Source organism: Momordica charantia, assembly GCF_013281855.1.
Source record: "Momordica charantia cultivar OHB3-1 chromosome 4 unlocalized genomic scaffold, Mcharantia_2.0 BLBB01000004.1, whole genome shotgun sequence".
In the NCBI taxonomy this organism is placed as follows: domain Eukaryota; kingdom Viridiplantae; phylum Streptophyta; class Magnoliopsida; order Cucurbitales; family Cucurbitaceae; genus Momordica; species Momordica charantia.
This window is the reverse complement of record NW_028275162.1, coordinates 15093405-15165493: the sequence shown is the minus strand read 5'-3', so window position 1 is coordinate 15165493 and position 72089 is coordinate 15093405. Positions and strand designations below refer to the sequence as shown.

The following is a 72089-nucleotide window of genomic DNA, read 5'->3' as shown; positions in this document are numbered from 1 at the left end:
TGATCACTGGAATGTTGTTAATGTTGGGTGTGTTGTCCTAAACTCGTAGTTTGTATTTGTGTAAAAACAAATGTATATTCAATAAAGTTTTATTCAATAAATTTGTTGTTGAATTCATAGCATTGCATTATCCAAAATCCAATAAACTAAACATCCGAGGTTATTTTAGTGTAACCGGGACAGTATATGTACTGGGTATATATTTGATATACTCTTAATATACGAGGTATATATTTGATATACCCTGATATACAAGTGGATAATGTCCCGTGAATAACCTAAAGGGTCTATAGTATATGGATAAGGCTGGGTACCTTATCCTGGCAACACTATGGATATGGCCCACTCTGTAAAGGTTACAAACAACTCGATCCAGGTCGTTCATGTGGAGACATGCGAGTGGGGGTATCCTATACAATGAGTTTGTATAAGACCGGACCACGAAATAGCCAATTTTTAGATGTAACACCGTTAACTAATAAATTGTTGTTTCTTAGGATGACTAGGCAACTCATTCTCAATCCTGAGTGAGTTATGGACTCCTGCCCATGAGGGCTCGTCCTTTTATCTGTATGGGTGAGAGTGGCCCGAGTTGCCGACTCAATATTCCTACCATTTTGGGGACGAGACCGAGTGGGGAGCTGGGAACATAACTTCACAAGATTGAATTCACTCCTCCCCGACTTTAGGGGAGTAGATGAGTGTTCTCTTAAATGCTGACTCCGGAACTTGAACAAGGGGCCCCACCCTCTCATTGGCCCGAGAGGGACTTCCGGTTATTAGTCGGACCATAACCGAGTTGTTCATTAGAGGAGCAGTGGTATTTAAGGAGTAAGATGTAACTCAGGGGTAAAACGGTAATTTGACCCAACTTGAGTTACGAGCAGTCGTGAAGGATTGACTCGTCATTAATGGTCGTATATCCATGGACACGAAAACATTTTGCAGTGAGAAGAGTGCAACTGCGGGTCTTTAGTGGAATGACCTGTAGTTAACGTATCTTGATTAACTCGGTCAATGAGTTTGACCGATTAATCTTGAATCGTTGGAGCTTCTGATCTGTAGGTTTATTAGGTCCCCTTGCTAGCTCATAACAGGTAAAACGAGAATCAAGTTTTTGGAAGAATTTGAACTGTTCAAATTTCTTAAGGGATTATATGTATATTGATACATATAATATATAGTTAATTCTAAATTAAAACTATATATTATGAGATTTGAATGAGATTCAAAAAATATTAATATGAATATGATTCATATTAAAACTATAGGTTAAAAATTAATGGTTTTGAAGTACCCTCTACATCCTTATCAACATATATATTAGACAATACATCATCATCTTCAAATTCATATTCACAACCACTCATATATGGTAATGCATCACTATCATTGTCTAACAATATTGCTTCATCCTCACATTCATGTTCTACATATATCTCAAATGTCATTCCATCACTTAAAAGGCTAGTTAATTCTATGACATCTTTATCAGATTCTATTACTCGATAACCACCCACCTTTTTGTTGGATCCCTACCCCACAATTTTAGATAATTATAGTACCCCAATTGTTCAACAACATCAACTACCTCAAAGAAAGACCAATAATCTGGATCAAAATTTGTATAGCGATCCACCTTACCACTTATGTATTGAATATATGGCTCATGCATAAAATAACCACTGTGATGCACTTCTACTACAAAATCTGTCATCTCTGCAGATAGAATAAAATATAAATATTAGTTGTAAATTACTTTAAGATTGTTTGAATGTGACACATGTAAAAAATAAGTGCACAAAATTGACAGCAGCCGTAAATTGACTCTCAATAGCAACACAAAATAAAGGAAGGTTGATCTCCAACACTAAGGTACTACCAAGGGAGGTAAGTTTAGGAAATATAAAGGCAATATTCATGTTTTTGGGCTGGAAATTGGAATTGATAGCAGCAGGACACTTAACACCAACATGAAAATTACTTTGTCTGTAGAAATTAAAATTGACAGCAGTAGTTGCTAGCAGTATCACATATCCCATCTTTTTCTTTTTCTTTTTTCTTTTCTAATTATATTCATTTAACCAAAAATGATAATTGATATGGGTGAATTGGAAAATAGTGCCCATATGAGAATAAGCCCTAAATAGAATTCCCTTTCCTAGAAAAAAAAATTGCAACAAATTTATAAAAGGGAAAAAAGAAACAAAAACAAGAATAAAATCCTATCAATCATTAAGAAAAAAAATCACAAAATCCAAAAACAAAAAATAATAAAACAAACTCTACAGAAATTAAAAAACAAAATCGCACCACTAAAATAAACTAAGATTCTCTAAAATATAACACTCAAATGGGGATGAAGTAGAAACCTAGAAAGAGATGAAGTATGAGTTTAGAAATTCTGCATAGGTTGGGAGTTTTATGGTGGAGGAGATGAAGCGTGAACGAAAGGGAGGAAATTCTGTATCGATTGAGAGTTCGATGGTGGAGAAGATGAAGTGGGATGAGTCGTAGAGAGAGCAGTCGTGGGTCAGAAACTGAGTAAAATTTTCATTCTTTTATTTTTAAAGCCCTAAACCATTTTAAATACCAACCGAACTGAACCGATGTTGAACCAACTCGCCAAATGGATTTTAATTTGTACACATCAGTCCTAAATGGCAGCCACGTCAGCGATCCGTTAAATCTTAACCTCATTTTTAACGGTAGGGACTAAATTGTAACCAATTTTAAAGTACAGGGACTAAATTGTTACTTTTGAAAGTTCAGGGACTAAATCGTAACTCTAATGAAAGTACAGGGACCAAATGTGTTTTTTAACCAAATTTCTTTTATGTCAAGTCTAGTGACATGACAATAGACTCGAAAAATTGTATTTTTTTTTTTTTGTTAGAATTTTATAAATCTCACCCCTGAAACTTTTTTAATCTCAAAATATTAAGTTTGTTTCAAAAAAGTTTTAAGGCCATCACGTTTTTTTTTCCCTCCTCAAATCAACGTGGAATAGAAGAGGTGGTGGTGGCCATCACGATTTTACACGTTTCTTTTTTCCCCCCTCAAATCAACGTGGAATAGAAAACCGAGGTAGTGGTGGGGAAAAAGAAAAGGAGAAAAAGAACCAACATCGGACTGATCGGTTTGGTTTTCATCCCTACTTAACCAAACTGATTTCGATTTTTCTTCCCTATCCAAAAACCGAACCGGACCAAAAATTTTCCACCCATATTAAATACAACGCAATCAATTAAATCCCTAAGGCCAATATAATATGGGGGAAAATTAAAAGGGAATGCTAATGAACTAATATTTAATCTTGATGCAGAAAGAGAGTAATAGAATTACGTGTTTACACAATCAATTAAATCGCCAAATATAATAATATCCAAAGCCCAAGGCTACACTACTAGCTTCCAGATCCAATCATAAATGAATGATACATTCAACCTCGGGAAGTTTAAAATCCCAAAATTGTTGTTTTATGTATTAAAACTAAAGGGACAACGCAACGACAACCCTTTTGGGAATTATGTTATAAACTCAAACGAACGGAAAAAGGATTCAGCTTATCCAATTCCAGATTTTCATAACTCATAAGAGATGAGACCAAAGATGAAAAGTAAAAACTAGAAGCATGGAAAGGAATAGCAGGCGGCTCAGCTCACTCTCAGAAATCCTCCAAAATGGCGAACAGGTTAGAATGCACGTAATCGTTATCCACCAAGCTCACCAAGTAATAGCTGCTCTGTACCTGAAACAAATGCAAAACTACCTCAGTCACACTATATCCAAATACTTGTCTACAGAAACCAAATTAAATAGACAACTGCACCAACCAACCTCTTCAAGCAACTTTCGGGACAGGTCGCCCTCGGGATACAAGGAAGCCCATCCCCTCAACCAAATCTCGAATGCCTCGTCTTTCCACACGTGAAAGCTGGCGGGATCGACGACGGTTGGCTGGATGATCTCTTTGGCTGGGAAAACTCCCCATGTTACAGCATTCACGTCCTTTTGAGTGATGTTGGATACCCAAATGCCTTCCTTATTCACCGCCATGTAGGTTAGATTTGGAAGAACCCTGCACTTGTCAACAAGAGCATCCAAATTTTCCCTGGAACAGAAGAACTCGAGGTATGCCTTTTGGTAAACGTAACCTCCCGGTCCACCCCATCCTGTAAGTCATTATCAATCGTCCCAATACTTGTCAATTTACTACATAAGGATTCTCATGCAACTCTTTATTAGATCGTTCAATATGCATCGTTATAGCACAGTTTCTTCATTGTAAAATTATTTTGGTTTGAAAGGCTAATGTCCCCGAGGTTGTTCAATGTTTTCTTGGATCCGTAGTTCAAAAAATCAACAGAACAATGGAAAAATTAACAGTCAAGACTAAAATAAATTTTTAATGCAAAATTCAATTATTAAAACAGAACAATTGATAGTTGAGGGACTAGAATGAAATAAGTATGACAGTTCAGGGAATTTAGACCATTAGTTATTTTTAGATTAACTTATGAAGTTTATCCAGTCAAAGGGTCATACATGATTTTATATATTAATAATATTAATAAAGAATGTACTATAACTTAGCTAATAATATATTATTTTACTTTTATCTTTTAGTCAATTATATCTGTAATACTAGAGAAACAATTATCTAGTTGCAGTTTTAGCATTGCATTGCTTTTTCAAACATTTACTCAGTTACGCTGTAAAAATAATATAATAAAAATTGTATAAATGCATTATTTTGTATTTACCTACAGATGGAGAATCAGATCTTTCTCCGTTAACTGCTGGTTGGCTGTTGATTGAAAGGAAACCTTTCATGTTAATTTTCCCAAGCTGTTCACTTATTATCCTTGTCTCTGCCTGAAGACCATCTAATTCAGACCAAGGGCTGCTTCTCAACTTTCCAAGGCAGTACTTCATAAATTTCTGATATGAAACAATCCAACATATCCAGTCAATCACTTTCATTTATAACAAATTTCTTCACACGTGGGTAGGAACAGTACCTCATAAACATCCTCTATGCTTTTCAATGGGAGAGCCCATTCCTCAAGAAGCTTCTTGTCACGTGCACGCGGCCGCATAAACTAATATGCAAAACAAAGCAATAAAAACACTGGTTACACTTCTGTGTTAGAAAAAAAAAAAACCATCTTAAAACTGTTGTAGCAAGGCTCAAATGAAAAATTGAATGAAGTTTAGTTTATATTCTCAGCTTTTTGAAGTGTTAAAGAAACATGGAAAATAATATCACCAGACCAGCTCACCTATTGAAACAATAAAAATGAACACATTATTTAGGGGCAAAAGTCTACCATACCACCACCTTCCAAAAGGAATCAGTACTGATTTTCTTTACAATTAATATCCTTTCCTACCATAAGTTTCATTCGACCAAACAGAATTATATTTTGATATGTTCTGGTGTCAAGAATCAAGCCAAAAGTAAATGTTACATCATGAGGGAAAAAGTTCCTCAAATACAACTTTTAAATCTCTAATTCATGCAGATAGCAAAGAGTTCAATATTCATTGACTACAGTAATCAAAGGGGGAATGCAAGACCTGAGTTCTAACAGGCAGCCAGCAAGAATTTATTGCAGAGGTAAGGGAACTTCCTCCATACTGTCTATCTCTCTCTCTCTCTCTCTCTCTATCTCATACTTTTTTTTTTTTAATATGAAATGAGTATTTCATTGATGCTATGAAATATACAAAATGCCACAAGGGCAGTTACAAAAACGCCTTCCAATTGATGATAAGGTCGCTAAGGGTGTAAGAAGTGAAGGGTGAATAGAAACTTATACACCAACCAAGAGCAAGTACAGTCACTCTATCTCATACTATATATCTATATATAACAAATATGATCGACACAGAGCATATATTAACAAATACCACTCGAGAGCATTGTATTTTACAAGTATTATTGTATTATTCATACCTGATAGTCAGTTAGTGCCCCATATGAAGGATTACTAGAATCACTCCATCTACCATGAGGGTACTGGTCCCAGCCTATGGTCCTTGATATGTAGCTCTTAGGACGATTAGCCCTGTGATCATTGACTAGAAAGATCAGTTCTATCTCAAATTTACCCTAGTGTAAAATTATTTTATGCATCCTAAATCATTAGTAATTTATCCCAATTTTGGAATAAGCATATGAGATACCAGAAGATTGGGCGAACATCTTCCCTGATACGGAACACATTGGTGGGGCGCCTCCAAGGCAAAGATCTTGCGACTTTGCTCTCTTCAATAAGACCAAGATTCTGCCATTTGTTTTTGGCGAGACATAAGTATAAAATAAGAGTAGAAGTGCACATGGACATGGATTTAACCCAAAAACTGAATAAACTACAAGCCTCTGAAATTGAAAATATAAAATAATATATGAACAAGAAATAAAATCATAACAAACTGTAAATTTGTTTATATTACAAAAACAAACCTGAGGACATCAGAAAATTATCTCATGTTATATGCATTGTATTATCCTTCCCTTCCTCCCCTCCTCTTTATTATACTCACATGAACATATATATACATATACATATATCAAAAGACAGGTGCAGATTCTCAGTTGTCCAAATAATGCATGGACTTAAGAAAGGGAAGGAAGCCAAATTCATCCCCTTCCCTCCCTACCTCCCTAAGAATACATGGTACCAGAACATCCAAAGACAACTAATCCATACACACAATGACTGGACCTTCATACAAATGTGCATTCGTGAGTAAAAACTCAAATGCAAATGGGATACTGGAATATACCATTAGTATAGCCAACGCTGATTTCTCCATATTCAGTGTATAAACGTGTAGAGTCTTGATTCCATGGGCCAAAATCTTCTTGCACATCTCTGTTCCAAGGTGAATTCCATAAGCTTTGACAGCTTCTTCATTGTCCTTGATAGGCTCTAACGCAGCCATGATCTCATCAGGAATCTGCAAATTTTCCAAAGTCAACCACAGGTAAAAGAGAAACAATTTAACATAATAGATCAAATTAATTTTCTTTAGAGAGAAAAGAAAACTCAATGATAACTGTTTACAAAGTTTTGAGGATAATACAGGGAGAGATATATCCTCCGACCAACAACCTCCAGTCAAAGAATAAGGACCACCGACACATTTGGGATCTTTCCCCATCCTCCTTTAAAGAAGATAAGGGAGTCCAAGAAAGAATGTAGCAGTTGACATTTTCTATTGAATATTAATAGTGAAATATCACTCTATCTTTTCCTTTCCCTCTTCTTGTGTGGAGATTTCAAAGCATACAATCAGATGGAGTCAATTTTCTCCAGACAAATATTGTTTCAAGACATGATGGCAACCATTTAATATCAACGTATATAATTATTAATTATATCAAGGTCATTTAAGATCATCTGCAGTAAAAATAATGAATTTATAAAATACAGGAGCATATGTGGTCAGTGGGGAATAGCCGAATCGGCAGCAACAACGTGAAAAGTGCAGTTTGAACTTTCAAAGAAACCAACTGCAAATTTTTTAAAGCAACAACATGAAAACGACAATACAGCCAAAGACCTTGAGTGAAAGTGTCAAGCAGTAGCTAGATCCTTCTGATTACAAGTCTTACAACTATCAAAACGGAGTGAAGACTTCAAGGTAGTGTTTGCATCAACATAGAGATCAAGAATATTTTTCTTCTTCTTCTGTTTTTTTAAGAAAGCAGATCACAAGCACGTATGAAGAACAGTTTTATAAAAGTTGGTTTGCATGCAACAAGTATCTTTCACTCCCAGTACAAACGTCTGCGTACGATGAAGATCTGTCGAGGTAGAGAGGTCGGTACCTTGGTTTTGCAAAAGCCTGTCATGCGCAAGAAACCTTTGTAATTATTGATGGGCATAATACCAGGCACAATAGGACAAGTAATTCCAATTTGACGACAATCATTGACAAACTTGAGGAAAATGTCAGTGTCATAGAAGAGCTGGGTAACAATCAGATCAGCCCCAGCATCAAACTGAACACAACCAAAAAGAAAAAACAAGATGGCAGCAAGCAGAAAACGAAATTAGCACATAAGAGTAGGCCATGTAAGAACAGGGGAAGAGGAATTAAGATGAGAGTGACCTTTTTCTTGAGATAAGCCAGATCGCTCTGGTAGCCTTCAGGCGTGGCCACGCCATTGCTTCCAATCACGTCCGGATGTGCCTCTGGAAAGAAGCATCATTATCTGGTTAGCTACACAAGAAATGCATCTGCAAGTAGATCTGTAACTTCCAATAGAAAGTGAAGGAAACCTGGATAGCCAGCTACAGTAATTCCGAAATAGTCGCCATACTTCTCCCTGATGTGTTTAACCTAGGAACAAGAAATGGAAACATTCAGAGAGCAGAAACAGAAAAGAGAGAAAAAGAAGCGAGAGGAAGTGAATGTAGAGTACGAGATCGAGAGCACAAGCGAAGCCGCCCTCGATCTGGACGAATTTGTCCTGCCCATGGGGAGGGTCGCCGCGAAGCGCGAGAACGTTCTGGAGGCCATTAGACTTGATAGTTTGAAGGGCGTGATCGATCTTCTCGACAGGCATATTGGTACAGGTGAGATGCATCATGGTCTCGACGCAGATCATGTTCTGCATCTTGTTGGCAATGTCGAGGGTGAGATCGGCGGTGGAGCCACCGGCGCCCCATGTAATGTCGCAGAAGGAAGGATTATGTGCCACCATGCGATCCATCCTCTCGAACAGGTTGTCCACACCATCCTCCGTCTTGGGCGGGAAGTACTCGAAGGAGAACACCACCCTGCCGCCATCGCCGGCGGTGGCTGCCCGGATCTTCTCTATCACCTTCATCTTCTCTTTCCCGACGCTGCTGCAAGAAAATGAGCAGAAGTGGAATTGAAATTTCTCAGAGATCCAGAAAGAGGGATTGGATTGGGGAGAATGAGGAAGTGATGAGGAGATAATGTGGGATTATGGGCATTGTCGGTATTGGAAGCAATGTAATATATAATGAGATCTTCTGCACTCCAAGCGAGGAGGAATCCACCCAATGTAATCCAACATCCTCGCAAATCGGCTTGACTCAGCCGAGGAATTGAATACCAACCCCCGATTTCCCGATTTACAATTATTCCACTGCGCCCGGGGTCGGAAACCGTAGCTTTCCAACACGAGTATTTGGCAGTTGGAAGAAAAAACCAAATGTTTGGTACGGCTTCGGATTTCTAAGCGTCGGTTACACCAAAATCTTGAGCCTCCCCTTCTATATAAAGATGTAGATTGAAATGTTTTATTTTAAGGGGAATATTATTTTGTGTCCCTAATAGTTCTAGGATGTGTTTGGGGTGAGATAGAATTAATGATTGTGAGAAAAGATATTGAGATAGAATTAATGATTGTGAGAAAATATTTAACCATAATTGGTTTTTTATAAAACTGATTTAAGGTTTGTATAGGAGTGATTTTAGCAGGGTGAAAATCACTTTTGTTATTGTGAAATCATTTTGAGATGTGATTCTCAGTCAATCAATCCAATAAAAAATCTCCCACGAGCTGCTTGTTCTAAAATCTTGCCAAAAGGAGAGTGATTTTGGTAATGGCAAAAATGATTTTAATCATGTCAAAATCACTTCCAAACACACCATTATTAGAATGATGGTAGAATGAATGATTTTGAAAAAATAGATTTATATTTCCAAAATCACCACTTAGTAATACCTTAAAATTGAATTTTAAGTGATTTTATGTTTTTCTAAAATCAATTTTTTAATTTGTGAAACATGATGAATGGAAATGGAAGTTATTTTGGCAATCGAGGAACAATTATCAATTTTATCAAACATGATAAATTGAAATGAAGTGATTTGCCAAACATGATCAATTTTATCAAGAAACTTCAATATTGCTCTACAAAGAATCCGAGGAACAGTGCCTACTCAAAAGTCCAACGAATAAAGGGTCATAGAAATTCTCAAGGAGAATGAAGTGTCATGCCCATTGAGAAAGTCCAAAAGCCTTCAACCATGCCAAGAAAACCCAGTGTTGGGATTCTAAAGCCTCGTAATTTAATTAATAAAATAATTTGATTATTTTTATGTGCAATTTATATTATTCATTTTATGAAAATTCAAGGTTACTGGTGTAAACTTGAACAGTATGTAGTTGACATGCGGAGGATTGTGTTCAAGCAGGAACCTAAATAGTCCAGAGCATATGGATAAGGTTGGATACCTTATCTTTGTAATACTGTTGATACCTTCATGTGGAGGCATGTGAGTTGGATATCATATACAATGAGTTTGTATAAGTCTTAACCAAGATGTGTCTTGTATTTTCTAATATAACCGTTATATAAATTGCAAACATATCACTAGGATGATTATATGCTCGTTTAATCTTAACATATCCTACCTATGCGAGTGTGTTCTTTGATTCACATGCACGAAGGTAACTAGAGTGTTCGCCCAATAAGCCTACTGTTTTGGGAACATATTCAATGGGGGAGCTAGGAACATTTGTACACACGATGGAATTTACAGCCACTCAATATTGGAAAGTGCAGAGTGTGTACTTCTCCTTATTGAGTGAGTATATAAGTGATTCCCTTATAGTGTTGGTTCAGGGCTTGGATAACAAGGTACCCGCCTTCTTGATACCCCAATAAGAATTAACTCATGATGAGATCATGGAAAGCTATCTATTATAGAACCGTGGGATTTAAGGAGCAAAAGATGGGTCCAGGGGAAAAACGGTAATTTCGCCAAACTGGGATCATGAGTCACTTTGTGAAGAATAAGATGAGCCGTTATGATTATATCCGTGGACATAACTCATCTGTAGTGCATGAGAATGCAACCCTTGATTTTTAGTGGAGTCACCTTGGGTTAATGGTAAAATTGGTTAATTAATGAGTTTAATTAATCAATTGTTGACCATTGGAGCTTAAAGTTGTAGGTCCATAATATCTCCCTACTAGCTCGTTAAACTCTGTAGCGAACAATAAGTTGGGAGAAAATTAAATCTTGTCAATTATTTAACTTGGATTTTAATAATAAGTTGGATTTATTATTAATTTAATGGGATGTTATGTGGTTGGTCTCATGGAAAATGCAGGAGACAGAAGCCAATACATTAATTAAGAAAATAAAAAATAGTTTTAATTTTCATAATTAATTAGAGGATTAATTAGCCCACTAGGATTTTGGCTCAAAGTCTATATAAATAGACTTATAGGCAAAACCCTAAGGAGTGCATATGTCAATGCTAATGCTCTCTTTCTCTCCTCCCTAGTAGCTACCAAGGAAGAATGTGTTCTTCCTCTTTCTCCCAAGAGGTGCCTACACACCAGTTTGTTGTAGATTGATGATAGTTGGGAAGATCTCGTAGAGTCCATCATCTACACTACAAAGGTAAGAGATTCGATCCTCTTTGATTTTCGAATTTTTTTTAATTAAAAGTTGTCATTGAGATCCGTTAATCGATTTATAGCGTCGGCTTCCGCTGCGCTCGACGGTCGGATCCGTTCCAGCTTCCAACACCCACAAGGTAAGAGTACACTTTTTTAGGCTTATCATTTGACTAACTTGACTCATTCGAATGTAGGTGACCAACTTGATTCGAGAACGAATCATTTTCAATAATGAGGAGATGATACGATCATAATTGGCCTAAGAGCTCCAAAAGTCAACCTACGTCAATAAAAAGGAAGATCAAAGGGAGGGACTCCCTAAAAAGGGGAACCTTTCATTGGACCCATGAGTACAATTGACTATTTTGAAAGACCAAGTGCATCCAACAAAAGTCAAGAGGAATATAGAGATTAAAGAAAGACCAAGCAAGCGACCATGCCTTAAGGACATCACCACTGCTTGCCCTTGGACCGTACAGTGCGCCTTACTACCAGCGCTAACCTCACTTAGAGACACCCCCCACATGTGCACTTGTACGCACACCATGGCCCACCAGTGTGCCCCTTAATGTACGCCTGTGCTCCTATTGTCAGCCTTGCACACCTTGCCGCATGCATCATCGCCACTACCTATCTCGTCTGCCAGAACTTATGCATCGGCCTGCTTATAGCCCTACTGTTGGGTATATTGCCCTAAACTCGTAGTTTGTATTTATGTAAAAACAAATTTATATTCAATAAAGTTATATTCAATAAATTTGTTGTTGAATTCATTGCAATTGTCTAAATCCAATAAACTAAACATCCAAGGCTATTATCATGGAATCAGGATAATATATATATTGGGTATATATTTGATATACTCTCGATATACAAGTGGATAATGTCACGGGAATAACCTAAAGAGTCTATAGTATATGGATAAGGCTGGGTATCTTATCTTGGCAACAATATGGATACGACCCACTTTGTAAATGTTACAGACGACCCGATCCAGGTCATTCGTGTGGAGACATACAAGTGGGGGTATCCTATACAATGAGTTTGTGTAAGACCGGACCACGAAATAGCCGATTTTTAGATGTCACGCCGTTGGCTAATAGGTTGCTATTTCATAAGATGACCAGACAACTTATTCTCAATCCTGAGTAAGTTATGGACTCCTGCCGGTTAAGTCTCGTCCTTTGATCTGTATGGATGAGAGTGGCTCGAGTCGCCAACTCAATATTCCTACCATTTTTGGGACGAGACCGAGTGAGGAGCTGGGAACATAACTTCACGAGATGGAATTCACTCCTCCCTGACTCTCGAGGAGTAGATGAGTGTTCTCTTAAATGCTGACTCCAGGATTTGAACAAGGGTCCCCACCCTCTCACTGGCCCGAGAGGGACTTCCAGTTATTGGTCGGACCATAACCGGGTTATTCATTAGAGAAGCAGTGGTATTTAAGGAGTAAGATGTAACTCAGGGGTAAAATGGTAATTTGACCCAGCTTGAGTTACGAGGACTCGTACAGGATTGACTTGCCATTAATGATCGTATATCTGTGGACACGAAAATATTCTGCAGTGAGAAGAGTGCAGCTGCGGGTCTTTAGTGGAGTGACCCGTATTTAATGGATGCTGATTAACTCGGTTAATGAGTTTGACCGATTAATCTCCTATCGTTGGAGCTTCTGATCTGTAGGTCCATTAGGTCTCCTTGCTAGCTCACAACGGGTAAAACGAGGATCAAGTTTTTTGGAAAAATTTGAAATGTTCAAATTGCTCAAGAGATTATGTATGTATGTAGATACATTATAATATATATGGTTAATTATAATTAAAACTATATATTATGAGAGAAATTATTTGAACGAGATTCAAATAAAATTACTATGAATATGATTCATATTAAAACTATAGGTTAAAAATAATGTACATATACATTACAACTATAGGTTATATGAGAGAATTGCTTTAGAATATGATTCTATTTTGGGATTAAATAATTAAATATTAATTATTTATTTAATTAATATATAATTAATTAATTGTTAATTAGATTAATAATTAATTAATACTAATTAATTAATAAGATTAATTAATTATATATATTATTAATTATTAATATTAATTATATTAATATTAATTATATTAATTAATATTAATATTTATCACTCCTCTGCTTAATTGCAGGGGAATGAGTGGTTTGTGATGACGTGGGGTAACTCTCCACGTCATCTGGTTTTTTGCAGAACTGTTCTACACACAAAAAGAACAAACGGGAAAAAGAAAAACCACCCCCTGGATTTTATTCTCTCAAGTGCTCTCTCTCAATTCCCTCTGGTTTTCCAAATCAAAGTTCTCACAAGCAAGATTTTCGTTCCCAGAGGATAGCAGGAAGACCAGTGGTGTTGTTCGTTGGTGATTCCTTGAAGAACGATTCTTCAAAGGTAAAGGAAACTTTCCACTATATTTTTCCTCTTTTCCATTTGTGGGTTTTGTTCCTCAAAATTCAAGAACAAGATCCCTGTTTCTACTGCGGGATTAACGTCTTTTCACCTACCACACGCCCACCAACCTCGCACACTGTTGGGACTTTCTCTACCCTCAAAACGATTAGGGACTCATGCAAGCGCACACGGTCACAAGTAATACTTGGAAGTAATCCAAGGTTGAATCTTCAGGGATTTGTTGCTTTTCAAAATCAAGTAATGTCGTGAAATGGTTCAAATATGCCATTGTAATTTAGGAAGAAAAATGTGATGAAATGTTTTGTTTGGGGTTTTAACTAACAAGCAATTTAATAAACTTCAACCTCTTTGCTTCTTACTTTAGTTTTGATGCAAAACATGGAAAACACACTTTGTTGGGAAAATGCAATTCTAGCTTTGGGAAACTGAGTTCTACTCTTTCACTACCGCTTTTGGTTGCTGCAGAGGCTAGGATAACCTACAATCATATGTCTACGTGTGATTACAATCCTAGGGAATATTTATCAACTCATTCGCTTTATGGGTTAGAGGGCTTGTGTCTAGGACCATATTTTATGCGCTTATGTCTAAGTCACATCCCATATTGGTTTTCTAATATTTTACCTAACCCACCCTTCTCAGTGTTGGGCTTTAGTGTATAAATCAAGTTCCCACTGGCCAAATGGAAAAAAGACGTAAAGAGAAGTTTTTAAAAACCAACCCAAAAAAGTGTCAGGCGCAATTCTTGGCAAATCTCGAGCTTGTTGAAAATCAAATCATTTTGACTAAGGCATTCCACAAAGAGGCTGATAACTATAGAATATTTTTAAAGGAAAGAAAATGCACGAAAACATAAAGAAAGTATTTTTCATTAAATTAAAACGAATAAATGAGCGGTACAATGAGTAATAGCTTAACCCTCTTCTCTCGAGTGTGTGAGGGGAGTGTAAACTCGCTGAAAAACTTAAGAATAATAGAATAAACGAAGAACAAATGGTAGAACTTGAATTAAAAGCAAGAAAGTACGAAAATACAAGGAAATAACAACTAAAACTTAAATCTAAGACTAAGAACGAGTTCTACAATGAAGAGAGAATGTAAATGAAGCTGAAAACGAGCTTGGAATGGATTATTTGCAAGTGGAGGGATGACTTCCTTATATAGCATCTTGGTTGGTTGAACTCCCCACCATTTTAGGTGGAAATGGGTTGAGTTCACCTAACAAACCTTCTTGGACTTGGACTCACGATTTTGAGTTGGTTTGAACATGTGGGAAATGTCTTCCTTGCCCTTCATTAATCAAAACGTGTGTTTTGCCAATTTGTTCTCCAAAAATGCGCCAGACGCAATTCTGAAAAAACAAAAAACTATTATTTTCTTCCAACTTTGACCGTATTTTTCTCATATTTTTCCTAAAGTACCATAGTTTTACTTTTATGCAGAAATGTTCTATGCATGTTCTACTTTAAGAATATGTGGTCATTTTTGGAAAATAATAATGCGAAAGGGGTAAAAAAACGTGGTCAAACAAGGCTACCGACACATGTTTCTGCAGTAAAAAGTCAACCCTAACACACACCACCCACGCTACACGCCCCTCGCTCTCTCTGCCGCACATGACTACACTCGTGCAACCTGCCACCTGCCGCATACGCTCGTGGGCCCTGCTGCCTTGCGCCCTACCCGCCTAGTGCCACCAAGCACCCCGTCAGCCCTCACCATGCGCACACTAACCTTTCTGTTGCCCACGCCTTTGTCATTTAAGGAAAAAGCTTTCTTTATTTGATTAAAGACATATTTTGCTTGTCTTAGATTATGCCTTGCCGCCCAAGTTGAGCATTTAAGAAATGTTTTCTTATTTGCTTGAAGCTTTATTTGTCTTAGATTTTATCTTGCCAATGTACATTCTTAATTTTCTTAGGGAAGAATTTTTAGATTTAGAAAGATTTGTAATTACTTTATTTTTAGGACTATTTTGTCTTATTTTTTCCTATAAATTAGTTGATGGCCTTAGTTTATAAATAGGCCCCATTGTAGTTTTGAAGCAAGTTTTAGTTTTGATTATCGAAGTTGTATAAAAGTGAGAGAGTTCTCACCCTTTTGGCTTGTCCCCTATCGGGACTTTTTCTACCATTAAAGATAAGAGACACGTGCAAGCGTACATGGTCACAAGTGATACTTGGGAGTAATCCAAGGTCGAATCCTCAGGAACTTGTGCTTTCAAGATGAATTTTAAGAAGTGAATGGTTCAAATAAACAATTGTGGTTTATGAAGAAAATAGTGATAAATGTTGTTGTTTGAGGTTTCAAATATCAAGCAATTTTATAAAATACAACCTACCTGCTCCCTACCTTAGCTTTGATGGAAAATATGGAAGATATACACTTTTGGAAAATTGCACTAGCCGCAATTTGGCTAATCTTGGGAATATGAGTTCTACTCTTTCACGAACCGTTTTTTGTTGCTGTAGAGGCTAGGGTAACCTACAATCATATTTCTATATGTAATTATAATCCTAGATAGTATTTATCAACTCATTTGCATTTATGGGTCAGAGGACCTATGTCTAGGACAGTGTTTTATGCGCTTATATCTAAGTCATATCCTATATTGGTTTCCTATTATTTTACCTAACATTAATCTTCTCAGAGTTGGGCTTTGATGCATAAATCAAATTCCCAGTGGCCAAATGGAAGATTGCACCCGGCGCAATCCGGGCAAATCCCGAGCATGTCTGAAATCAAATCATTTTGGCTAAGGCATTCCACAGAGAGGTTGATAAATAAATTAGTGCATAATTAAAGGAAAGAAAACGCACAAAAACATAAGGTAAATAATTTTCATTGAATTTAAATGAATAATAACAGTGTACAAGGAGTTCTAGCTTGACCCTTTTCTCTTTTGAGCGTGAGGAGAATGTAAACTAGCTTAAAAACTTTAAAAGAACATATTAGATAAAGAATGAAAGTAAGAACTTGAATTAAAAGAGAAACAATTAGTAGAAGTTGGAAATACAAAGAAATAACAACTAGAAAATAACTCCAACGAACTCTAAAGCTAATGAACGAAAACTAAAGCTACAAATACAGTAAATGAAGATGAAAACGGGATGGAAAAGGATGATGAAGTGTTGAGGGAGAGACTCCATTATATATGCCTTCAAAGAGGTTGAACTTTCCACCATTTTAGGAGGAAATGTGTTAAGATTCTCCCAACTACCTCTCCTTGACTTGGACTCACGATTTTGCTTCATTTAAACATATATGAAATGACTCTCTTGCCCTTCATTAAATAAAACACACGTTTTGGGAAAGTTGACCATCAAAATTGCGCTAGGCGCACTTCCTACAAAACAGAAAACTCTGATTTTCTTTCAACTTTGATCATGTTTTTCTCACATTTTTCCTAAAGTGTCATATATTACAAATTATCCAGAACTGTTTTATGCATATTCTACTTTAAGAATCTGTAAGCCCTTTTAGCTAATAATGATGGGAAATGGTGGTCAAACAAGCCTACCAAATCACATTTCTGCATTAAAAAGTCAACTCTAACACACCCTCAAACTTAGCCATTTGCTTGTCCTCAAGCAAAAACTGTCGGATCGGTATGGCAACCCTAGAGGGGGGGGGGGGGGTTGAATAAGGTTTAATTAACAAAATATAAACTTTTTAATAAATGAGCCCAATTTAAACAAAAATAATACACTTTTTGAGATATGCAATTTTAACTAAGTAAGATAAAATACATTCTAAGGCAAACAAGAGAAATTTAAAGCAAACAATCAAATTCTAAGATTAATTGTAAAAATAAATAAGAGAGAGGGTTAGAGAAATTTGACACCGAGAATTTTTATAGTGGTTCGGCACAACTGTCCTACTCCACTTCCCAAGCATCTCTTGGGTTGTAAATTGAAATTCTAACTCTTTCCACAGTAGGAGTCAAACCAGTACACTGCTCTTCACAAGAGCAAAGACGATCCTCTCCACAGTGAGGATCACACCGTTACAATGAGTTGAAGATTTTGAAACACACACTTACAAACTCTCAAATAGAGTAAATATACAAATTTGAGCTCACAAAAATTTCAATCCTCACAACAATAAAATTTCTCTCACAAATAAGATGAAAAGAAAAATTGAGAACTTGGAGAGATTAGCAAAATGAAAATTTTGAAGTTATGGAGGATGAGAATAAGAGAATTGTTGTATAATTTTGAATAAGAAGTTTAGTTTAAATAGAGGGAAGAAAATGGTAAAAAAAAAATCAAGTTTAATTTTAAACCATTAGATCTTAATCATTAAGAATGAAGGGTTGAGATAATTTTGAAAAAAAAATAAATTAAGAATAATATATATATAATAATGATAATAAAATAAAATATATATATATATATAAAAAGTGATGTGACAAGTTATTTTAATTATATATATATATATTACCAACGGTAACTTTTGACTTTTTCTTTTTGAATTTTTTTATTATTTTTTTAATCTTTTTCTTTTCTTTTTCAATATATATATATATATAGTTTAAAAAGAAGCTTGTCACTTGTCAGCTTATGAACTGTCCACGTCATCTTCTCGGGTATATATATATATATATATATATATATATATATTACCAACGGTAACTTTTCACTTTTTCTTTTTGAATTTTTTTTTATTATTTTTATTAATCTTTTTCTTTTCTTTTTCAATATATATATATATATACTTTAAAAAGAAACTTGTCACTTGTCAGCTTACGAACTGTCCACGTTATCTTCTCGGATATATATATATATATATGTGTGTGTGTGTGTGTGTGTGTGTGTGTATGTGAGAAAACGGTAACTTTTCAAATTTTTTTTTTAACAAAGTTACCAACGGTAACTTTTGACTTTTTCTTTTTGAATTTTTTTTATTATTATTTTTAATCTTTTTCTTTTCTTTTTCAATATATATATATACTTTAAAAAGAAGCTTGTCACTTGTCAGCTTACGAACTGTCCACGTCATCTTCTCGAGTATTTTTCCTTCCAATTTGTTTCGATCGTAACTTCTCCGTTTGAGCTCCGATTTGGATGATCTAACAGTCGTTGGAATCGTTGTAACGAGCTCTACATTGTGGACACTGTAAAATACAAAAAATGCCAATAAATAAAATTAAGTTTGTTATCATCAAAACATTAATTAATTAATTAATTAAAATTAATTAATTTGAGATTAAGGCCAAAAAGCCAACAATCTCCCCCTTTTTGATGATGACAAACTTCCAAAGAAAAATACATAGACATCATAGTAAATCCAAAATATCATACTTACTTAAAAATCATTCAAAGATTAATTTCTCCCCCTCAATTGATACATCCATGGATTAATAAACCAATAAATCATGAACATTTTTAGAATAAATTTTTCTTAAACTTCTCCCCCTTTGGAATCATCAAAAAGAACAAAAAAAAATTAATAACATAAAAAGCTCCCCCTAAAAATATGAACACAATTTTGCATAAATGCTCTCCCTATCAATATGTATTTAAAAAAAATAACAAATACAAAATCAAGATGCATCACAACGAATAATACCAAGCTCAAGCCTAATTTTGCAAAAGCATTCTTCATTTAAAGGCTTGGTAAAAATATCCGCTAATTGATTATTTGAGCTTACAAATTCAAGAGTAATATGACCGTTTTGCACATGCTCTCTTATAAAGTGATGCCTAATATCAATATGCTTAGTCCTAGAATGATGTATAGGATTTTTAGTCAAATTTATGGCACTTGTATTATCACAAAATATAGGCACATTTTCAAACTTTAATCCAAAATCACAAAGAGTTTGTTTCATCCAAAGAATTTGAGCACAACAACTAGCAACCGCAATATATTCTGCTTCGGTAGTTGATAAAGCAACCGAATTTTGCTTTTTACTAAACCAAGAAACTAAAGAACTACCAAGAAATTGGCAAGTCCCACTAGTACTCTTTCGGTCAAGTAAACTACCCGCAAAATCCGCATCGGAATATCCTACCAAATTAAATTCAACATTTCTAGGATACCACAAGCCTAAATCAATAGTTCCAAGCAAATATTTAAAAATTCTTTTAACGGCATGCACATGAGATTCTTTAGGACAAGATTGAAATCTAGCACAAACACATACACTAAACATAATATCGGGTCTACTAGCGGTTAAATAAAGTAAAGAGCCAATCATACCTCGATAAGTCTTTACATCCACACATTTACCTTTCTCATCCTTGTCAAGCTTAGTGGATGTGCTCATAGGAGTTTTGGCAATTTTACCTTCATTGAATTTGAACCTTTTGAGCAAATCCCTTGTGTATTTCTCTTGACTTATGAAGATACCATCCTTGAGTTGTTTGATTTGGAGTCCAAAGAAGAAGCTAAGTTCTCCCATCATACTCATTTCAAACTCATTATGCATGCATTTAGAAAATTCCTCACACATAGAAGGATTAGTAGAACCATAAATAATATCATCCACATATATTTGCACTAGAAGCATATCATTTTCTTTAGACTTAATAAAGAGAGTAGTGTCAATTTTACCCATTTTAAAACCATTCTCAATAAGAAAATTACTAAGTCTATCATACCAAGCTCTTGGAGCTTGTTTTAAACCATAAAGAGCCTTTTTCAACTTAAAAACATGATTTGGAAAATCAAAACTTTCAAATCCCAGAGGTTGTTCCACATAAACTTCTTCTATAATATAACCATTTAAAAAAGCACTTTTCACATCCATTTGGTATAAAATAAAATTCTTATAAGAAGCAAAAGCAAGTAACATTCTAATGACTTCTAATCTAGCAACGGGTCCAAAAGTTTCCTCATAATCTATTCCTTCTTCTTGACAATAACCTTGAGCTACAAGTCTAGCTTTATTTCTAATGATATTTCCATTTTCATCCATTTTATTTCTAAAGACCCATTTAGTCCCAATTATAGAAGCATTAGAAGGCCTAGGGACTAATTCCCAAACTTTGTTTCTTTCAAATTGATTTAATTCTTCTTGCATAGCTAAAATCCAAAATTCATCACTTTCGGCATCTTTAAAATTTTTTGGTTCAATTTGAGAAACAAAAGCAATGTTATTAAACATATTAAGGGAAGAACGAGTTTTCACACCTTGTTCGGGATCACCAAGAATTAAATCCTTAGGATGGGATGGAGCATACTTCCACTCCTCAGACATGGATGAAAAACCGTCCACCTTATTTTCGTTAATGCTCACTTCTTGCTTACTTGAAGCAATATCTTTGCTTTTGTCACTAACAAGTAAATCTCCAAAATTTCTTTCTAAAGAATCACTACAAAAAGAATCATTAGAAACAACATTGCAAGATTCATCAAATACCACATGCATAGATTCCTCAACTATCAAAGTTCTTTCATTGAAAACTCTATAAGCTTTACTAGTAGAGGAATAACCAAGGAAAATACCAACATTCGTCTTAGAATCAAATTTTCCAAGCTTTTCTTTGTTATTAAAAATGAAACATTTGCAACCAAAAACTTTGAAGTACCCAATATTCGGAATTTTGTTATGCCAAAGTTCATAAGGAGTTTTATCTAAAGAAGGTCTAATTAAAACTCTATTTAAAACATAACAAGCGGTATTAACGACCTCCGCCCAAAAATAAGAAGGTAAACCATACTCATGTAACATTGACCTAGCTAATTCTTGCAAAGTACGATTTTTCCTTTCAACCACACCGTTTTGTTGAGGAGTTCTTGGAGCGGAGAAGTTATGAGAAAATCCATTTTCTTCACAAAAATTTTCAAAAGCATTACTATCAAATTCTCCTCCATGATCACTCCTAATTTTAGAAATCAGAAATCATTTTTCATTTTGAACTCTTTTGGCAAAACTAGAAAAACTTTTCAAAGCATCATCCTTATGTTTTAGCATCAAAACCCAAGTAAATCTTGAAAAATCATCAACTATCACAAAGGCATAATAGTTCCCTCCAAAACTAGCAATTCTAGAAGGGCCAAATAAGTCCATGTGTAATAGTTGTAGTAGAGATCATATTTTTAGATTTGAAAGAAGACTTGGTTTGCTTACCCATTTGACAAGCATCACAAACTTTATCTTTTTCAAATTTAAACTTGGGAAGACCTCTAACCAAAGAATTCTTGGAAATATTTGAAATTAAGTGCATGCTAGCATGTCCTAGTCTTCTATGCCATAACCAAGAATCATCATGCAAGACCGATAAACATTTATCACTAATAGGATAATCATTCAAATCAATAGTATACACATTTTCATCTCTATTTCCAACAAATAAAACTTTTCTATCACTAGCATTTTCAATGATGCAATTCTTTTTATCAAACACAACTCTAAATCCTTTATCACACAATTGACTAATACTAAGTAAGTCATGCTTTAAACCATCAACCAAAAGTACATCTTCAATCAAAATAGAAGATTCATTACCTATACTACCCTTACCTATTATTTTACCTTTCTTGTTATCACTAAAGGTTACAAAATCTCCATCCTTTTTGGAGAAAGTGACAAACTTGGATTGGTCTCCCGTCATGTGCCTTGAGCAACCACTATCCAAGTACCACTTACTTTTCTTGGAAGCTTTCAAACAAACCTACAAACACAAAAATTTAAATTTGATTCTTTGGTACCTGTAACGCCCCGCATTACTCAGGTTAGCTTGCCTCGAGTTCCGGGAAATTTTTATAACAAAATAGATTTTTTATTTATTTATTTATTTCATTTTATTTTGTTTGATTCATCAGTTATCTTTATTTAATTTAAGTGTGGCATCTCGGCTAGTGTGTAGTGCTACAGAATTAGTGGTGAGTTAGTAGCGTGTAGTTATTTATCAAATTATGGTTTAGTACGGATTCCGCTATGTGACACTTGTTTTAGGCTAATGGACCATTTACGAAATTATATTATTGGCTTGTTTTAACAAGGAGGGGTTAGGTAAGTGGGCCTTAAATAAAAGGAAAAGAACCTAAGCCCAAAGGAGTTAAAGTTTTAAAACAAAGAAAAACCCTAGCCCTTGTTCTTTCCCCTTCTTCTTTCCTCTTCTTCTTCCTCCCTTTCCCTCTCTTGTTGAAGTCGCCGGCCACCCCCCACTCGGGTTCTTCTTCTCCGGTGAGCAGCTCCGTTCATGCGACGCGACGAACAACGGCCACATCGGAGCAGCAGGTGCGGCGTCGGGACAGCAGTACGGCAGCAGCAGGGTCAGGCTCGGGCAGCAGCAGGTGGCGTCGGGCAGCGCAGCAGCAGCGTCGGGCTCGGGCAGCAGCAGGCGGCGTTGGGCAGCAGCTGGCGCGGGCGTCGGGCAGCAGCAGGCGACGGCGCGTGGTCTCGGGCAGCAGCAGGTGCAGCGGGGCGGCGCGTGATGGCTGTTCACGGTGTTTTCCCTCGATCCGACAAACTCCAACGACTCGAATAGCTTAGATCCGGGAAGCCCGGTAATTTTCTTTGACCCACCCTTGTTCGAAGTTAGATTTGGATTACCCACACCTAAACGAAATCGATTTGGAATAACCACACCTAAGCAAAATTGTTTTGTAGTAACTGTAACGCCCCATGTTCTCTGACTCGTTTATTTTAAGAGATAAATAGTGTCTTTGGATTTTTCCCTAAGTTGATAACTTTAATTCTTGGATCTTCTAACTTTGAGATTCTAATTTTTGACTAAATTAGAATTAAGTTTAATTTCATTGGATTAAGATAATTTTAAGTTCTCGACCGTGTAGGAGATTTTTAGTTAAATCTTAAATTCAGGGGTTTTAGGATTTTCCTTCATAAATTCTACTTTTCTTTGAAATTATTATTCTTGGGTCTTAGAGTTGAAGTTAATTATTTTATCTCGAATTATTGTGAGTTTTATTTTAACAACTAACGTGAGATTTCGGGTTTCTTGTTTTGGGCCGTTAGAACTATTTGAAAATAGAATTCTAGTTTTCTCTAGGCCATGGGCTTTCCATTGGAATTGGGAGTTGGGCTTTTCATTTTTAAAACTAATTAAGAGGATTCTTTAAAAAATTGGGAATGTGGACTTTTTGGTTTAAATGTAAAATAAATAAAACAAACAAAAGAAAAGGAGATTAAAACAAAAAAAAAAACAAACCCTAGGTCTTCTTCTTCTTCTTCTTCTTCTTCATCCCCCACCCCAGCCGCCGGCCTCCCCTGGTTTTCTTTCTCTGGCGACGACCCACGGCAACGGCGGCGATCGGTGGTGCTTCTCCATCTAGCGAACTCGTAGCAGCAGCGCCGGCGTTCCTCGAACCAGCGGCGACGGCGTTTCCTCGAACAGCAGCGACGGCTCTCAATCCCGAACGGCGGCGCGACTTGGAACTTCTTCAGCAGTCGTCGACGGCAGCAGCGGCGCTCCTTCAGCCCTTTTCTGGCGTCTCACACGGGTCTAGAACCCAAACCCGGGGCGGTTCCGGTTTTCTGCAGTGGCTGTGCCGTTTCTGCGGCGTTCCGACGGCGGCCCGTGGCCGTGCGCGCTCCGACGACCACCCACAGCCCCGATCTGTGGCCTTTGCTTCCCCTCGATGACTTTAGACGCTTACCCACACCTGTCCGGAGTTCGATTCGCGGTACCCACCCCTATTTAGACTCAAGCCAGCATTACCCATCGCTTTTGACATCGGAACAACAAGCATAAGGACATTCGAACTCAGTTTTGGATGCCCGAACCTCCTCGGCGTCGACCCACTCCTTACCCAAGAGGTTTTATGGTGAGATAGTAGGTAACGGATCATCTAAACTCACTTTCGATGCAAACTAAGTGTTTCTAACATGAATTCTAATCAAGTTTGGTTTGCTTTTGGATTTAGGAACCCTTCGGTGAACTTGGTAGCCCATTAGAATTTTGTTGCAAGTAGTTTCTTACTGGAGGGGTTAGTTGTTGTGTGCTGATATGATATGGTTGTTTGCTCGTGTGCCCATGTGTGATATTTGCATGTTGCTTGTCGTTGTTAACATTTAGTAAACGTTATTGTTGATAAAACTGTTGATATATCTTGGGAAAATTATGTGGTTGTGTGAATAAATTGTAGCCAAGTAATCTTGGATGACTATGATTGAATAGTTGTTATGTTCTAATTGGTTTTCATGATGAAATATGTATACCGGTACTATAATCTGTTGTTTCGAAAGCATATTGAATATTTATGAGAAGTCAGTTGTGTTTGAGGTATGCTGGGTATCTATCAATTATATTTTGGTTAAGTTGTTGGTTGTGCCTTTTCTGTGAACGAAGCCTGTTGGAGCTGTTGGATCATGCTGGACTTTTAAATTGATTGGTTTTTATATATGATCATTTTGGGGTATCGCATGTGGGACTGTTATGAGATTGTTGATGCATGAGGCATGGCGTAGTAGCAAGTAGGACTCTTGTGAGAGTTTTGAGACATAATAAAGTAAGTAGCACGGGGGCGGGTGTGTGCGTTGATGTGTGTTAATAGAAATTGTTCTTGCTGATTTTACATTATAAACATGTTTCTCTTATTACTTTAATTGTTGGACAGGTTTGTGAGGTCGATGCTGTTATTGTAACTTGCGGTTATTTTATATATTGGATAAGTATATGACTGGTATTCATGCTTGTTGTCTGCAACTTTAGGAACTTACTGATATTGCATGGTTGGTTGGAAGTGATTAGGATTTGTTATGTTGTGAAAAGCATGTTATGTGAAGAATGTCATAGGGTTGTTTGTTGAAGCTTTGTGTGCGCTATGCTGTGAGCAGGTTGGTTGTTGTCAAACTTTGTGTCATTGAGACCCGTGATGCATTGAAATCTTACTAGTGGTTGTGTTGTTGTTGGGCTTTGTGGTGGTTGGTGTTATTAAGGAAGTAGTACTGAAATCCTGGTTGGAGGGTAGTTGATATGTGGAGTTATGAAAGTTACGAAGTGAATGGGTAAGTGTCAGGGCCTCGGGTATAAATGGTCGAGGGCTGATACGTCACTAATTGGGTATCGAGGCCTCGGGTATAAATGGTCGGGGGTCGATGCGAGGAGTCTTTCGAAAGGAGAACTATTGGGGCCTTGGGTATAAATGGTCAAGGGCCAATAGATTGTAAGACATCGAGGCCTCGGGTATAAATGGTTGAGGGCCGATGCTGCAGGGTCGGGGCTCTGGGTATAAATGGTCAGGGGTCGACTCTGCTCGAAGGAGTTAACTGTGGAAGGCTAGAGTAGCTGTGATAAGCATAGAGGTACTTGAGATGTTAGGGAGACTAGTGGTTAGTACTGGTAGTTAATGTGTTCCTGGTTGTGGTTGTCACCGAATTTTATAGAATGTGTCTATGTTTGAATGCATAATGTGATGAAAAGCATGACTGTGAATGTTTCATGATTTGGTTGAGCATGATGTGTGTGTGTTGATCCTTTAATAAGCATGACACGTTGTTCCTTGATAAGTATGCTGTTTGTGCGTGACCCTTCAGATAAAGGCTGCTTACTGAGTACTGTGGTTGTACTCATCCCTCTTTTTCCCCTCCAGTTTGCAGGTATCGAGCTAACTCTTGGGATGGTGATGGCAAGGAGGAGTCTTGATCGGAAAGACCATTGGCTATGCTGCGTGCAATTAATTTCTTTTAGTTAGGATAGTTGTGGCTATTTAATCGTGTAGTTGAGTTGTTAGCGGTTGGTCTTGTTTAGTTTTATGGTCTAAAGGATGTTGTAAGGTTGCCGATTCACTATTCTTTTTAGAGCATTAATTTTGTTAGTTCTTGAACTACGGGATTGTAACCTACTTAGGATATTTATGGATACATTTATTTAAGTTGATCGTACTTGAATTAGTTTGTGCTTCATTGTCATTCGAGATGTTAATATTCTTTTAGTGGATGGTTTATAGTTAGTACAGGTTTCCTTGAAGGGTTTGGTTGCTGTGAAGTCGGTATTTAATGGTTTATCTGTATAGGATGTGAGTTTCTCTTAAATCTTTAGTGGTGTTGTTCTAATTGTTCAAGCTCTCGTGAGCGTTGAAAATCAGAGTAGCGCAGGAGAAGCGTGGTGGCTTTATTGCTTAGTATTGTTGTGGAGACAATTCTCTTGTTTATGTGAAAAATTTTAGGTAGTCTTAGTAACGGTCCCTGTTTGGAAATGGTGAAATGCCTGGGGCGTTACAGTAACGGACATCAAATCGAAGCCGTTGGAGGTCATTTTGGGCGTTTCTCGCTGCTGTAAAAATGTGGACAGCAGTGTTTTGGGTGGTATCCGGTGATTAACTTCATCCGTTCGAAGCCTGATTTACGCTACCCACCCCTTTGCAAGCTAGATCTAATTTACCCACACCTACACGAAGTCGTTTTGCGGTAATGAGACCCGTTGAACCCTCTTAGAGTTGTTTTCGAAGGCTGAACAGTATATTTATATTGCTGTATTTTTTCTGTTTTTGTGCGTAGGTGTGAGTTCGACGCAAACTTAAGGAAGTGGTTGCGTAAGTAGCACCAGAGGGCAAGTGCGTGCGTTATTTAGCGTTAACGGAATGGTTTTGATGCTGATTTTTTTTGCTAAAATAATTTAATTGAGCATGTAGGGATTGTTAGTTTTGATTGTGAACTTCTAGTGATTTTGTTGCCGTCTTTCTATTATTGAACACTTATGAGGAAACATGCTTTCTGTTCTTATTGTTGTAGGTGACTAGTAGATTCTGAATTGTTGTGGTTAGAAGTAACTGGCTCATGACGTTTTTCAAATATGTTGTAAATGAAATGCTCGCGTTGTTAAACTGATAATTTAGTTTATATTGTTTTAGTTGTGAGCTGTTGGGTGTGACTTGTTTATTACAAGGAAAAACATGCTTGTGAACTGTGCAGTGAATTGGAATGTGGGAAATTTACTTGTAAGTGGTCATGGGAGGGTTAGTGAAGTGGTGAAGGGTGAAGGGTGAAGGGACAGGTTGGCAGTCCGTTAACTATGGGTGTTCTGATCTGGAAATGCATATAAATCGTTTGGAGGTTCAAAGCCTTTAGTAGTGGCCTTGAGAATAAATGACAAGGCCGAACGTCAAATTTCTGTAAATGAGTATTGGGGTCTTGGAAGGACCAATACGTTGGGAAGTCATCGGTACCTTGGGGATAAACGGCAAGGACCGGTGCACAGTTCAGGCCTTGGGAATAAATGGCAAGGCCGAACATCAAGTTTCTGTAGAGGAGTATTGAGGCATTGGGGATAAATGTCAAGGGTCAATGCGACTTGAGGAGTTAGGCTTGAAGGACTAAAGTAGAGTGGTGCTTGCGAAGTAGTGGTGCTAGGTCTTGGGAATAAATGGCAAGGTCGAACATCAAGTACTGTAAAAGGAGGGGGGGCGGTATCTTGGGAATAAATGTCAAGAGCCGTCATGCCTCGAGAAGTTAAACGGGGAGTAACAGAGGGGGGTGTAGAGGGAGGTTTAGTACTGTTGGACAAGGGCTAGTGAATCATTGGTTGTAGTCTTGGTAGTTCCGACGCATGGTTGTTGTATGTAAATGTCAAGTTATTGTTTTTTTTATCTCTCGCTGTCTATTTAATTGCCTTGCTATCGTTTTATTTTATATGCCGTGACTGTGAGCATGATTTTTGTGTTAGTTAGGAAGTGCTACTTACGGAGTACCTTACGTACTCACCCCCCTTTTTATCCTTAATTGTTTTCAGGTGTGAATAGGGTCGACCGCGGTGATGACGTGGAGAGGGCTTGACCGAGGAGGGATCACTAGTCGAGTTAGTGAGGATAGAGGGAAGAGTCGTTTGGTACGAGTAGCGTTGGGATTTATGTTATTGCTAGGTGTGGACCGAGGAGAAATTTTGTATTCTTTAGAACTACTTTATTTTTTTTTTATGGATGTTGTTGGTAAACGCGTCACTGTTGTCGTTGGAGTTTAGGTGTACGATTGTTTTATTTATTTAAGAATTTTAGCCACTGAGGCGGATATGAGATGTCTTTGTTTTTAAATTGCCCACGGAGAGCGAAGTTTTGACAGGTTATAAAATTGATATTTCTGGTAGAACTTATGGGAGTCGAAGCTTTATTTCATTTAAATTATTTCCCAGGGAGTTGATTATCTCGTGTTTAGAGTTAAAGCTACACAGGTGAATTATTTAACGTTGCCTAGGATGGTATATAACATCTTGGCGCGTTACAGTACCCATACTTGTTTGGGTCCTAGAAGGTTAGCATTAACAAACTTGGGGATCCATTTCATTTTTGCATTTTTATTGAAAGCATAAGATTTAGACAAGTAACAAGAATAAGATTTATGTCCACACTTGCCACATGAAAACCAAACATTATGCAATGAATTATCTTTTACAACAAATTTATGCATTTTACTTTTCTTGGAGAAAATTTTTCTTGGAGCATTGTGAAACTTTGTCCTTTGAGAAAAATTTCTTCTAGTAGTTTGAGCATATTTTAATTTAAAGCACTTAGGTCTTATATGACTTTCAACACCACAATAATGACATATAGGCACAAAGTTAATTTTAGTATGTTTAGATACAACTTTAGGAGCAACAAGCTTAGGCATATTAGGAGATGCTTTAACAAAGATAGTTTTAGAAATTGAGGGAGTAGAACATTCATCAATATAGCCTAAACCTCTTTTATCACCATAAGGTTTACCTACTTCAATAATCTTGTCCAACCTTTGAGCACCTATTGTTAATTTTTTAATAGAATCTTTAGCCTTATCAAGTTCCACTAAAGAATTTGATTCATTTTTCTTAAGCAATTTAATCAAATTATCTTTTTCACAACCATCATGCTCAAGAAATCTAATTTTATCAAGTATTGCATTTTTCTCATCACAATCAAGAACATGCTTATCACAAGAGATATTTACAACATCATGCTCATTTTTCTTTAAGCAAGCAATATCATCAAGTAAAGACTTATTTTCATTAGTTAAGACATTGTATTTCTTTTTAAGCATAACATATTTAGAACCAAGCTTTTCTAAATCATTTTGCATATTCTCAAAAGCTTCAAACAACTCATCATAAGAAAGGGGATCAAGAGTTACCTCATCATCTTGTTCATCCTCCTTGTCACTATGAACCATGAAGCAAAAGTTGGCCACTTCTTCATTCTCACTTTCACTTCCACTTTCATCACTATCATCCCAAGTAGCCTTCATTGCTTTCTTCTTGGATTTCTTGGATGATTTAAGAAAAGGACAATCGGTTCTAATATGACCCGGTTTTTTGCATTCATAACAAATTACCTCATCCTTTTTGCTCGTTTCACTTTTTGACTCTTTTTGGTTGGAGAAATTCTTCTTGAATTGTTTCTTTCTCTTGATGAAATTTTTATACTTACGTGAGAGATAGGCCACATCATCTTCATCAAGAGCATTCTCACCTTCGGAGTCAACTTCCAAGGTGATGGCCTTTAATGCTATGCTCTTCTCTTTCTTTTTCTTCTCATCCTCCATGTTTTTCTTGATCTTTATCTCATGCGTCATCAACGAACCAATGAGTTCGTCCATGGAGAGAGTCTTGAGATTCTTTGCCTCTTGAATGGCGGTGACTTTAGGCTCCGATTGTTTAGGCAAGGACCATAAGAGCTTCTTTGCCTTCTCAAGATTTGAATATTCTTTTCCAAGTCCTTCTAAATCATTGACAATGTTAGTAAATCTAATAAACATATCGGAAATAGCTTCATTTTCATCAATTTTAAACATTTTATATTGATGAACTAACATATCAATCTTTGTTTCTTTTACTTGACTAGTTCCTTCATGAGTAATTTCTAATTTATCCCATATATCCTTAGCGGTTTTACAAATCGACACCCTATTATACTCAACTTCATTCAAAGCACAAAACAAGCAATTAATAGCTTTAGCATTTAAAGAACATGCTTTCTTTTCAATTATAGACCATTCTTCTTTAGGCTTTACAACTCTAACACCATCAACATCTTTTGTTGGAATTTTAAATCCTTCTTCAACAACATCCCACAAATCATAGTCAATAGAAAGCAAGAAAAATTTCATTCTATTTTTCCAATAACTATAATTATTACCATTAAAGAAAGGAGGCTTAGTAATAGATTGACTATCGGTAAAAGGATGAAACCTAAAGTTGTCATAGCTCGAAAACAATTAAGTTTATCAAAGAAGAGCAACCTCAAAGCTCTGATACCAATTGTTAGATCGGTATGGCAACCCTAGATGGGGGCTGAATAGGGTTTAATTAACAAAATATAAACTTTTTAATAAATGAGCCCAATTTAAACAAAAATAATACACTTTTTGAGATATGCAATTTTAACTAAGTAAGATAAAATACATTCTAAGGCAAACAAGAGAAATTTAAAGCAAACAATCAAATTTTAAGATTAATTGTAAAAATAAATAAGAGAGAGGGTTAGAGAAATTTGACACCGGGAATTTTTATAGTGGTTCGGCACAACTGTCCTACTCCACTTCCCAAGCACCTCTTCGGTTGTAAATTGAAATTCTGACTCTTTCCACGGTAGGAGTCAAACCGGTACACTGCTCTTCACAAGAGCAAAGATGATCCTCTCCACGGTGAGGATCACACCGTTACAATGAGTTGAAGATTTTGAAACACATACTTACAAACTCTCAAATAGAGTAAATATACAAATTTGAGCTCACAAAAATTTCAATCCTCACAACAATAAAATTTCTCTCACAAATAAGATGGAAAGAAAAATTGAGAACTTGGAGAGATTAGCAAAATGAAATTTTTGAAGTTATGGAGGATGAGAATAAGAGAATTGTTGTATAATTTTAAATGAGAAGTTTAGTTTAAATAGAAGGAAGAAAATGGTAAAAAAAAATCAAGTTTAATTTTAAATCATTAGATCTTAATCATTAAGAATGAAGGGTTGAGATAATTTTGAAAAAAAAAATAAATTAAGAATAATATATATATAATAATGATAATAAAATAAAATATATATATATATATATAAAAAGTGATGTGATCAGTTATTTTAATTATATATATATAATAATATATATATATATGTGAGAAAACGGTAACTTTTCAATTTTGTTTTTAAACTGACAGCATTTAATGTGAAGTGACCTCCTTTGTTTTTTGTTTTTTGTTTTTTTTAACAAAGTTACCAACGGTAACTTTTGACTTTTTCTTTTTGAATTTATTTTTTATTTTTTTTAATCTTTTTCTTTTCTTTTTCAATATATATATATATACTTTAAAAAGAAGCTTTTCACTTATCAGCTTACGAACTGTCCACGTCATCTTCTCGGGTATTTTTCCTTCCCATTTGTTTCGATCGTAACTTCTTCGTTTGAGCTCCGATTTGGATGATCTAACAGTCGTTGGAATCGTTGTAACGAGCTCTACATTGTGGACACTTTAAAATACAAAAAATGTCAATAAATAAAATTAAGTTTGTTATCATCAAAATATTAATTAATTAATTAATTAAAATTAATTAATTTGAGATTAAGGCTAAAAAGCCAACAAAAACAACAACAACAAATCCAAAACAATCAACATGCTAGAAAGATGAATGAGCAACAATCCAAAGATTCTAAGTAAATGAATCATATTCGTCTCAGGAAGAACTCCACAAGCTAAACCTCCTAACTTTAATCTCAAGCCAATATATCATAAACCATTCTTGTTTTGAAAAAAATTATTCTAGATCCTCTTCTTTTCTAAAACACAAATTTTTTTATGAAATCAAGGAATATGCACACTTCCGTTTCAATTCAAAAGCTTACATCAAGAAGACACGTGGACCGACTACTAGCCCCTAAGGTTTTCCACTCACTAACATCGGTTTCCAACCACAGCCACTCATAGAAACTTTTTAGGTAGCAACCCGACATAAAATGGTGTCGACAATGGATTTCACGAAGTCACCTTAATAGGTAGGCTACTACCCTTCAAGATGTTAACGTCACCCATTTAAAGATAAATGAGCATCTACAATGGGACTCGCGAAAAAGTAAATGCATTTTCTTGCCGCTTATGTTTCTTATCACTCTTGTCAAGACCATTTTTTTGTTTGATTTTTCTTCTTTTGGACTATTTTTTCTTTTTTTTTCTTGCGTATGACTTTTTTTTTGCATAAAGCTCTTTTTTATTGTTTTTTTACTCTTTTTCGAAACGTAAAAAGCATGTTCTTTCTAAAACAAAAAGACACAAACCGTCCCTCCCACACTTAAGGGAAACAGTGTCCTCATTGAGGAAAGAAATTTTGAGAGATGCAAAATTTTGGCACAAAAATGACAAGGACTTACAAAGTAACGAAAAAGTTAAAGTTTTAAAACAAAAAGAAGCAGAAACACGTTTTTATAACAAAAAAAAAGTGGAAAATGACTTATCGCTTGATCCTAAAACTAGGAAATCTAACATATTCATGCCCTTAAGTATAGTCATTGACATGATACAAAAACAAAGAATAAATGAAATATTTTCATTAAAAATATGAGCATGTTGAAAGTTTAGAAAAGATATTGTTGAAGAAGTTAAGGGCAAACTTGTAGCTAGAATAATGAAGCATGCAAAGTTTGAACTTAAAGCGGCATGCAGAAACACAGCCAATATTTCTTACTAACAGCACGACATCCCAAAAAAAATAATAAATAAAAAAAATATCCTAAAACCAAAACTAACCTAAACAATCTAACAAGCAAACTAAAAGCACAAAAAGTAAACTATCAAATAAGATCAAGATCCAAAACATCTAGTATCAAAGCAAAGAGAGAGATATACTCCCCTAATCATCATCCAAAGAATCATCGTCGGTAGGTCGTGAAGAAGAAGGCAATTCGGCCTCAAGCTCATATAGAAAAGAAGGTGCACCATCTCCATAAAGCTCTTTGAGAAACTCACACGTGGCGTGTTAAGTAGCCAAGAGCATTTCGTATTTGCACCTTAACTCGTCGTATTGCTCTCTAGTAACCACACCTTGAGTCTCAGAATCCGTGGCGGTAGTGAGGGAATCCTCTTCATGAACGATCGAGTATCCCCAAACTCTCTTTATGGATGTGGTCGGCTTCTTAGGCGTCACTATATCCTCATCATCGGCCTCTATACCTACTTTCAAACATAGCTCTGTTATAAGTTCAGGAAAAACAAGTGGGCCTATCATTTTCTCCGAGCAACTCTGAATCTCTTTCCTTACGATTTCGCCAAAGTTGAACTCAATGCCCTTCATCTAAATGTAGACCATTATCACCCTATTACGTTTGATAGAAGCATCATGGGAAGTGGGGATCAACCTATTCTTCACCACATACGTCCATACCATGCCTTGCTCATTGATAACCAGTGGTTTTAAAGAAAGCTTTCCCGTTGTTGAGACGGTCCATGACTTGTGTGGCCTACAGATGAGGTTACGCGCCTCGTCCAATTGTTCATCTGTCGGATACACCAAAATCTCATTACCTACTGCATCAAACACATCCGGCAACCTACAGTGAGTGTTAATAATCGAAGGAGAGAATCTTACCACTTTACTCCTTGCTCTCACAGTATCTCTTCGGTTTGGGTGGATGACAGCATAGAATTTTTTTACCAAGGCCTCCGACACACGCGTTTGGGGCAAACAACTTCTCCCAACCATTCTCCACAAGTCGTCGCTTGACATACTCTGGCACGGGCTCTTGCTCATCATCAACACCCTTTTCAACTAAGATACCACAGGCTGTGAAGTTAGGCTTTTTCACTTCTATCTTTACCCTTTTGGCTTTTAATGGGTGTGGCTCAGTAGTAGCGGGCTCTCTTTATTGGCCTCCTCAAGTTGCTCTTTTACCTCTCCATGTACCCTAGGCCTCTTGGCTTTATTAGATGGACCAGCCTTAGCTTTTTTTTTGGCGGCCAACCAAGCTATAGCAGCTCGGGTGCACAGTTTCGAAATTTCGCCAGGCGTAATTTGGGCCGGAGTTTTCTTTTTCTTTGCTTTCTTCACCACTTTGGCCAAACATACCTCTTCTTCTGGGTTCTCTGCACAAACAATGAAATTCAGATCAGAAACATTCATACTTGAAATAGAAGGGGAAATACCTTTTGAATAAGAGGAAGATGACTCCTCTATGGCTTCATTTGGGACATCCATAGGGTCGGATGTTCCTTATTGTTAGATGTGTTGCCCTAAACTCATAGTTTGTATTATGTAAAAACAAATGTATATTCAATAAAGTTTTATTCAATAAATTTGTTGTTGAAACATAGCATTGCATTGTCCAAATCCAATAAACTAAACATCCAAGGTTATTTTAATGTAATCGGGACAGTATATATACTGGGTATATATTTGATATACCACTGATATATGAATGGATAATATCCCATGAATAACCTAAAGGGTCTATAGTATATAGATAAGGCTGGGTACCTTATCCTGGCAACACTATGGATACGGCCCACTCTGTAAAGGTTACAGACGACTCGATCCAGGTCGTTCGTGTGGAGACATGCGAGTGGGGGTATCCTGTACAATGAGTTTGTATAAGACCGGACCGCGAAATAGGCAATCTTTAGATGTAACACCGTTAACTAATAGATTGCTATTTCTTAGGATGACCAGACAACTCATTCTCAATCCTGGGTGAGTTATGGACTCCTGCCCGTGAGGGCTCGTCCTTTGATCTGTATGGGTGAGAGTGGCCCGAGTCGCCGACTCAACATTCTTACCATTTTGGGGACGAGACCGAGTGGGGAGCTGGGAACATAACTTCACAAGATGGAATTCACTCCTCCCCGACTTTAGGGGAGTAGATGAGTGTTCCCTTAAATGCTGACTCCGAGACTTGAACAAGGGGCCCCACCCTGTCATTGGCCGAGAGGGACTTCTGGTTATTGGTTGGACCATAACCGGGTTGTTCATTAGAGGAGCAGTGGTGTTTAAGGAGTAAGATGTAACTCAGGGGTAAAACGGTAATTTGACCCAACTTGAGTTACGAGCACTCGTGAAGGATTGACTCGTCATTAATGGTCGTATATCCGTGGACACGAAACGTTCTGCAGTGAGAAGAGTGCAACTGCGGGTCTTTAGTGGAACGACCCGAAGTTAACGAATCTTGATTAACTCGGTCAATGAGTTTGACCAATTAATCTTGCATCGTTGGAGCTTCTGATCTGTAGGTCCATTAGGTTCCCTTGCTAGCTCATAACGGGTAAAACGAGAATCAAATTTTTGGAAGAATTTGAATTGTTCAAATTTCTTAAGGGATATGTATACTGATACATAGTTAATAATAAATTAAAACTATATATTATGAGAGAAATTATTTGAATGAGATTCAAATAACATTAATATGAATAAGATTCATATTAAAAGTATAGGTTAAAAATAATGTGCATAAGATGTACATTAGAACTATAGGTTATATGAGAGAAATGCTATAGAATATGATTCGATTCGTGTGATAAATAATTAATGGTTAATTATTTATTTGATATATATATATATATATATATATATATATATATATATTAACTATTAATTGGATTAAGAATTAACTAATATTTATTAATTAATATGATTAATTAATTATTTATATATATTAATTATTATATATATTTTAATTATTATATGTTTTATATATATATATTAATATTAATATTAATATTAATATTAATTCCCCTGCAAAATTGCAGGGGAGTGAGATGTTTTGTGACGTGGGGAGTTACCCCATGTCATCCCTCTTCTTCTTCAAGTGTGTTGGAGAAGAGATGAAGGGGTTACAGAACAGAACCAAGAAGAAACCCATCAATTCTCTCTCAAGAGATCTCTAATCTCTCCCTCTCATTCCAAAGAACTGCTCCCACAAGCACGGTCTCGTACCCAGAGGATAGCGAGGAAGATCCGGTGGTGGTGTTCGAGGGGAACTCACTTAAGAAACGTTCTTCAAAGGTTTGGTTTTTCCCCTGTATTTCCTTCTTTGAATTTCAGTTTTGTATCCCGAAAATCAGCAACGAACATCCGTTTCCGCTCCGGGATTCACATCCCTTCAATTGGTATCAGAGCCAGGTTGCAGTTCTGATTTTTTGGGATCAAAATCGCTGTGTTTGGTGGGTGATTTCATATTTTCGAAATATGGGTTTGTAGGTTGGAAAATTTCCGGTTTTTGGCACTTAGATAGCGTTTTTCTTCGTGATTCGATCATGTAAGAGTCGGATGTTTTGGGCATTATGTTTCTACTTTGTTTCTGTAAGTCCGGGTCGCTCGAAAGTCATTCGTGGCGTCGGATTGGGCAAAAGTTGCAGAAAACAGCGAAGAAGACGAAGCAGACTGCGCAGAAAGCGCCATGGCACTATGCAGCAGTGCCATGGCGCTGTGGGGATAGCACACAGCGCCACGACGCTGCCCTTAGGCGCCGAGGCGCTGTCCCGGGTGTTCTTCAACGCGTTTCCGTGGCTCCGATTCGTGGTTCAAGGGCGGTTGCAGTCGTTTTCTTAATTTTGTATTATTTCATTTTCTTAGGGTGCCAAAAACCATTCCAACTTTGCTATTTAATTATTTTATGCATTATGAATGTATATTTTAATTAAAATCATATTGCATATTGTATGCCATATAGTTTTAAAATCCCACCATAGGTTACATGCATAATATGTATGTTTGATATAGAGTATGTATGTATGGTCATGCATCATATAGTTATAAATGTTATAATGTATGAATGCATGTCTTATTTTCATAATTAATATAAGTGTTGTATTAATTAGATGAAAATAAAGTTGCATTGAGCATGACATTATTTTGGATAATATAATTGTTAAATTCATGTATGCTTTCAATGCATGTTTATAGTTTTAATTTCTTAAATTTTATAAGAGTTATAAAATGTGGTAGATAGAAATTAAAATCTATAATAAAGAGTTGCATCCAAACATAAGGTCTAAGTTAATTAATTTTAAAGGGGTTTAAAATTAATTAGACCTTAGGTTATATCTTCTAATGTGATTAGGGGGTAGTCTTTTATTTTGTTTTAACTAGGTTTAAAATGAGATAATAAAAGACTAAATATAAAATGTTGTCTATAAGGGAACCCTGTCTAAGGAAGGTTCTGTCAAGGTTGAGGTATTTAAGCTGACCGTAAGGGAACACCTCTACCTGGGAACCGACCTGGGGGTTGAATTAGTCAATATTTTACATACAAGCAATAATGTCGTTGGTTTATTAAAGTGTTTAACGAACTAAAACATTATTGTACAACTTCCGATATAATAGTTATATTGGGCCGACTAAAAATTCACTTAGTTAATTTCACTTAGCCGGGATTTATCTAAGTAATATACCCTAGTCTTAGAATACTAAGTGGGAGCAAAAGAGAATATGTAATATACAACGTATATATTTGATATACAAAGTATATATAACATACTTTACTCTCTCTCTCACGTTCTCTTTTAAATTCACGCTGTGAATTCCATGCTCGGCCTCGTGTCGCCCTGGGCGCGGCCTCTCTACAGAAGGTGTTTGCATGGTTCAATATCGAGGTGAATGGAGATAGTGTTCATAGTGAGTGGGAGAAGGACGTGTGACAACACATCCTACGGTCTCCGCCATTGGTTTGCACCGTGAGGTTTCATACATGACCTACGTGTCGTCCTGGAGCGACCATCCCTACGAAGAGTTCATTGTATGGAAATCAAAATCAAGGAAAACTCCAGAAATGGATAGGAGTCTCTTAGGTTTTGCTCCAATATTTTCCTTCCCTACGGCAGGATTATTAGGGTGGACCTCTGAGGTCCGAAAATGTTGGGTCACACTTACGAGGAGTTGTTAAGTTAGTTAGCAATTTCCTGACCAAATAAACGATGACTAAAATTTATAGGAATAAGAGTTATTCTGGTGTAAAATTTAGTTGAGAATGTCTCAATTCAGTGAAGGAGTACCTGTTCGCCCTACGGTGGCTGTTGCTCTAAATCACTGAAGCGTCGTTGCAAAACAATTTTGTTAGGGTGCTTAATTACTTTTGCTAAAATTTTGATTGGGTTTAAAAGTCTAATGCATGAAACTAATATAGATTTGTTTTTACTTTCAGCATGTCTACTTCTATTATTGCACTCTTAGCCGCGTAAAGACTTAATGGCAAAAATTACAAACAATGGAAGTCAAACCTAACCACCATTCTCGTGATAGATGATCTTAGGTTCGTCTTGCAAGAGGATTGTCCTCAAGCTCCTGCGCCTAACGCCACTGTGGCGGTGCGCAACGTCTATGACAGGTGGATCAAGGCCAATGACAAGGCCAAAGTCTACATCTTAGCGAGCATATCTGATGTGCTTGCTAAGAAGCACAAGGACACGGTCACCGCTAAGGAGATCATGGATAATATCCAAGGTTATTTTAATGTAATCGGGACAGTATATATACTGGGTATATATTTGATATACCCCTGATATATGAATGGATAATATCCCGTGAATAACCTAAAGGGTCTATAGTATATAGATAAGGCTGGGTACCTTATCCTGGCAACACTATGGATACGGTCCACTCTGTAAAGGTTACAGACGACTTGAGTTACGAGCACTCGTGAAGGATTGACTCGTCATTAATGGTCATATATCCGTGGACACGAAAAAGTTCTGCAGTGAGAAGAGTGCAACTGCGGGTCTTTACTGGAATGACCGATAGTTAACGAATCTTGATTAACTCAGTCAATGAGTTTGACCGATTAATCTCGCATCGTTGGATTTGATCTGTAGGTCCATTAGGTCCCCTGGCTAGCTCATAACGGGTAAAACGAGAATCAAATTTTTGGAAGAATTTGAATTGTTCAAATTTCTTAAGGGATTATATATATATTGATACATAGTTAATAATAAATTAAAACTATATATTATGAGAGAAATTATTTGAATGAGATTCAAATAAAATTAATATGAATAAGATTTATATTAAAATTATAGGTTAAAAATAATATGCATAAGGTGTACATTAGAACTATAGGTTATACGAGAGAAATGCTATAGAATATGATTCTATTCATGTGATAAATAATTAAGGGTTAATTATTTATTTGATATATATATATTTTAATTATTATATGTTTTATATATATATATATATATATATATTAACTCCCCTGCAAAATTGTAGGGGAGTGGGAGGTTTTGTGACGTGGGGAGTTTACCCCACGTCATCCCTCTTCTTCTTCAAGTGTGTTGGAGAAGAGATGAAGGGGTTACAAAACAGAACCAAGAAACCCATCAATTCTCTCTCAAGAGATCTCTCAATTTCTCCCTCTCATTCCAAAGAACTGCTCCCACAAGCACGGTCTCGTACCCAGAGGATAGCGAGGAAGATCCGGTGGTGGTGTTCGAGGGGAACTCACTGAAGAAACGTTCTTCAAAGGTTTGATTTTTCCCCTGTATTTCCTTCTTTGAATTTCGGTTTTGTATCCCGAAAATCAGCAACGAAGATCCGTTTCCGCTCCGGGATTCACATCCCTTCACTTCTTGCACTTGAATAGGGGCCTTATCCTCGTCTTGTTGTGACTCATGAACCGAAATACGCATTCTCACTTAAAATTGGGAGATATCGTCGTTTCCCTCTTCTTCCTCGCACTTCTCTCCATATATTTCTTGTGGTAGATCTCCAAGATTCTCATATTCTCCATCAAAATTCAACCTCTCTTGAGCTTCCCTACTGTTTCCATCATCCTCCAATGGATCTTCTCCCGTTGCTTCATTTAAAGCCACCAAAATTGATCTCGGTGATTTTACGTCGTCTTTTCCAATTCTAAATCATCCAAAACTAAAGGTTTTTTAGTCAAAATAAGGTTTGAAAAATTGGGAGACGAAATACCTTGTAGAGTGGCCGGTGGAGTGCTTTCCAAAATTGCGCCTGGTGCAATTTCGCAATGAATATCGACCGTGGCCGAATCCGAATGCTCCAATGGCTCTGTGTCTGAACACTTTTTAAATGTATAGGAACCAAAATCAACATTTTCAAAGTACGAGGGCGTTGATTGATATAGGGTCAGTGTGCCAGTTCTCCGGCTCATAGAGGGGGCCTTCCCATTAGTCAGGGATATACTTGCTTGGTATCCAGATTCACCCAGGGAGGAATTTATTCAGCAGATGTCGAGTCAGTTCGAAAGCCAGTCCCCACAGGAACATAAACAAAGCGAGCAAGGCCAATAGTAGATCCAGGATCAGTACCTTTATAAGTTCTATACCCAACAGGAGTAGCAGAAACGAAGGTTGAAGCATCACTAGAGACAGGAAACAAAAATTTGTTTTTCACGTACAATTTCTTTTTTAAGTGACCAATCACATTGAGTAGGTTCGCCTTGTTGTTTGTTTTTTTTTTCTTTATGTTGTATATTGTAATTATTGCTCTTGTATAATGATAAATAGGGGCAATTGCAAATATGACTAAAAATATTTAGCAAAATAGCAACCACATTTGGTTTTTTCAAATATAGTAGGTTAAGGTATGGTTTCCAATAAAGCTCTGTCCCAAAGGAATAGTTCGAGAATTAGTTAGACAACGGTTAGAAAATTTGCAATGTTTCCATGATGATTGCATATCATAGCATGTTGTTGTACCATTTAAAGGCATGATCTTTCTGGAAAACCTATCAATGCCTTGAAGCAATCGTGAAAAGGTTTGAGCCCAAATAGAAAGACCCTAAGACTGCAAGAATAGCCAAAATTAATAACGCGTTTTAAAAAATGACCAAATTTATGAAATATTGCAATAATGGTTAATTTGATTTTTTCTTTTAATTCTAAAATATTTTGTAGACAAATATACCTTTGTAACCAATTAGGTATATAGGCATAATTTTAGGGATTTATCATTTTTAACTAATAGCAAAAACAACGGCCTTAACGTTAGAGAATCAAATATATCTAATAAAAAATGAATGAAATTAAAATAATTAACTTAAAACTAATTTAAAATTAATAATCAGAATTTGAAAGTAGTTTTAAGAAAAAATTGTTAAAAATGTGTTGAGGTAGATTTTGAAATTTATCAATCTAAAATCTAAAGTTTTCAAATAGGAGGGTAAATATAATTATTAACAGGGAAAATTTAAGTCTTACATTTGACTTAATTAAAAAAATTAGGATTTAGGAGCCCCACCTTCTCCCATCTTCTTTACTTCACGCGCTCCCGCCCCACCCCACGCCACCCCAACCCAACTGTAGTGACCAGCATCTTCATCTTCACAATCACCTTTATTCGAATAGCATATTGTCATGCTACCCTTCCTCCATCGCCCTTCATCCGAACAACATTCTACCTTTTAAGACTACAGAGTAAACTCTTCTTCAATTCTTCCTTGCTTAGAAAAGCACAATATTTTTCCAGTACAAAGTTGGACAGGAAACCATAACTCGAATCCATTACTACGAGTTCCTTACATTTATGGTGGGATGTGTGTACTGATGTCTCGCTTCCATTTATGGGGTCAATGTCTACAACAATGCTATCTAGTGTAGACCTCACTTGTGTCGAAGTCTCATAGCTAGGGTAAATGTTAATATTTACATTCGTCTGGCTCCTTTATCCACAACTCATTCAACAATACAGTTAAAAACCATGTGACATCACTATCTTTAGCTAGTAGACTTGTGACTATCATCCTTGACCAATGATATGAATACAACTTTTTCCCGTATGTTAAGTGAATACTCTTCCTAATGCAGGATAACGTAGAGTCATTTCGAACTAACATCTGAGAGATTTGAAATTGTGATAGTAAAATGACAGGAGAATGAGATGGGAGACCGTAGACAATCACAATACTGAAATTGAAATCCAAAACAAAATAATTAAAATAATTAACTTAAGATCCCTTGAAGGTAGGAAATACAATTTGAATTAAAAACAAAGTTCAATAAGGATGGAAAAACCCTATATTTTATAAAATTCCTAAAATATCCTTTAGTCATTTTTGCAAATTAAAAACAAAGACATTTTTTAAAATGAGTACCTAAATTTAGCCACCGACCTAAATTTCCCTAAAAAAAGTATGCAAAATAGCCCAACTTTTGTATGTACAAGTTAACTCCTCAATATTAAGGACATTAGTGGAACATTGGGATCCAATTTATAGATGTTTCACTAGATATACTCTTAGGAGTACGTCCCAACCAATTTATTTTCATTTCCATTGTGTGAGGACATTAGTGGAACATTGGGATCCAATTTATAGATGTTTCACTAGATATGACTCCTAACATTTATTTAGGAGTACGTCCCAACCAATTTATTTTCATTTCCATTGTGAGGACATTAGTGGAACATTGAGATCCAATTTATAGATGTTTCACTAGATGACTCCTAACATTTATTTAGGAGTACGTCCCAACCATTTTATTTTCATTTCCATTGATTCTTATTCCGATTTTTAGTTAGTAAACATGTATTTGAATTTAATTTTGTTTTGTAATGGCACCATTCTGTAAATTTCAGTCCATCTTTAGTTAAACTCTGTTACTTGTAATTTGTAATTAAGCATTTTAGGTGTCTTATTTTGTTTGGATGAAAAGTATGTTTTGTGGCCCAGCCTTATGGCCCCCTTGATCGAGCCGTGAGCTGCAAGCTTTCACCTAAAGATCCAGCCACCAACTGTTATATTTGTACCAACCACAGTAGTGGAGAGGTCCATCGTTTGCCATCTACATCAGAGTTTGAAGATATTTTAGATAACCCAAAATGTAGACCAAACATTTACAGTTTTCAATTAAATTGTCTCAATTAAAAAAAGAAAAAGGAAGACTTAGAATTAACACTTGAATATGAATACAATGACAGAACTGGACTTTATAAATAACATTCCCCACTGGTCCAAAAAGTAATAATAAGGCTGATTTGGTTGAGTCCTTATTTCTTTTTCTAATGTGAAAGAACAGAACTACATATCATACAACAATGTCGCCAAGTTTATGGGAGCAAGAATACAATACAATACAATACAAAAATCTTTTTCTCTTTTCTTTTGACCCTTTCGAAGGGAAAGTTTTTCATATTTCAGCAATCAGTAAGTCGAGCATTAGAACTTTAGTATAGTACAACCTGAGAGATATCATTGGCTGCCAAATTCCACGTGGCATTCCTTGATTAGTCGCCCAAAACGCCAGTAAGTGAATAGTCATTCTTTTCTATTCATGTTGCTGCTTTCTTGATGCAAGCTGAGCTAATGCTACACTCTGTACCTTTATTTTCAAACCATCAGCCATTTAAAAAAAAATCACATTTTTAATTTAGTACATCAAAGGAAAAAAAATGCTAAATGTGTAAGATGGTCCCTAATATTTTAGTTAATTCTCATTTGGTCCTCAATCTTCAAAATTCATAACACTTAAAACACTACTCATCCATTATTAAAACTTGACCTGCTAATAAACAAGATTCATTTTTCCAAATAGGTAAATAAAACATAATTTAATGACTGATTAGTTTCATGTTAACAAATTTTTTCATGGGACGACTTAATTAAGAATTGATACATATAGAGTAAAATTGAGAACTTCAGGACTAAATCGAGAAAAATCTTAAAGATTAGGGACCATTTGATATATTTAGCTAAAGAAAAAAGAATCAATTTCCAATCCAGTTAGTAAAATGAACACAGTCCAAAACTTCTAATCTTGCTTCAGTCGCGGCATTTGCAAAATCAGTGAAGGGGCAAGATTTTCAATTGGTATCTAGGGGAGAAGTAACAGACTATATCACAACTAAAAGTATTGCATACCCTACCACTCACAATCTTGCAAATTCCCAATCCTCTTTCGACATGTCAAGAAATTCAACATTGCCGTCTTCAAACATGATCTACAAGAATATAAAAACAGACCATTGACGAACAGTTCTGTGAAATATAAGATTATAATACATATACAATAGCCTAAACAAGTTAACTTACAGAGTGTTTTCTGGAATATTGATCAAACCTCTTTATAATACCAAAAGACCTGAAGAAATATTTCGTGTGAACATGAAAAATCAAACATGATCTAATGCTAAATTAATAGCTATATCCAGTGCAACCGGAAAAATTAATAGATCACAGAAAACAGACCAAACACAAAGCAACAACAGAAACAACGATTGGTAGCAATAACGAATATGATAGAAGAGTTAGTTAAAAGTACCTTCCGCTTATGGGGCGAGCAATACAAATGACCTCACCAATGCAATTATAGGTGTGCACAACTTGCTGGTTACAAGCCTGTCTCGAACTTCCTGAATTAAATCTTCTAATTACTTCTGTTTACATACAGAAAGCGGTGGCACCCACCAGCACTAGATAGTACATCCTACTAAAGTGATCAGATGACACTGGACTTACCTACGTGCAAAGCTCCATTTTTGTAAACCTTCCCACAAAATAAACTCAATCAGTCTCATCTCATATAATTATAGAAAATAAGTCGTGTGATTATAAAGGGAAAGAAAAGAAAAAAAAAAAAAAAGAGGTACAATGTAGAAAATTGAAGCCAAGGTAAAAACCCGTCAACTAAGAGAACAAGAAGGTATCAGAGAGAACATTGTTGAGAATGTACTGTGCATGTTTCTTTTCATTTCTTTTACTAATATATCTACAAATCATTCAACTTTCCACAGGTCATATCTGAAAACCTACTAGATCCAACTAAAAAACATGGATAATGGACATACATAACCCATCATGACAATGACATGGTGCATGACATTTTTGGGAAAGAAAAAAAAAAGAAGGTTAGGAACACGGCTGGTATGCACTCAATGAAATACATTTTTTATATATTTTTTAACACGGTTGAGTGCTTCCAAATATAATGAATTATATGTTAATAAATAATTAAAGATACAAATTTGCACTAATCAATAAATTGTTTTTTTTTTTTTTTTAACTAGAAACAAACTTTTCATTCATAATATGAAAAGGAAGAAAAATGTTCAAGGATACAAGCTCTCAAAGGAGAGGAAAAAAAAAAAAAAAAAAAAAAGGAAACACAACAGAACATAGAAACAAAAACCCATAAAACCCATGAAAAATAGGAGATCTGAAGCCCCTGAATCTCCACTTATATCATACATGTACTTCTAGCAGACGTTTGTGAAATTCTCAAATTTTCCAGTATTATTTGAAATGTTAGGATGTATGACGTGCATTTATAACAGAACTCCAAAAAGCTTTTACATTTACCATGCCTTTCTTCAAAAACACCCGCAATAGTGCTTTAAGATATGACTATCACGTCATGTTAGGCTTCATATTAGGGGCATAAAAAATCTAGATGTATGTCACTGATATAGTTTTCAGATACAAAGGCAACATGCAGAGAACAAAAATGAGCAGGAGGTACCATAAATCATCACAACTTTTGATTGACCAAACTCCTACAGCATTTTGTTTATATAAGCAAGCAAACTCCTGCAGCAGTACTTACATCTTTTCCGGACAAGATTGCTTTCAGCTTTGGTGAGGATACGGCCACCTGGCATGCTACAAGTTTCAATGCAGCATCTGAAGATATCTTTGGTTTTGTAGGTCTAACACCCAGCTTTCTTCTGCAGCCAACAGCACCACAATGACAATCTTGATCTGCACCAAACTGAACAAACCTGCTAAATTCATTAGCCACGGAGAAGCAGTACATAAAAGAGGGAAAAAATAGATGATAGAGCAGAAGCTGTCACAATAGTTTCCAATATTGTAATCATATGAAACCAACATGCGAGTAAAAGATCCATCCTTAAAGAAAAGAATGCAGCAGGGAAAGTTCTTTAAATATGGTAGACATTCAGAGTTTTGCAAGAAATCATACTGATAATCATAAGTTAGATGCTCGCCCTTCTGTATGTCCCGGCTTGCAAATATGCCAATTCTCGTTTCTCCATCAATTATCCTTTAAAAAGAATCCATAGCTGAAATTACTCCAAAATGAATACATTTCAAGGATATAATACCATAGAGATCGGAAAATTGAAGGATCGGGGCAATACCATTTTTGCATCTCAGTATTGGGACAACAACTATGATTTATATATCTCGACTTATTTCCCTTGTATGTGGCATCAATTACCATATCCCGATTGATCTCGCACAGATAGAAGTTAGTCTCTCCCCGATGCTTCATGTTCCAAAGCCTTTCTTCACATGTTTTATCATCAATTACTGCATGGTTAATAATTGCACCCATTATGTCTTAAATAGTGGTACATCATGAGATATATATAGTCTTGCAAAAATTATAAATAACAGAAATATTAAATTAAAAAGAAACATTACCTTCCCCTACATATTCTATTACAAACTCTCCTTGTTTGATATCTTCATCAGCTACAATCCCAGAACCGCATTTCTCAGTCTACAAGGTATAGCTTAATTTAACTGGCCACTTCAATATAACATAAATCAAATAATTGAAGTAATGCCCTGTACATTCATGTTATGAAAAGGATGAAAGGGTTACCCAAAAAAAGAAAAGAAAGACAAGAAAAAGTGAAATATTTTCACATCCTACGTACTACATTCTGATGTATAAAGCAATTTGATCTATTTAATGAATTTACTGTTGTTGCCAACGATAAAACATCGTTAGGTAATAGTTACTTGTCTAGTTTTTTTTTTTTTTTTTTTTTTTAACAAGAAACAACTTTTCATTCAAATCAATGATAGTCTCACCCGGGCGCTCGCCTCAGTCGAGAGGCAAGGCGATTTCTCCCAAGTGTGTCTTGCAAGGTGCCAAGGCAAGCGCCTTCAATCGGGCGCTCGCCTTTGTGCGCCTCTCGCTTGAGGCAAGGTGATCGCCTTGTTGAAGCAAGGCGATCTGCCTTATTTTTTTATTTTTATTCTTATTTTTTTAATACGTTTTGAAAGTCCTCTCCTCCCTTGTGAATTACCTCCAAGTCCAAACCCTAACTTCTCAGTTTTCATTCTCTCTGCCTCTCGACTTTCACCCTCAATCTCAGACCATCGCTGCCGCCTCCTCCTTCGTCTGTCGCTGCTGCCGCGGCCTTCTCCTCCGACTTTCGAAGGTTTCTTTCTTTTTTTTTTCTTTTTTCTTATTATTCATTTTCATCTTTTTCATTTCACACCAATTTTTTCTTAAATCTATTCCAGGCTCCAGTTTTTCTTAATGTTGCTTGTCTTTATTGGGAACTAAACTTATAGAATTTGGTTATTTTAGGTATCTTGTTGACATTTACTATGGCACTATTTTGGTATTGATTTTTTAAACTATGTTTACTATATAAATTTTTATGCACTATATATATAATTTTTATTTATTTATTAAGATGCGTCTCGCTTCACCAGGACGTTGCCTTTGTATTGCCACTCGCCTCAAGGCGATCAAAGGGCTTGTCGCCTTGAGGTGTGCCTTGTGCCTTGAAAACACTATTCATGTATGAAAAGGAGAAAATAACTGTTATCCAATAGGTTGTAATACAACGAGCTACTATATAAATAGCCAGCCTTTAAACTATTTTATTAATTAACAAAACTTCCTCTCCTTAGACTTCATGAACTGCTGTTGCTTTGGGACTGCATAAGACTCGAACGGAATATTGACTGCATAAGACTCGAAGGGAATATTGACTGCAGAAGACTCGAAGGGAATATTGGGCTCATTATTCTAATAAATCTAGCTTTATACAGCCTAGAGCTGTGGTAGCTTGGTTTTGCCCAGCCTAATTAAATGGTGCAGATGAATGAATTACAGATACCTCTTATATATGAAACGAGACTTGTATTATAGACGGAAGCCATACAAAAGGAGGATGACATATTCCGACCAAGCCAAAGGGATTACAAAAAGATCCCCAACCAAAAGTTCTTGACATAGAACACCAAGTAGAAGAAAAAATCCCAAGTCCCAAAAAGAGACATAGCAACATTCATCTCCTTCAAACACCCTTCTATTCCATTCAAACCAAAACCTCCAAAGAAACACCGGCACTACACTGGTCCAAGAGGAGCTAGAAAAGAGCATCCGAAAAAAGCTCTTAGGGAAGCACCAGCTCACACTGAAGATATTGAAGAGGTCCCCCCAACAAGAAGCAGCAAACGGGCAGAAAATAGATAAGACTTAAGAGGGCTTGATCCTCCATATTATTTATGCATGTAACACACCAGCAAGGGAAAAGCACGGTGCTAAAAAATCTTGTTTTGACCCTATTGCACGTATTCAGCCTTCCAAAGGGAAAAATCCACAAGAAAACCTACACTGCCTAGGAATTTTAGCCTTCCAGATTAGATTCACAAAATGTTGGCTGAGTATGGCTGTGGCATGGTTCTCTTCTCACTGAATTTAGGCACCAGAGATCAAGCAGGGAAAGCACCACTTCCTTGAAGGAACCACACTATTTCCTCTTTCTGATTATTGAGAGAAAAACCAGCAAGGAAGACTTGAGAGGGAGGCCCAGTCCTCAATCTCATTTTCTGTTAAGCTCCTCTAAAAAATGAGATCTCATCCCTTTAAGGCTGTAAATCATCGGGAATACCATTAGGATAGAAGTTAGAAATATTATTAGGGTATTAAGGGTATATTAGTCCCTAGTCAAGGAATTGGTTATAAATAGAACGGGTGGGAGAGATGAAGGTGGGCATAAATATAAGTTGGTTTAGGCTTGTGCGAGCTTAAGGACATTTCAAAGACCCACATACTTGGAGACTTATCCTAGTTCCTTGGTTACTATCACAGACCAGCAATGTCAAATTAGAATCTTTTGAATTGCCAACTTAAAGAGCCTTGGGAAAGCCTCATGAAGAGGAGTATTCAGAATCCGCAGGTCTTTCCAAACCAAATCTTGTCTCCCTTGCCAACAACTTGGTACCATTTATTAGTAAGCTTACGACAAGCAACAACGGAGACCCACGGACCAATGAGGGCCCATTAGAGATTGGATATAATTCCTCTTTGGATAGCTGGAATTTATTAGCAATAATATTCCTCCAGAAGGCATCCTTTTTATCCATGAAACGCCATCCCCATTTGGCAAGGAGGGCCAAATTCCCAGCATTTTAATATTTTCAACACCAAGGCCCCCTCCTTTATAGATGGTCAAAGAAGTTAGCTCCCACTTAATGAAGCTATAGCCACCCCACTTTTGCAACCTTTCCAGAAGAAATCTCTAATCATGGACTCCAATCTCCTCACAATCTTTCCCAGGCAAGTGAATTACAGATACTTGCATTTGGACAAAGTATGTTCAATTTATGGGTTTGTAATTGATGAAATTAAATGTGTGGTTGAGAGGTATTGAAAGTTTAGGTTCATATAACACGGATTTATATTTTGAACAGGAAACGTACTTTTTATTGATAAAATGATAAGGTACAAGCAAGATACCACCCATTAGAATAAAAAAGAATCAGACCCCAACAAAGATGCATGATTTTTGTAGTGTACCAGAAAAGTAACGTTGTTCTCGCAGACATACAAGAGGTAGTAAAATGTCTGAGTTCACTGAACAATACAACTTCGTTGATTTTAATTTGAACAGAAAAATTACTTTTTATTGATAAAATACAAAGGCAGAAGCAAGATACAAAAAAATTCCCATTAGAATAAAAGAGAACCAGCCCCATAAATCACACAAAAAAGATGCATAATTTTTAGAGATGTAATGTGCAAGCTAAGGAAGCAAAGTTTTTCTAGCGATGATAAGAGAACTTGAGAAATACTAAAATTTCAGAGTTTATTAAAAGAATACAACTAAGATAGTGGATTTTAATGTTGAAACCAAACAGCCCATGTACCAATAAAAACTACGTGCTTTTGAAAAAACAAAATTCTTTTTTTTTTTAAGAGAAAGATGCTATGACAAATTCTATTGGAATTTACTAAATTTTATATAGTAGTACCTCGACCAGTTTCATCTTCTTCATAGGTCGGTGCTGAAATGACTTGTTAAGACATGAAACCCCACACTTGCAGCCTGAAGAACAGCTAGACAGCAGCATCCTACAGATACAAGACATCAAATTAATGCAGCAACGGGGTTCAAAGCATTAGACATAAATCAACAAGCTTGACTGCAAAGAATATAAATGCGTAGACCACTCATTCACAACTGGGCATCAGAGTTTCCAATGGGAGAACTTTACCATTTCACTCTTGAATGTTATGCCCCTTTTCTATCCAATAAATAAATAAATAAAATCATACCTACTGTTTTTTTGGCCTAAATTATACAAAATGACCTTGAACTACGCAGTTTTCAATTTTCCATAAAATGTTTAAGAATAAGAAGTTTCAATTCTAATCCCAATATTTGAATTTGTTTCAAAATAAACATTGGTTAGCAACTCCCATGAAAATACCTAACATAAATTAAAAGGTTAGAGCCTAGAGGGACATTGAAATTGGAAAAATTGAAACCAACTATTTACGTGAGGGGCACTTTGTATAATTTATTTGGTTTCAATGTTTGTTCCTATCATTTTAAGAATTCCAATAATAATGGAGTTTTCTATTGCAAGGTTTTCTTTGTAACAAATTAAAAGGTTGAGGATAAAAATTAAACTTTTAAAGCATTAAGGAAAAACTGAAATCCACATAAACGGGCAAAATTGTAACACTTCCAATACTGCTTCATTTTATAAATGAAAAATGAAGCTATCAGAAAAGGAGAAAACTAAATTAAGCAGGATAATACATCCCGCCAAAGAGAATAGCCTACATTAATTATCATAAGCTGAAGCCTGTTTCAGCCAATATCGTAAGAAATTTTGAAGTATTTGGACGTATTCTTCATCATCACTCTCATACAACGAGGTTTACTCTCTTCTCCTTGGTCAGCATCTTCAAGATAGTCTGCTTGATTACAAAAGTGCGAGTACTTCTCTTTCATAGGCTTCTACATTCATGCCTGGTTATGTTGTTACTTATGAGTTTTTCTAACAAAAACAAATCTTTCCTTGGTCACAAGCAGTTTCAACCTTGGTTACATAACCAAATGACGATGCACTTTTCCCTAGGAAGGAAATTTCAATCAGAAAAATCATGAGACCAATGAGGCAATTTGCATTCAGATCCTTAAGAACTTGTTGGTCCACAATTTTTAATGTTTACACTAGGAATGGTTTAAAGGGAAAACTCATCTGACAGTTAGTTAATCAATGGTTGACAAATTTCGCAAGGGGTGGGACGGTGAGGTCATTATGGGTGAGATTTGGTGTGGGAGAGTTGGCCAGCATCACCCTTTTGGCTATATATCCTAGTAGATAAAGAGTTGGATACCTTAAATTCTGATATCAAAGCACGTGCAGCCTCCAAAATATGGTAGAAAAGGTGGGGGAAAATGGAGGAAATGTTGATACTACAGGGAAAGAAATGGGAGAGAAAAGGGAGGTTCTACATATAACTCCAATGCTCGAGAGGTCAATTGAGCATCTAGCTCAACATGTAGCTCAAATGATAATGACATTCAAGAACACTCAGCAAACTACAGTGACTATTATCACTGAACAGTCCAATGGGAAGCAAAAATAAACAGCGGTTGCAGTCTGAAGTACGGAGGATTCAGCCAAAAAAGAAGAAAAGTACTAAGGAAGGGGAGTTTATTGTCGGGGACAAAATTTATCAAGGGTCAATATAAGTGAGACTCAGCAGCTGAAGGAGAAGCTTAGAACCCAAAGTAAATTTAAGGTGGAGATGCCCATTATTCTCAGGGAGAACTAAATGCCACTTTGATATTCACAAGTTGACATACTCAAAGAAGATAATTGTGCAGTAGAGAGCTTTAAAAGCAAAGCACTGTCATCGCTAGGTAGAGAATTGGAAGAGTTTCAAGAATTGGGATGATCGTGAAAAACTAATTATTCTTGTGTTTCCTGCTCTCACAAGAAGGAACCCCATGATGGCCACCTACCTTAAAAATTTAATTCCTATGTGTTTTCCGGCACCAAATATTGTAGTGTTAGGCGGTTGTCCGGTGAGATCGGTCGAGGTGCGCGCAAGCTAGCCCAAATACTCATGGATGTCAAAAAGAAGTAAACTCCGAAGTTGTAGTTTTGCGCTTTATTAACTAGATGTAACTTTTTAAATATCAATGAAAAGTTTGTTTCTCCAAAAAAATATCCACCATACCATACAAATTCCTAATTTTGGTCATTGAGGAATTTATTGGATGAGCTGCAAGAATCAACTGAAAAGGATGTTCTTAAAGCAACCTTTCGCAAAAATTAGTGATATTATGAGTTTCGAGTAACGTTAGTGCCAGCCAAACATTCTTCTTTTTTTCCGAACACGGAAACAAAACTTGTTATTGGTAAATGAAAAATTACTAAGGAAGATATAAAACCGTCCAACAATAGAACATAAATAGCCTAACCAAAACCCAAAAATACAATAAGCACTCAAAAGCTCAACCACATAGCTGAGAAGATTACATAACTTTCACAAAACCCAAGCACACTAAACCCAAACTGAAAACCAAAATAATACACAAATCCCAAAAATACAATAAGCACTCAAAATCTCAACCACAAAGCAAAAAAGATTACATAACTTTCACAAAACCCAAGCACACTAAACCCGGACTGAAAACCAAAATAAGAGCCTAAGAAAAAACCAAATAAATACTTTGATAGAACCCGAGATATATTGAAATATAAAATATAGAAGAACTACAATATAACTCAAATATTAGAGGTACTTGGATCCTCCCTTCTTGAGATATCACCGAAGCCTAAACCACTACACAATTTCCATAGCCTCAACCTTACCCACTCACCATATTATAACAGACATATTTATAACAGAACCCTGCTATTATACACTTCCTAACCAGCAAAACAACCAACAATCAAAGAGAACAGCACCGAAGAAATGAGAAAAAAACTTGCTAGAAAAATAGAAATAAACTCCTCTCCAAGAAAATCCATTGAAAAGCCAGGCAGCGAACAACAGCACAACTACTTAGAGGACTTTTTGTTCTTTTCCAAGCTCTTCTTTCTCCTTTCCATTTGAGATTGGAACTAAAGTTATACCAGCCATATTTCAAGTATTAATGAGATTTTTTCTCTCATTTACATGAGTTGGTCTTGGTATTTTTCTATGGTATATTAGTGTATAGCCTTGGTCTTCATACACACTTCACCCATCTTGCCACCATGTTTAACATCTTGAGGGACAACAAATTATACACTAACCTAAATAAATGCCAACTTTCAAAAAACAAGATAGAGTATCTCAAGCAATGGATTTCTTCATAAGGAGTTGAGGGGCTTCGGGCAATGCTTCAATGACCGATTCCGAAGTCCTTGAAAGAGCAAGTAGTATGAGTGAGGTCATTCTATCATTTTTGGCAAGGTTTGGTGTAGGGAGAGTTGGTTTGTCCACTCAAATTGGCTGTGCAAGGTCTGTAATCTTAGCTACTCTCTTTTGTTGTCCAAGGTGGAGGTAGAATGAATGAGCTCTCAAATGTGTGTGCTCTCAGCACCCTTTTAGCTATCTTTCCTAGTAAAGGTAGAGTTGGCTACCTTGCATAAATACACTATAAGCTCTTTCTTGGAGTTCTGCACTCTAATAATAAAAAATGGGGGTAGGGGAAAGAGAGTGATTATCATTCTTGCCATTATTTCAGGAGAAGTTCAAAAGGTGTTTCACTTGGTCTTTTTTTAATTAGAAACCAGATCTTTAATTAAGATAAATGAAAATATATACAGGCAACTCATAACAAACCAACCAACCCTTATTCCTCTACCTCCTTTATGCAACTTTTAGCTTTAGGGGCAGGCTGGACTGGCTGGAATGTCAAGTCTAGTTCATTGGAGGGTGGGGTCTAAGCCATTGGACATCCAAAGAAGAAGAATTAAGCTATTTTAACCAAATGGCTTTGGATATTTTCAAAAGAATCAGATGGATTGTGGCATTTTGAGTATGGTTGGCAAAATTCAAAGAAAGTGTCCACACTGGTCCTTAAATCCTAGCTGCTGTCAAAATTGTCTTAAGGCTGGAGAAAATCTCCATCGTCTCTTTTTTTCATTGTTTTACAGCAAGCAATTGTGGGAGGCTTCCTTTCATATTTTGGTTAATTTTGGGTTAGCTATTTCAGGGCATTCTTTGTGGCCACAGTTTCAAAGGAAAAGCAAGAGTCTTATGGGTAAACAATACTAACCTTTGATTTGTGGAATTTGGCTTCAAAGAGAAAAGGGGGCTTTCGAAAACAAAAGTACCCCCGCTATGAATAATGCTTTTGTTCTGGCCTTCATGCTCTGCTTTATCCAAAGTTTTTTAAAGTTAATAACTTCTTCCTTCTTTATCTTTTTTATCTTTCCTTTATTTTTTTTTTTTTTTGAGAAGAAATAGAGAATGTATTGTTATTAATTTCCCTGAAATTATTTCTTGTTGGACTGCTTTCTTCTAACTTTTCAACTTATGGTCTTCTTAGTTCCAGTTTTGTAGGTTTTGTTATATCATTCTTTAGTAGTTTCTAGTTCATAATTTTTCAAACATCAATGAAAAGTTTGTGTTTTTTAGGTCAAATGATTAACAAAGAAACCAATCTGCTCCATATTACATTGCCTAGGCAGAAATTTTACAAGCTAAATTTCCTAAAATTAGGATGGAGAAAAGGAAAAATAAAAAACAAAAAAGAATTCCATCAGTCATAATACTAAGGAACCTTAGTGGTAAATTGCTTACCCACAATGACAATCCCTATCGCAGACACCTGGAGATCCCTGTGTAGGGCTACAAGAACAAAATATCCCATCATCCTCAATGCGTCTTTTAAATTTCTTTGTGAGGTAGACATCTAATATTTGTCAACATCAACAAACAGGAAATAATGGGGAAATAAATGGATAAGAAATTAAACAGGTACTTATATCACTTTTTAGTTTTTACCCAATTTCAGACAAATAAAATGCACTGCATGTTTTCAGCCAATAAAGTTATAATGAAATGGTTAATGGCATTATTTGTTAATCTGCCTATACACTGCCCCTTAATTTGAAAACCTACAGTAATGGAAAATATGTGAGACCTATCGAAGGAGAAGCTCCCTCCTTCCATGAGCAACTTTACCATTGTCCAAGGTAAGCAAATTTCATTAATGATAAGTACGCACTTCAAATGATAAAAAGAAAACAAAATTAGTAAAGGATACTACGCCTAATGAAGGTATACGGCATAGGCTTCCATTTATTAAACCAATCAGGAAGTTCAAAGTCAACTGGATTTCCAATCTGCCTCATCAACTTGTGGAAAACATTCCCAATCCGACTGCATTCAGAATTCTAATCAAATGGGAAATGACATGGGTGAGAACTTGACTTATTTTTTTAAGCAATAAGATAATCAGATAATGAAAATAAATCGCAAATCTACAGAACCTAACAGGGTAACTTAACATATAAATATGCAAAACAATATGAGCAGATTTCACCAATAGAAAAACACACAAAACCCAGATTGGACTATGAACGAAGTACATTCTGATAACAAAACTCAAAGAAAGCTTACATTAAAATTAAAAATTTATATAATTAAATAAGACTTCTCCACTTAAATTAGAATAGGAAATTCTAAGGGAAAATGCACTTATAGAAAGCTTGACTAATTAGAATATACCAATTTTACTTTGGTTTGTCAGATTGTTTTGTAACCATTGATATGGGTTTCCCACGGTGTTTCATCAGTTTTGAAGTTTGAGGCACTAGATTAATTTTGTACAGCGAAACTAAAAAAATATGCGGGCAAGATGGAAAAATATATATTTATTTCTATACAATCTAATGATTATCAAAATAAAAATTTATTTCAATTTAATTAAAAAAAAACATCCAACCAACTCAACATTTTCGTGTATCTTAAGCAAATTTAAGGCATAAGCAAGTCAATAATTCTTATGCTTGCTCAAAAATCAATTTGGATGGGACAAAAAAACTAATGCAGCATCCAGCAACATAAGGCGATAATGGCCACTGATTCAGTACTTTCTTTGCCCAACTTTGATGAAGAATTTGTGGTGGAGACAATTGCGTCTGGGTATTGCTTGGAGTCCACTCTCATGCAACATCAAGACCCAATACGCTTACTTTAGTCAAGTACTATCAGCTACAGCAAAACAATCAACTATGAGAATGAGGGAGTTGATGCAAATGTCCTCATCATCCAAAAATGGCGGCCATATTTGCTAGGCAAGAAGCTCATCATCTGAATAAAACAAACAAGTCTAAAAGTACCTCCTTGACCAGCAACTAGTAAGTAAAAAACACCAAAGGTGGCTAACAAAGCTTAAGAGGTACAACTTTTAAATTCATTATTGAAGAACAAGGCAGCAGAAGGTGACCTAGTGGCAGTTCAATAGTAAGGAGGAGAAATTAGGCATATAGCGAGATACAGATGGAGATCCGATTCTGAGCAAAATTAAGCAAGCCTCCACGATGGGAGATAATGCTACACACCCTTACTTTGCGATAGCTAAGCACCAAGGATGAAGAATTTTCAGTAGACAACTAGGTTTATCTAAAAATTGCAACCTATAGACAATGCTACACACCCTTACTTTATGTGGCAGGTCTGCATGGAGAATTAGCATCTTAGATTGCGTTCAGGCATTCCTCCTTGACCATCTATTGTGGAGTTGTTTGTTCGCACAAGCTTTATGTAGTCACTTTGTGAGAGTTTTTGGAATCTACGGGGGGCACGTACGTAATAGAGATTGTTGTTCTATGATGGAAGAGGTTATCATGAATCCCCCTTTTCAAGATAACAACATCATTCTCTAGCAGACTTGTTTCTTTGCTATTACGTGGAGTATTTGGCTTGAGAGGAATAGTATACTTTTTAGAGGGTTTGAGAGATCCTAGGAAGAGACGTGGGATATTGTTAGGTTTAACACCTTTTTGTGGGCGATTACTAAACTGGTCAATAATTATTAGTTAGTTGTTATTCTTTTGAATTGAAGTTCATTTATGGATAGGTAGTTCTAAGTCACCTCCTTGAGAGGCAACTTTTTGTCTGCACTTGTATTTTTCTTTCATGTTGCTCAATGGAAGCTTGGTTTTTCATTAAAAATATATAAAAAGGATCAATTGCAATTTCATATAGAATCAAACTTATCTACTTCATGATTCATAAAATTCCTTCAAGAAGAAGACGGACTTTCCTCATCAAATAAAAGTTAACAAATCACTACAAACACCAGCAGTTAAGGCACAGGAACATGATCATATATGGAGACTTCAAACTAAATCAAGAGAACAAAAGATGCAAAAGTAATTCAGAAATTAAAGATTATTCTTCTATTCTCTATGTCATAAATAGGAATGTAACATGATATACTGCACATAAGCAAAGATCAATTCACCGAAAAACAATAAAACTTCAGACTACCTTTTTTATAGCAGGCATGACTCGGGAAGAGTTGCCACTTGCCACTCAGGATAAGGTTAATCATTTGTCGACGTAATCAAACCTACAGGTTAGCTTTTAAAATTACGAAAAATAATGCGCATATAATCCAAAATCCAAGAGCAAAGAGTTTGCACGCGATGTTAATTGAAACGTGGTCGGTAAAGTAACCAAAAAACACAAACGTCCATGCACCACCACAAAACATGCGAGTGAAATAACACACGACATGAATTCTTTTCCAGCAAATTATAGCCAAAAAAGAAGGAAAAAAAATTGAACTAATGCTGAATTCAGCATTCTCGAAGCACAAGTTGGACTCGAAGCCGATATGTTGAGGAAGTGAGATGCACGCAAAAACATAGTAAGGATAAGAATACAAAATCTTGAAGCAACAACCCATCAGAATTTGACACAAAAAGACGACAAAAGCATCCCAATAACCATAAACCAAATTACAAAAGTAAAGAACAAAAAACCAAAGATCGGGAAAACAAAACACGAGTAGTAACTTGATGAAGATTACGCAAAGGAGTGGGAAAAGGTTAGGGGCCGAAGATTGCTTTTCCCGTAGGCGCCAATCAATCAAATGAAAAAAGAAGAAAAAAAAACATATCAAAATGAGAAGAGCTAAAATCTCAGTTACAGCAAGCAGAAATGGAAGGAGAAGAGCGAAGAAAATGCACTCTCCCGAGATAAAAAGATGACCGGACGTGAAAAACTGAAGAAATTCCGGCAACTTAGTTGAATTCAGGCTCCATGGAAGGCCTAGAAGAGGAGAAAATCGAAGAAAATTACCTGGATGGAGAGCCTGCTGCCATGAAAGGCCGAAGGAAGAGAGAGAATGGAGAAATTGAGTTGAGAGAAATGAGTGAGTGAGAGAGTAGAACTAGAGTTGGTTGCTTCAGCGAAGAAGATGACGCGGATCGAGGAAGAGAAGTTGAGACTATAGGCTCCTAGGGCTGCCCCATATATGTATTAATTTAAGGTCTACTTTTCCGTATATGTCCCTCGGTTTTTATAATATATGCTACTGAAACAAGGTTAATTTGGTAAACTACCTGCCCTCCGAAGCTCCTACCGTGCAGTCTACATTTTCGTCGGGTGTTTTAACATGCCAAAAGACAAAGAAGAGAAGAATTTTGCGAAAAGAGAGGGAACACAACAAGAGCTGCTGTATTTCGCGACTGCCTTTCGAATTAGTGTTTGATAGCTCTCAATTTAAAAATGGCTTAAGTGGGTTTAGTAACATATTTTCTTAAATTATTGTGGGTTGAAAAACGTATTTTTGCTCCGTGTACTTTAACTAAAGTAACAATTTAGTCTCTGAACTTCAGTTTGTAACAATTTAGTCCCTATACTTTCCCTAAAGTAACAATTTAGTCCCTGAAATTTAACTTGTAACGATTTAGTCCCTGTAGTTTAAAATTTGTAACAATTTTGTCCCTATCGTAAAAAGTTTTATTAAAATTAAGTGTCAAATTTTATCATATAACAATTTAATCTTTATAATTCATAAACATATTTGGTCTCTCTTTAGTTTATCAATCTATACATACAAGAAACTTAAAAAAAAAAAAAATCAGTAAGGACTAAGTTGTTACCAACTTTAAAATACAAAGACTAAATTGTTAATATTAAAGTTCAATGACTAAATTGTTACCAATTTTAAAGTACATGGACTAAATCGTTACAAACTAAAATTCTTGGACTAAATTGTTACTTTAGTGAAAGTATAGGGACTAAAAGTGTTTTTTAACCATTATTATTAGTTAATGACTAAATATTTTGCTCAATTTGAAATATTATTAATTAATTTAATAACATGTATGTTGAACGGTAAGTTTACATTTTAAAACCAGGAAAGCCACGTGGCCAGGAGTAGTGCGGTCTGCGAGACCCGAGCTGGGAACTGGATACCCAGCTCGGGCGAAGGCAGGGACAAGCTCAGCTACATAGAGGCTAGCGCGGCGCAAGCTCGGCAAGGTGAGCCGGTCCGAAATAGGCGGGGAGTCAACCAGCGTGCGCACCACTTCCGGTATTCAGGGAGAAGAATTTGGGATACGGAGATTCTGAATCCCCAAGGGATGGTTAGTAAGGACCCGCCACTATAAAAGCCTGGGAGGTAAGAGGTCGAGGGGGGCCCAAAAAAGACGGAAAGAATCCGAATGCTAAATAACCACTTTTTCTCACAACCTACTGACAAAATCTTTGGAGTGCTAACTCCTTTGTTGCAGGTTCCCCGTTCTCGTGCGTTCCAGGAAATTATTGCGATTATCAGACTTTTTCGGTAAGAACAATTGGCGCCGTCTGTGGGGACGACAAGTTTCCAAAAAATTTATTTCGACCTTGTGTTCTCCCTGAAGAGCATCACTCGTGAAGATCATGGCGGATGACAACGCGTCGCAACGATCAGTCACGGGCAGCTGATCCCGGATCTCCATCTGCACCTCTCCATGGGGGCGTGGAAGACCACCCCTGGTGCGCGGCGGTGGCACCAAGACGAACTCATAGCGGTCCGGAACATCAGCCAGCATAAGGCAGATGGAGCAGGAGTTAGTTGGCCTATGATCCGAGCTGAACGAAGTACGCTTCGAACTCGGGGGTGTCGCCCACCTACGGGCAGAAAATCGCATAATTGACAGTGGCATTGTGCTAAAGCTATGTCTCAGAAGAAGCCCCTGGTCCCTCCACTCGAGTGCAAGAGACAAACAATGGGGAAGAACTCACTACCGACTCACTAGTGCCGAGGAACACTCTCCGTGGAAAAGCCCTAATGCAACCGGAGGAAGACAGTACCCGAGGCCCGCAGGCACGGGTACCTGCACGAGAACGACTTAATTTGGGACCTCGGCGAACTATCACACTAAATCCCCGAGAAGGAATATGTGTCCACGTCACCTCAGAAGCTCCAGATTTACGACACATCCCAGATTTACGACGCACCCTTTCAGGGCAGAACCAGGGGCAGCAGATGGAGCAGCAAGCTCCGCAAACCCCTGTCTCAGGACCGACACCCCTCACAACGAGAGTGCAGTCCAACGCTCGCATATCAAGGCCGACAACCGCTGCACAGGTGACAACACCACCCCATCTACGGCAACCTTCCCTCATTAGAGGGTAGAGGACACCCCGAAATTCCAGGACCCGATGAGAGAAGTGATAAGCAAACTTCAGAGTGATTTCGAAGCCCTCAAACAGAGTTGCAACCCGGATGACACAGCGTGGGTTGGGCTCGGCGAGAAGGATGAGCCACCCTTCACAGCAGCGATTATGACATATCCATTGCCCCTAAAATGAAAAATTCAGATATGAAACCATATGATGGGCCAGCCGACCCAGTCGACCACATAGAATTATACGAGGGATTGATGGAGCTAAGTGCAGCCGGGGACGAAATGAAGTGTAAGGCTTTCTCCATAACTCTAAAAGGGCAAGCTAGGTCATGGTACCGGCAGCTAAAGCCCAAGTCGATAGCTTCCTGGAGGGAATTGAGAAAGGCCTTCATCAATAAGTTCTCAACTCAGCATGACAGGAAAAAGCCGGACACACCTGATGACCATCCTTCAGGAAGAGAGCGAGTCCTTGCGAGAGTTTGTGGGGAGATTCATGTTGGAAAAGATCAAAGTCCCCGACTATTCTGACGACGTGGCCAGAATGACGTTCATGGTAGCCGTAAACAATCTCGACCTGATCCAGTCTTACGCGCTGCAGCCTACCCATACGTACAGCGAGGCAATCCAGAGGGCCAGACAACACATGCATGCCAAAGACATGCTCAAGGCTAAACATCTACAGTACCAAACCATGACTTCAAAATACAACCGCAGTCGAAGTAGTGATTCTTATCTGAAAAAGGACCACTCCAACAAGGGTGACCACAAGCGGGCAAATCAAGACAATCGACCTTCACTACCTCGAACAGTGACAGTACCCAATAGGCGATTACGCGAGTTCGATCAGTATACACCTCTCAACGTCCCTATAGCAGAGATCCTAGCCAACATAGAAAGCAGAGACTTGCATACAATGCTGGAAAAACCGGGAAAGATGAAACTGAGTCTTGACAAGAGAAGTCGGAACAAGTACTGTCGGTTTCATAGAGACCACGACCACGACACCTCCCAGTGCTATAGAGATCAGATCGAGGATTTGATTCGAAAATGTCACCTGAAAAAATATGTCGGGAAGAAGGACGCGTGCTCATGGTCAGGAAAAAGAAAGTATGACAGGATGGACAGGGGCGACGAGGACCCCTCGTCAACACCAAAGAAAAGAGACGAGGGAAAACGTCCAGTGGTCATAAATACGATCTTCAGTGGCCCTAGTGGCAGACAATCTGGAAACAAGCGGAAGGCCCTGGTCCGGGAAGCACAACACGAAGTAAATAGTACCTCCCACGCCAAGCCTGTGCCCGCTATAACCTTCCACACGACAGATTCGGAAGGGATCCATATACCACATAATGATGCATTAGTCATTGCTCCTATAATCGACAATGTACGGGTGAAGAGGGTATTGGTAGATGGAGGGGCATCTACCAACGTGTTATCCTTCTCAACGTATTTGGCCTTGGGATTGGAGAGGACGCAACTGAAGTAGTGCCCGACTCCATTGGTAGGCTTCTCAGGGGAATCTGTGATAGCGGAAGGTCTATATAAAACTGCCAGTTTTGGTCGACGAAGGGGACGACAAAGTCTGGAAGGTTGTTGAGTTCGTCGTGATCGACGGCACCTCTACGTACAACGCGATACTTGGGTGGCCGTTCATTCACGAGCTACGGGCTATACCCTCGACGTATCATCAGATGATGAAATACCCAACCCCAAGAGGGGTCGGGATAGTTAAAGGGGAACAAAAAGCCTCAAGGGAGTGTTACACCACGGCCTTACGAGGAACCCAGACATGCGCAATGATACAAAACGAGTCCTTGACCTCAATGCTAGAACATGAGAAAGAGGAGCCTTCCCGAGGAGAACTGATTGAGCCCGGCGAAAGTTGGAACCTCCAAAGAGAAGAGCTCGACCAAATCCAGTTGGGATCCCCCGAGAAAGAAGTCAATATCGGGACAGGGATGAAAGCGCCCATACGTGAAACGATCGTTAATTTTCTATAGGAAAACACGGGTTTGTTTACCTTGTCCCACGAGGATATGCCGGGAACTGACCCTGGGGTCATAGTTCATAGGTTGAATACAGAACCAAAATGTAATCCGATTAAACAAAAGCATAGACCTGTGGACGTCACGCGAAGTCATGTAATCTCCGAGGAAGTTAATAAACTCCTCAAAGTCAATTTCATAAAAGAAGTTAATTACCCCGCGTGGATCTCCAACGTAGTAATGGTTAAAAAAGCTAATGGAAAATGGCGTATGTGTGTTCCAACTTAAATAAAGCATGCTCGAAGGATAGCTTTCCACTACCGCGCATTAACCAATTGGTGGATGCCACATTTGGCCACGAATTGCTGACCTTCATGGATGCCTACTCGGGCTATAACCAGATTAAAATGTATGTGTCTGATCAAGAACATACAACATTTGTCACAGACCGGGACTCTACTGCTATGAGGTGATGCCTTTCGGCCTAAAGAATGCGGGCGCGACTTACCAACTTTTACTGAACATGATGTTCAACAAACAGATTGGGCGTAATATGGAAGTTTATGTGGATGACATGCTTGTCAAGAGCATAACGGCAGAGCGACATGTGGCTCACCTGTCGGAAGCATTTGGCGTTTTAAACAAGTATCAGATGAAGCTTAATCCGACTAAATGTGTGTTCCGGGTCTCATCAGGAAAATTCCTGGGCTACATGGTACATCAACACGGAATAAAGGCAAACCCAGATAAAATCAAAGTGGTATTAGAAATGGAGTAACCAAAGAACTTGAAACAACTTCAATGTTTGAACGGGTGAATAGCCGCATTAAACCAATTCGTTTCTCAGTCGCGAAACAAATGCCTCCCTTTTTTCAAGATATTGAGAACCAAAGGAAAGTTCGACTGGATAGAGGAATGCGAGCTTGTGTTCACACGATTGAAAGAATACTTAGCGTCAACACCGTTGTTGTCCAAACCTGAGCCCGGTGATTGCTTATACCTATATCTAGCGACTTCGGACACGACAGTAAGCTCATTTTTAATTCGCGATGTTGGAGCTCGGCAGAACCCGATGTATTACACTAGTAAGTCCTTGACCGACGCAGAGATGATGTACCCCAGCATGGAGAAGCTCGCTCTAGCCTTAGTAACGTTCGCCCGGCAACTACGACCTTATTTCCAGGCCCACAAGATCAAGGTCCTAACCAACTGTCCATTAAAACAAGTCTTCCACAAACCCGAAACGTCAGGGAGATTAATGAAGTGGACAATCGAGCTAAGTGAGTACGACATCGACTTTGAACCCCGTACGTCGTTAAAGGGAAAACCGTGGTCGATTTTATGGTCGAACTGACACCTAATCCTGTAACGGGCAATTCGACACGATAATGGATATTGTACGTTGATGGTTCATCAAATGAGAAAGGTTGCGGAGCAGGAATTCTCTTACAACAATCCCTCAAAGGAACTCGGTTCGAGTATGCGATCCGTTTCAATTCCAGGACATCGAACAATGAAGCTGAGTACGAGGCTTTGTTGGCCGGACTGCGGATGGCTCAAATCATGGGGGCAGCACACCTACTCGTCCTCAGTGACTCCTAGCTCATAGTGAATTAGATCACCGAAGAATTCCAAGCTAAAGATAGTAGAATGGCCAAGTATTTAGAAAGAGCACGGGCGATGTCGGTCAAATTCAGGGACTTTGTGATTAGACAAATTCCCAGGTTGGAGAACACGAATGCAGATGCTCTAGCGAAGTTAGCTTCGGCCTACGAAATGGATCTGCCTCGCACCGTTCCGGTAGAAATGTTACACGCACCATCTATAAGTGAGACAAAGAACTGTGAAGTGAGAGCTCGCGCGCGCTGTTGATTGGACTCGATAGCCGATTACCTCCAAGAGATCCAACCAGGAGAACCACAGGAGTTACGAAAATTAAGACGGCAGGCTGCAAACTATGTAGTGATAGGAGGTGTGTTATACAAAAGAGGATTCTCATTTCCCCTGCTAAAATGCTTGGCACCCGAGGACGCTGAGTATATTCTCCATGAGATCCATGAAGGAATTTGTGGAAGTCATTCTGGGGCTCGTACCCTTGCAGCGAAAACAATCCGACAAGGCTACTATTGGCCCAGAATCTACAGAGATGCGAAGGAGCTGGTACGAAAATGCAACGGTGCCAACGGTACGCGGATGTCATCCATCGACCTCTGGAAGAGTTGGAACCCATTTCGAGTCCATGGTCGTTCGCCCAATGGGAAATCGACTTAATCAGACCTCTACCCCTAGCAAAAGGACAAACCAACTTCGTCATAGTTGTTGTCGACTATTTCACCAAATGGGCAGATGCCGAACCTCTGGCAACAATAACAGAGGCAAAAGTGAGGAATTTCGTGTGGCGGAACATTATATGTCGATTCGAAATACCAAATGCAATTATAACTGATAACGAGAGACAATTCGACAACGCGAATGGGCAGATGGAGGCCATCAATAAAGTATTGAAGTAAATTGAAGTTGGAAGGACTACGAGAGCGATGAGCCGAAGAGTTGCTGGGAGTACTTTGGTCCTACAGAACAACGCCCAGGGGGTCTATGAATCAAACTCCATACGTGCTAGCATTTGGGTCAGAAGCGGTGGTTCCGGTTGAAATCGGCATTTCCTCAGCTTAAACCAGGCAACCCTTAGATGAACAATGAAATTCGAAAGCTCTATATTTACAACTAGACATTTTGGAAGAACAAAGAAGCGACACACACTTGTTAAATGATGAGTACCAAAATCGAATGACAAGATACTACAATTCGAGGGTCAAGCAACGACGTTTTCAAACGGGAGACCTAGTGCTAAAAAAAGTCCTCCAAAAGGCTGGGGCTTTGGACCCTAATTGGGAAGGCCCTTACAAAATCTAGAGAGTAGTCCGAACTGGAACATACGAACTGGTCGACTTAAATGGGAAGCAACTTGCACATCCTTGGAATGTCGAGCACCTCAAATTCTATTACTAGTAACACATGTAATTGATTCATTCGACTTTCAGTTCAATAAATTAATTCGGGGCTGTTAGTACCCTACCACTCAATCTTGTCCACGACAGTGTTGCGTTTACATTTTGGCAATTTTTTTGTTTTCAATCTCTTCTCAAACGCCTCTCCAGTGTACAATTTGAACGGAAATTTGATACAAAAGAAAGTTAGAAATGCAACGACAAAGAAAGTTAAGGAAGAACGACTTTCCCAAAAAAAAAAAAAACTTCTTAACCGGGCTGCGTACCGGCATTTGCATGTACGAAAAACATGCGGGAGAGATAGAGACTAGTTCTACATTATCCCCGCGTTGCGAGCACGCCCGCAACGCTTCTCTATCTCTAGTCGCCTCTCGAGGAAAGCGATCCTCCTCTCTCAGACTCGCTTCTCCTCCTCTAGGGTTCGTTTCTCCTCCTCCCAAAGCTCCTTCTCCTCCTTCAGAGCCTTGCATTCAAACTCGAACTGCAAGGACTTGATGGTGGCCTTCTGAACTTGGTCACTGAGGGCTGCTGTCTCAACCGAGGCCTCCTGAAGTTTTCCTTTCAGGGTAGAGGTCTCTCTCTTGTACATGGAGGCTTCACCCTCGACCTTCCACAATTCGTAGTGGGAGGGAGGTGCGATGTACAGGTACTTGAGGGTGGAGGACAATTTACCCAAAGAATGTACCGGGGGCAGGGGAGGAGGAGGAGGATGAAGAAGAAGAAATGTCCATGACAGCGACGAGAGGACTGTTCACCTCCTCAGACATGGTTGAAACGCTGGGAAGAAATGAGTATTAAGTGGACAAACTCGATTTAAATAGAAGAACGCCGCGATTCAAGCAAGGCGGTTGAGATCACGACACAGCGACAGGCAAGAGCGCATTTACGAAGTGGCAGTAACTTGAAGGACGATTGGACGTCCGATGTACACGCATTCAACAAAAAGGTAGTAAAAACGGCAGAAGATGCGATTTGGTATTAATTGCAGGATATCGAAGCGATAGTTCTAAAAAAAATAATAACAACAAAAAATATATGTAATTCATGAATGCGCCGATTTAGCAGCTTCGGTTGCAGTGTTGACCTGGGTCTCGTCCCCTGGAACCAAAGAGGATCTCGCCTTCAGACCGGTAGGCGTTAAGTTCACCGAGTCAACCTCCGCTTCGACTATGACACGCGCCTCGCTGGCGCAAGAGGCAAGATCCTCTACCCCATAGGAACTAAGTCAGAGACTTGCGCGATGGGCTGGGCGATGGTATACTCCAAATCCTTATCAAAGGCATTGATTAACTATTCGATCTGATCAGAGCCCACCTCAGACGCACGGTCCTTCAGCCATTGGACTGCGTAGTAAAGACCGTTGTACTTAAGGTCTCGTTCAAACTCCTTGAAGTCTGGAAACAAGGATATAATATCGTACATCAAGTCAAAATTATCGAGCTAGCCCTCGGCCTTAGCTAGCCTGAGTTCGGTGTCTGCCAACTTGGTCACGGAGTCGGCAACCATTTTCTCGAATTCCTCAACTTTGGACTCAATCTCGATCAAACTCAGCGAAGCTTAGTCCAGCTAAGTCCTAACCTTTGAGAGTTGGAGTTCCTGAGTTGCGTGGGAAGACCTCAAACTATCGAGTTCGGCAATTAACCGAGCATTCGTTGATCTGGCCTCCGACAGCTCATATAGCAAGCGACAGTTCTCCCCGACCAAGCGCTCCTGTTGAGCCTTGTACTCATCGTTCTCGTTCCTCAGTCCTACCAGAAGTGAAGAGTACTTTGTCGCTTGCACGGAACAAACCTTCACCTTCCTGTTGGCCTTAGCGAGTTGGAGGTCATTTCTCTTCTTGGCCAAATCCCGTTAGGAGAGCTCAACCTCCATTGAGGCAACCCCATGGCATGAAAGAGCTAAAGCCTAAAAGACATGTTCCTCAGTCAGGTCACAATTTAAGCATGATCAAAGTGCAGAGTTCACGAGAATACCTTCGTGAAGTGAGAGAAAACCTCTTTGAAAAGCTCGTTGGCCGACAGAGGTACACCGTCGCTAAGATGCTCTTCCAACTCCTTGGACAGTAAGAAATGAATTCTCCTCGCTAGAGAGGAGATAGCATCTCTGGTCAAATTTGTCAGGAGGGGCGGAATGTTGAGCCCAAGTCCAACCGACGGTCCGGGAACCTCACGAAAAGCCTCACCAGCGGCCGACGTCCCAGTTTGAGGAACCGCATGACCAAGGAAGTGAGATTGGGTTTCGTCGAGCTCCTGGAGAGAGATACCGGGGTCATAACCAGGGATTTCGTCACGAGATCCGTCAAGATGTGACCTCGACTCATGCGGAGATAACTGCCCAGTAGTTGGAGGGAAGACCACGAATGAAAGTCCTTCTGCCAGGTTGGCAGGAAGTTCATCGAAAACAGTCCTTCTGCCCTGTATTTGGAATCACGACGGTTTGATCGAGCCCGACGACAACGGTGCCTCTAGGCTCGCCAAATGATGAAGCCGGAACAACTGCACCTCTGGTTGCAACTGTTGGATCGGTATGGCAACCCTAGAGGGGGGTGAATAGGGTTTAATTAACAAAATATAAACTTTTTAATAAATGGGCCCAATTTAAACAAAAATAATACACTTTTTGAGATATGCAATTTTAACAAAGTAAGATAAAATAAATTCTAAGGCAAACAAGAGAAATTTAAAGCAAACAATCAAATTCTAAGATTAATTGCAAAAATAAATAAGAGAGAGGGTTAAAGAAATTTGACACCGGGAATTTTTATAGTGGTTCGGCACAATTGTCCTACTCCACTTCCCAAGCACCTTTTGGGTTGTAAATTGAAATTCTGACTCTTTCCACGGTAGGAGTCAAACCGGTACACTGCTCTTTACAAGAGCAAAGACGATCCTCTCCACGGTGAGGATCACACCGTTACAATGAGTTGAAGATTTTGAAACACACACTTACAAACTCTCAAATAGAGTAAATATACAAATTTGAGCTCACAAAAATTTCAATCCTCACAACAATAAAATTTCTCTCACAAATAAGATGGAAAGAAAAATTGAGAACTTGGACAGATTAGCAAAATAAAAATTTTGAAGTTATGGAGGATTGAGAATAAGAGAATTGTTGTATGATTTTGAATGAGAAGTTTAGTTTAAATAGAGGGAAGAAAAAAATCAAGTTTAATTTTAAACCATTAGATCTTAATCATTAAGAATGAAGGGTTGAGATAATTTTAAAAAAAATAAATTAAGAATAATATATATATAATATATATAATAATGATAAAATAAAATAAAATATATATACAAAGAGATGTGACAAGTTTTTTTTTTAATTATATATATATATATGTGTGTGTGTGTGAGAAAACGGTAAATTTTTTTTCAAATCTTTTTTAAAACTGACACGGCATTTAATGTGAAGTGATTTTTTTTTTAACAAAGTTACCGTTGGTAACTTTTGTTTTTTGTTTTTTTTTGTTTTGTTTTGTTTTTTTATCTTTTTCTTTTCTTTTTCAATATATATATATATATATTTTAAAAAGAAGCTTTTCACTTGTTAGCTTACGAACTGTCCACGTCATCTTCTCGGATATTTTTCCTTCCAATTTGTTTCGATCGTAACTTCTCCGTTTGAGCTCCGATTTGGATGATCTAACAGTCGTTGGAATCGTTGTAACGAGCTCTACACTGTGGACACTTTAAAATACAAAAAATGTCAATAAATAAAATTAAGTTTGTTATCATCAAAATATTAATTAATTAATTAATTTGAGATTAAGGCCAAAAAGCCAACATCAACGTCGATTTTAGCCACACATTCACCACTGGCAACAGCGTCCAGCCTCCTCCTGACCACTCGTCGGGGCTGGGGCGGGAGGGCAGCGGAAGCCGACTACACTTCTAGGAAACGGGGCTTGAGGACGAGACGTCCCCTGTTTCATTACCGGGCAGCCCGCTATTCGGTCTTGACGAATCTCCAACTTCCTTACCCTTGTCCAAGGTAGCACCGCTACCACAAGGTGTATCCTTCTAGCGCTTACTATTGAATCTCAAGGGCCGCGGGTTCATTTCTTCTACGAAAAAGAGGGACTGAGGCGAAGAATACGAATCAAATCAAGACATGGGGATGTAAGAGAACGAACCTTCGGAAAAGGCAGGTGCGAGGCTGCAACTTCTTAGGTTCCTGTTGGACACTAAATTGGGCCCATAACGTTCCTTGGGGGACAAAGTCACGCACCCAGCCAACACCGCCCTAGTTTCTTTAGTCAGTTCTTGTGGTGGATCAATCAAGACTGAAAAGTTAAAAAGCGAATAGAAACCAAAATTCGATCAGTTAAAGACAAAATGACGGAAAGGGAAGGCAGAAGAAAACACGCAAGGAAGCTCACTTAATCTACCGAACTCCATATGGACTTCATAGTAAGGAGCCCCCTCAGTTGTTGTCATCAACCAGTTCCCAGAGACATAGAACCACGGTTCCTTCCAATTCTTTATGGAAGACGGGCTATTAATAATGGAAGTAAAATTCTTTTCCATAGCAGATGTTGGGTGTGTCGCCCTAAACTCGTAGTTTGTATTTATGTAAAAACAAATGTATATTCAATAAAGTTTTATTCAATAAATTTGTTGTTGAATTCATAGCATTGCATTGTCCAAAATCCAATAAACTAAATATTCGAGGTTATTTTAGTGTAACCAGGACAGTATATGTACTGGGTATATATTTGATATACCCCTGATATACGAGGTATATATTTGATATACCCTGATATACAAGTGGATAATGTCCCGTGAATAACCTAAATGGTATATAGTATATGGATAAGGCTGGGTACCTTATCCTGGCAACACTATGGATACGGCCCACTCTGTAAAGGTTACAGACGACTCGATCCAGGTCGTTCGTGTGGAGACATGCGAGTGGGGGTATCCTATACAATGAGTTTGTATAAGACCGGACCACGAAATAGTCAATCTTTAGATGTAACACCGTTAACTAATAGATTGTTGTTTCTTAGGATGACCAAGCAACTCATTCTCAATCCTGAGTGAGTTATGGACTCCTGCCCGTGAGGGCTCGTCCTTTGATCTGTATGGGTGAGAGTGGCCCGAGTTGCCGACTCAATATTCCTACCATTTTGGGGACGAGACCGAGTGGAGAGCTGGGAACATAACTTCACAAGATGGAATTCACTCCTCTCCGACTTTAGGGGAGTAGATGAGTGTTCCCTTAAATGCTGACTCCGGGACTTGAACAAGGGGCCCCCCACCCTCGCATTGGCTCGAGAGGGACTTCCGGTTATTGGTCGGACCATAACCGGGTTGTTCATTAGAGGAGCAGTGGTATTTAAGGAGTAAGATGTAACTCAGGGGTAAAACGGTAATTTGACCCAACTTGAGTTACGAGTACTCGTGAAGGATTTACTTGTCATTTAGTGGTCGTATATCCGTGGACACGAAAACATTCTGCAGTGAGAAGAGTGCAACTGCGGGTCTTTAGTGGAATGACCTGTAGTTAACGAATGTTGATTAACTCGGTAAATGAGTTTGATCGATTAATCTCGTATCGTTGAAGCTTCGGATCTGTAGGTCCATTAGGTCTCCTTGCTAGCTCATAACAAGTATCAAGTTTTGGAAGAATTTGAATTGTTCAAATTACTTAAGGGATTATATGTATATTGATACATTATAATATATAGTTAATTCTAAATTAAAACTAAATGAGAGAAATTATTTGAATGAGATTCAAATAAAATTAATATGAATAAGATTCATATGAAGACTATAGGTTAAAATAATGTGCATAAGATGTACATTAGAACTATAGGTTATACGAGAGAAATGCTATAGAATATGATTC

At 37.6% G+C, this 72089-nt stretch overlaps 2 protein-coding genes across 9 annotated transcripts; both read right to left on the bottom strand.

The window, feature by feature from the left end:
* Positions 1 to 3333: 3333 nt before the first annotated feature.
* LOC111022964 (methylenetetrahydrofolate reductase (NADH) 2) lies at positions 3334 to 9163 on the bottom strand. The gene is made up of 11 exons (XM_022300296.2): positions 8441 to 9163; positions 8298 to 8358; positions 8128 to 8210; positions 7844 to 8017; positions 6796 to 6969; positions 6193 to 6293; positions 5963 to 6074; positions 5025 to 5105; positions 4767 to 4944; positions 3841 to 4175; positions 3334 to 3751 (listed from the first exon to the last, which is right to left on the bottom strand). Exons 1-11 carry the CDS (start codon positions 8846 to 8848, stop codon positions 3668 to 3670), a joined length of 1791 nt encoding a protein of 596 aa, XP_022155988.1. The 5' UTR covers positions 8849 to 9163; the 3' UTR covers positions 3334 to 3667.
* Positions 9164 to 43248: 34085 nt separating this feature from the next.
* ASHH3 (histone-lysine N-methyltransferase ASHH3) lies at positions 43249 to 59083 on the bottom strand. Of its 8 annotated transcripts, XR_015790240.1 has the most exons (15): positions 58926 to 59083; positions 58110 to 58191; positions 55879 to 56008; positions 55413 to 55524; positions 50627 to 50726; positions 47048 to 47126; positions 46762 to 46933; positions 46584 to 46664; positions 46206 to 46380; positions 45122 to 45149; positions 44925 to 45015; positions 44696 to 44744; positions 44537 to 44604; positions 43846 to 43985; positions 43249 to 43448 (listed from the first exon to the last, which is right to left on the bottom strand). XR_015790240.1 is itself a non-coding variant. In XM_088122643.1 (14 exons), the coding sequence occupies exons 2-13, from the start codon at positions 58125 to 58127 to the stop codon at positions 44533 to 44535; spliced, it is 1107 nt and encodes a 368-aa protein (XP_087978769.1). In that variant the 5' UTR covers positions 58128 to 58191; positions 58926 to 59083; the 3' UTR covers positions 43570 to 43985; positions 44525 to 44532. The 8 variants fall into 8 exon arrangements, 7 of the variants coding, with proteins under 7 accessions (XP_087978769.1, XP_087978770.1, XP_087978767.1 ...); XM_088122643.1 differs by lacking the exon at positions 43249 to 43448 and having other exon boundaries at positions 43570 to 43985; positions 44525 to 44604; XM_088122644.1 differs by lacking the exon at positions 43249 to 43448 and having other exon boundaries at positions 43570 to 43979; positions 44525 to 44604.
* Positions 59084 to 72089: the final 13006 nt, after the last annotated feature.

What these genes read in the sequence shown, in the direction of transcription:
- LOC111022964 (XM_022300296.2), bottom strand. Translation starts at nt 8,848, where the DNA reads ATGAAGGTGATAGAGAAGATCCGGGCAGCCACCGCCGGCGATGGCGGC. An exon ending in TCGCTTGTGCTCTCGATCTC is followed by an intron (nt 8,359 to 8,440) that starts GTACTCTACATT and finishes TCTTGTTCCTAG; the next exon opens with GTTAAACACATCAGGGAGAA. An exon ending in GCATAGAGGATGTTTATGAG is followed by an intron (nt 4,945 to 5,024) that starts GTACTGTTCCTA and finishes GTTTCATATCAG; the next exon opens with AAATTTATGAAGTACTGCCT.
- ASHH3 (XM_022300295.2), bottom strand. An exon ending in AATAGAATATGTAGGGGAAG is followed by an intron (nt 46,934 to 47,047) that starts GTAATGTTTCTT and finishes TTAACCATGCAG; the next exon opens with TAATTGATGATAAAACATGT. An exon ending in AATACTGAGATGCAAAAATG is followed by an intron (nt 46,665 to 46,761) that starts GTATTGCCCCGA and finishes TTCTTTTTAAAG; the next exon opens with GATAATTGATGGAGAAACGA.